At 54.5% G+C, this 60,948-nt stretch overlaps 1 protein-coding gene across 1 annotated transcript; it reads right to left on the bottom strand.

The window, feature by feature from the left end:
• Positions 1-4,342: 4,342 nt before the first annotated feature.
• CRHR1 (corticotropin releasing hormone receptor 1) lies at positions 4,343-35,972 on the bottom strand. The gene is made up of 13 exons (XM_038754568.1): positions 35,491-35,972; positions 21,688-21,772; positions 16,389-16,508; positions 15,827-15,912; positions 12,003-12,112; positions 11,350-11,470; positions 10,982-11,135; positions 10,069-10,129; positions 9,591-9,663; positions 9,061-9,146; positions 8,345-8,480; positions 8,039-8,080; positions 4,343-5,911 (listed from the first exon to the last, which is right to left on the bottom strand). Exons 1-13 carry the CDS (start codon positions 35,530-35,532, stop codon positions 5,771-5,773), a joined length of 1,257 nt encoding a protein of 418 aa, XP_038610496.1. The 5' UTR covers positions 35,533-35,972; the 3' UTR covers positions 4,343-5,770.
• Positions 35,973-60,948: the final 24,976 nt, after the last annotated feature.

The raw sequence follows: 60,948 nt of genomic DNA, 5'->3' as shown, positions 1-60,948 counted from the left end.
CCCTAACCCATGTCCTACCTCTGGCCTGGAATGCCCTCCCTTCTCACAACCGCCAAACTAGCTCTCTTCCTCCCTTCAAATCCGTACTGACAGCTCACCTCCTCCAATAGGCCTTCCCAGACTGAATCACCCCCTTTCCTCTGCTCCTCTTCCCCTCCCCATTGCCCCCACTCCCTCCCTCTGCCCTACCTACCCCCTTCCCCTCCCCTACCGACCCCCTTCCCCTCCCCACAGCACTTGTGTATATTTGTATATATTTATTACTCCATTTTATTAATGATGTGTATATATCTATAATTCTATTTATTTTGATGGTATTGACACCTGTCTACTTGTTTTGCTTTGCTGTCTGTCTCCCCCTTCTAGACTGTGAGCCCGTTGTTGGGTAGGGACTGTCTCTATATGTTGCTGAATTGTACTTTCCAAGTGCTTAGTACAGTGCTCTGCACCCAGTAAGTGCTCAATAAATATGATTGAATGAATGACTACTTAGATTGTGACCTCCATGCGGGTCATGGACTGTGTTCATCCTAATTAATAATAATAATTGTAATAGTTATGGTATTTGTCAAGTGCTTACTGTGTGTCAGGTACTTGACTAAACGCTGAGGTAGATACCAGCAAATCAGGTTGGACACGGTCCCTGTCCCACATGTGGCTCACAGTCTCTATCCCCGTTTTACAGATGAGGGAACGGAGGCACAGAGAAGTGAAGTGACTTGCCCAGAGTCCCACAGCAGAGGAAATGGTGGAGCTGGGATTAGAACCCATGAGCTTCCACCTCCTTCGCCCTTATGCTCGAGTTGCTGAATGCTGCTGGCGAAAGTCTAAACACCAAGCCAACTTGGTTTACTTCAAGTTTATCCTTTCCTGCCTTAACTCTGCCCTCTCCTCTCCCGACAAAACTATTTCTCCTCCCTTATTGACACCCATGCCCATCATCCCCGTCAGCTTTTCCGTACATTTAACTCCCTTCTCAGGCCCCCTGTTCCTCCCCCTCCTCCTTCCCTCACCCGCAACGATCTGGCCTCCTACTTCATTAGTAAAATTAACTCCATCAGGTCTGAGCTCCCCAAAGTCACTCCTCCCCCCTCTCCAACCCCCTTCCTCTCAACCCTCTCCGCTACTCTCCCATCCTTCCCAGCAGCATCCTCAGATGAGATCTCCTCCCTCCTCTCAAGTGCTACTTCGGCCACCTGTGTTTCCCTCTCGTCTTATGAAATCTCTTGCCCCGTCCCTCCTCCCCTCCTTAACTTCCATCTTCAACCACTCACTCTCCACTGGTTCCTTCCCTTCTGCCTTCAAACATGCCCACGTCTCCCCCATCCTAAAAAAAACCTCTCTTGACCCCACCTCCCCTTCTAGTTATCGCCCTATCTCCCTCCTACCATTCTTTTCCAAACTCCTTGAACGAGCCAACTACACCCACTGCCTCGAATTCCTCAACGCCAACTCTCTCCTCGACCCCCTCCAATCTGGCTTCCATCCCTTACATTCCACCGAAACTGCCCTCTCAAAGGTCACCAATGACCTCCTGCTTGCCAAATCCAACGGCCCCTACTCTATCCTGATCAATCAATCAATCAATCAATCAATTGTATTTATTGAGCGCTTACTGTGTGCAGAGCACTGTACTAAGCACTTGGGAAGTACAAGTTGGCAACATATAGAGACAGTCCCTACCCAACAGTGGGCTCACAGTCTAGAAGGGGGAGACAGAGAACAAAACCAAACATATTAACAAAATGAAATAAATAGAATACATATGTACAAGTAAAATAAATAAATAAGTAAATAGAGTAATAAATTTGTACAAACATATATACATATATACAGGTGCTGTGGGGAAGGGAAGGAGGTAAGACGGGGGGATGGAGAGGGGGATGACGGGGAGAGGAAGGAAGGGGCTCAATCTGGGAAGGCCTCCTGGAGGAGGTGAGGTCTCAGTAGGGCCTTGAAGGGAGGAAGAGAGCTAGCTTGGCAGATGGGCAGAGGGAGGGCATTCCAGGCCAGGGGGATGACGTGGGCCGGGGGGTCGACGGCGGGATAGCCCCCCCTTTAAGACTGTGAGCCCACTGTTGGGTAGGGACTGTCTCTGTATGTTGCCAACTTGTACTTCCCAAGCACTTAATACAGTACTCAACACACAGTAAGCACTCAATAAATACGATTGATTGATTGACAGGCGAGAACGAGGCACGGTGAGGAGATTAGTGGCAGAGGAGTGGAGGGTATGGGCTGGGCTGTAGAAGGAGAGAAGGGAGATGAGGTAGGAGGGGGCGAGGTGATGGAGAGCCTTGAAGCCGAGGGTGAGGAGTTTCTGCCTGATGTGCAGATTGATAGGTAGCCACTGGAGATTTTTGAGGAGGGGAGTAACAGGCCCAGAGCGTTTCTGGACAAAGACAATCCGGGCAGCAGCATGAAGTATGGATTGAAGTGGGGAGAGACACGTCCTCCTCGACCTCTCAGCTGCCTTCGACACTATGGATCACCCCCTTCTCCTCAACACGCTATCCGACCTTGGCTTCACAGACTCCGTCCTCTCCTGGTTCTCCTCTTACCTCTCCGGCCTTTCATTCTCAGTCTCCTTTGCGGGCTCTTCCTCCCCCTCCCATCCCCTTACTGTAGGGGTTCCTCAAGGGCCAGTTCTTGGTCCCCTTCTGTTCTCTATCTACACTCAATCCCTTGGTGAACTCATTCGCTCCCACAGCTTCAACTATCATCTCTATGCTGATGACACCCAAATCTACATCTCTGCCCCTGCTCTCTCTCCCTTCCTTCAGGCTCGTGTCTCCTCCTGCCTTCAGGATATCTCCATCTGGATGTCTGCCCGCCATCTAAAACTCAATATGTCCAAGACTGAACTCCTTATCTTCCCTCCCAAACCCTGCCCTCTCCCTGACTTTCCCATCACTGTAAATGGCACTACCATCCTTCCCGTCTCACAAGCCCACAACCTTGGTGTCATCCTCGACTCTGCTCTCTCGTTCACCCCTCACATCCAATCCATCACGAAAACCTGCCATTCTCACCTCCGCAACATCGCCAAGATCTGTCCTTTCCTCTCCATCCAAACCGCTACCCTGCTGGTTCAGTCTCTCATCCTATCCCGACTGGATTACTGCATCAGCCTCCTCTCTGATCTCCCATCCTCCTGTCTCTCCCCACTTCAGTCTATACTTCACGCCGCTGCCCAGATCATCTTTGTGCCGAAACGCTCTGGGCATGTTACTCCCCTCTTCAAAAATCTCCGGTGGCTACCAGTCAACCTACGCATCAAGCAAAAACTCCTCACTCTAGGCTTCAAGGCTGTCCATCACCTTGTCCCCTTCTACCTCACCTCCCTTCTTTCTTCCTACAGCCCAGCCCTCACCCTCCACTCCTCTGCCGCTAACCTCCTCACTGTGCCTCGTTCTCACGTGCCCCGCCGTCGACCCCTGGCCCACATCCTCCCCCTGGCCTGGAATGCCGTCCCTCCGCCCATCCGCCAAGCTAGCTCTCTTCCTCCCTTCAAAGCCCTACTGAGAGCTCACCTCCTCCAGGAAGCCTTCCCAGACTGAGCCCCCTCCTTCCTCTCCCCCTCCCCATCTCCCCACCCTACCTCCCTCCCCTCCCCACAGCGCCTGTATATATGTTTCTACAGATTTATAACTCTATTTTACTTGTACATATTTACTATTCTATTTTATTTTGTTAATATGTTTTGTTTTGTTGTCTGTCTCCCCCTTCTAGACTGTAAGCCCATCGTTGGGTAGGGACCATCTTTATATGTTGCCAACTTGTACTTCCCAAACACTTAGTATAGTGCTCTGCACACAGTAAGCACTCAATAAATATGATTGAATGAATGAATGAATGAATGACTCTATCCACTATGCCATGCTGCTTCTTGTGTCTACACCAGGGCTTTATACATAGTAAGTGCTTAACAAATATTGTGAGAAAAAAGAACAACAGATAGGACCGGACTGAGGTCTGTGCCAGGCAGGCAGGTGGTGGCCAGGTGGGAAGGTGGCAGGTAACGAGTGGCCCAAACTTTGCAGTGGGGTAGGACTGGATTGAAGCCCGTGTCAAGCAGGCAGGTGAGTGGGCAGTTGATGAGGGAAGTGGCCGGATAGGGAGGTGGCAGGCTGCAGGTGTCCTGAACTCTGCAGTAGGTGTCCTGAACTCAGTGGTAAGATCAAATAGGACCAAGCTTGTTTGTGAGAGATGATGGGGTGGGGACTGTGAGGCATAGTGGGATAGGGGCAGAGGAGGGATAGGGAGAAACATGGGTTAAAATGAGCCCACTGGAACCCCCAAACCCTCCTTTGCCCCGCTCTCCCCACCAGGAGACCCTGCCCCGCTCCCTCTCTTCCCCCTACCATGCTCAGCAGCCACAGTATTCCCACCAGATGTCGTGGTGCAGTGCCAGCTGCCAGCCTGATCTGGGCAGGACAGCAGACAGGCAGCTCCCTACCACCAAACCTGGGGCCTTTGGGCCACCTCTGCCCAGGAGCAACACAAGCAGGACTGCAAACCAAAGGGGTATGTGAGGGACTCGGACAGCTTTACTGATTAGACGTGGCCCCCTACTATACCCTGGAAACATGTGCGTGATTCAGTGGGGTGTCAGCCCCCTGCCTCTTTGTGCCCCCATCCTTCTGCTCCTTTGTCCCTCACCCCTCCTGCCCTCCTTTCCAGATGCCAGCTGCCCACAGGGAGGTGGAAAGGATGCCAGCAGGCCAGTAGTCTGCAAGGAGTCTGGTGTTTTCTTCCATGGCCAAGCCCTCTGCCCAGTGAGTCCAGTGAGCAGGCTGGGGGGTCAGGTGATGCTGAGTCTAGTCTGAGTTGCCCCTTTCCTGGGCATAAGTTGGGGGCACGAAGCCCACCCAGGGCAGGCTCCCAGGGCCAACATGGAGAACCAGCTTGGTTGCGAGAGTGGATTTGTAGGAGGAGCCCAGTGAGGATGGCCTTGACTCTGGTCTCTGTCCTTGGTGCCAGGCACTCGGGGATCTCGGGGCTTCCAGGAAAGATGGGCCTTGGGTGGGGGGGAGCGCCATACGTAGAGGTGGCTTGGTGGGCCGGGGTCCACCTTGATGGGGAGAAGGCGCCAAGGTGATGGGATCATCATGGTTCCTGAGCTGCTGTGGTTTCCAGGGATTTTCAGCAGGCTGATGATAGCACGGCCACCATCTCTAGTGACATCACTGTGGCCCCCTTGGGCATCACTGTGTTCCCTGCTGACATAACGATCCTCATTGACATCACCATGGTTTCTGGTGAGGTCATGGTGGCCTCCAATGACATTGCCATCATCTTTGGTTGGTTGGACACTCTTGGCCCAGGCACTGCTGGACCCCTGGCCCAACGTCTCTCTGAGGGACCCAGGTGCCCCCTAGCTTTCGTGGGAGTTGGGATGGGTGAAGGGTCAGTGCCCTCCCCTCGGCCCCATCACTGCCTATCCCACTGACTCTATTCGATGCCCTGGCTTTCCTTGCTCCTGCTGGCAGCAGGTGATAGGGTCTCAGGATTCTGGGGTGCCTGGGGTGGTTGGGCAGCACTCCTCCCACTGAGACAACCCTACATCTTTCCCAAGAGTCAGTGTCATGCAGGACCCCAGCGTGGCCAGCGGGCCGCTTAGCAGAGGGAGCTGAAGTGGCTGAGGGGGCTTAGGACTTTGCCCCCACTGCTGGAGGCTTCAGGCGTGGTCATCCCAGGGCTGAGCCCCCAGGATCCTGTGGCGGGTAGTGGGCCGCCCCCTAGACGCCACCCAGCCCCCTCTCCCAGTTCACACAGCCGTGGACTGCTTGATGCTATGGAAGCTGACACGGGTGGGAGAGGTGGGGATGGACATGGCGCGGGCCACCCTGACGCGGATCGAGTGTTTGTCCTGCCAGCGATGCCACCTCTTCCGGACAGCCGAACGGACCTGTGGGCACACGGAGTGGTCACTTCCTCTGGCCTGCAGAACCTCCACCCCTTGCTCTCCCAGGCACAGGCCCCCTGCCCCTTCCCTCCTGGGGCTGGTCTGATTCTAGTCTGATTACTTACCTGCCTCCAGGGTTACACTCTGCTCTTGGAGGGGAGGGTCAGCCTAAGTCTGGTGTCCTGTCCTATCAGGGACCCCTCAGCCTAGGCACCCTCCAACCCCCAGGGCAGACCCCAACCCACAGGATGACTTCAGCTTCCCGTGGGCTCTGCCCTGCCACTGAGAGAAGACCTCCCCATTGGATTCTGTTCCCCTCAACTCTCATCCACTCGAGCACCCTGACTGAGGTGGATGACAATGGAATTGGTTCAGAGCTTATTATGTGCTTGTTATTTCCCCCTCTAATAATAATAGTAATAATGGCATTTATTAAGCACTTACTATGTGCAAAGCACAGTTCTAAGCGCTAGGGAGGTTACAAGGTGATCAGATTGTCCCACGGGGGGCTCACAGTCTTAATCCCCATTTTACAGATGAGGTCACTGAGGCACAGAGAAGTTAAGTCACTTGCCCAAAGTCACACAGCTGACAAGTGGCGGAGCTGGGATTTGAACCCATGACCTCTGACTCCAAAGCCCATGCTCTTTCCACTGAGCCACGCTGCTTTTATAAGCTCATTGTGGGCAGGGAATGTCTACTAACTCTGTTATATTGTTATATTGTAATAATAATAATAACGGTATTTGTTAAGCACTTACTATGTGCCAAGCACTGTTCTAAGCACTAGGGTAAAATACAAGGTAATCAGGTTGTCCCACCTAGGGCTCACAGTCGTCACCCCCATTTTACAGATGAGGTAACTGAGGCACAGAAAAGTTAAGTGACTTGCCCAAAGTCACACAGCTGACAAATGGCAGGGGTGGGATTAGAACCTATGGCCTCTGACTCCCAAGCCTGGCCTCTTTCCACTAAGCCACGCTGCTTCTCTAGTACTGTACTGTCCCAAGTGCTCAATACAGTGCTCTGCACACAGTAAGCACTCACTATATACATTGTTTGATTTATCCTGGCTCAGCCACTTGTCTGCTATGTGACTTTGAGCAAGTCATTTCACTTCTCATGCCTCAGTTCCCTCACCTGTAAAATGGGGATTGAGAATGTGAGCCCCACGTGGGACAGGGACTGTGTCCAACCCAATTTGCTTATATCCACCCCAGTGTTTAGTACAGTGCCTGGCAACATAGTAAGCATTTAACAAATACCATAATAATAATTATTATTATTATCAGAACCAGCTTGTCACAGGCAATTCCTTGGATTGGGACATCTGGGTTCCAATTTAGGCTCTGCCCCTGATATGCTATGTGACTTTGGAGAGGATTGCGCTCCTCTCTGGTCCAGCTTCTGGCTTCCCTCAGTGCCAAAGAGATTTGTTTAGTTAACTCCCAGGCCGAGGTTAGGAGTCCACCCCAACAGTCAGGAAATTCTTCCTCCTGTCTGACTGCTCTCTCCTGCTGTGACTGGGTCCTGCCCAGTGCTTCCTGGGAGAACAGCTGGAGTCACCGAGACATCCTCCAGCTTCCCTGCTTCCTCCCAGCCCCACTGTTCTTCCATGCCTTCTCCTGGGCCGGTCACTTTAATCACTCCCTGCCACCCCACCCACCCCCGGCGGTGACCTCCCTCAGTGATCTGTTCAAACACAAAGTGGTCGGAACTGGATCCCAGCCTCTGAACCAAACCCCAGCCTTCAGACCGAACCCCGGCCTCTGAGCCAGACCCCAGCCTCGGAACTGGACTCCAGACTAGGAACCGAACCCTAGTCTCTGGAGAGCAGCTGCCTCTGCTGGCCTGGCCTCCACTGCTACACCATGGGGCTCTGTCAGCTTTCACTGGTAAGGAATGAATGACCCCCTCACTGATGACCGCTGTGCAGCCGGTGGTTGATTCTGAACTCCATGTCTTTTTCAGCTGCCTAGTTTGATTTTGTCCCTATGTGTACTATCCCCCTCCCCCTCCCCCTCCTTCTACCCTGCCAATACCCTTCCCACACTTATTGTTATTGTACGGGAAGTGGGGAGATGAGGGGGAAGGGGAAAGGAGGAGGAAGGAGAAAGAGGGTGTCCTAACCTCGCTGTTGAGGAAGCAGTAGAAGACGGAGACAAAGAAGCCCTGTGGGGGAAGGAAGAACAAGTTCTAGTCACCCACCCTACCCACACCAAGATCTCAGGGTCCCCTTTTCCTCAGGGTCCCCCCACCAAGGTTCCCCCCAGAGTCCCCCTGACTCTAATTTCTGGGGTGCTCCCCCACCCCCACTGGTGGCCAGGATAGGGGGAATGGGGCTCTGAGGTAGGGGTTCACTCTGGACTGGGTTCCAGACTTGGAAGATTGAGGTTCAGGGTTTAGGTTTTGGGATTCAGCTGGGAGGCATCCTACCTGGAAGGACTCCAGGAAGGAGTTGAAGTAGATGAAGGTGACACGGGAAATCTCGTCTTCCCCGGGGTTGACAAAAAAGAGCATGTATGTCAGGCCCAGGAGGGGCAGGAGCACCAGGGTGGCCTTCACAGCTTTCCTGGGAGAGGTGGGGAATCAGTCACCCAATCATTCCCCCAGTCTCCAACCTAGACACTTATCCATGCTCCCCCATCTAGCTCTTCCCTGCCCCGCCTAACCCAACCCAACCCCCCCACCCCGCCCCCCACCAGTATCCCAAGTCTTCCCATCTGTAAGCCCCCCTCCCCCACCACACAACCCCTGGAACTGAATGGGTCCCCTCCAGGTTGGTGGCAGGAAAGACCAGGCAGTGAGTGAAGCTGGGCTGACCCTTCTAGCTGACGGCAGGACAGCTTCATTGAGCCAGGGGCCAGGGGCCAGGGGCCAGGGCCAGGGCATATATGGAGGTTGCACTGCTGAGCTAGCGGCCAAAGTTGTGGGAGCTGCTCTGCCAAAGATGGAGGGCTGGAGGTGTGGGGCTGTAGGGGCTGGCCCGGGGGCACTGGATCATCTTAGATCAGGCAATGCTGAGTGCAGGAGAGGCCTGGACACTGCAGGAAGAGTTGGGCATGGGTTGGGGGTTGGAGGTTTGGGGGCAGGAGGGTTTGTCTCGGGGTTGGTGAGGAAGGGGTGGTCTTTCCCAGGGCAAGGGGGCTAACCTGTACTGGATGGTCTCTGATGTAGTGGATGCTCGGAGTTTGGTCATGAGGATCCGGACGATATTGAACAGGAAGATGAAGTTGATCTGAAACAGACTTAGGCCTGGTCCCCAAGGGTCTGAGCCCTGAGGGTCTGAGCCCCCTGGGCCCATTCCCTGAGGGTCTGAGCCCCAAATAGGGGCAGGGTGGGGACAGGGCAGGAGGACTCCCCGGGCCAGGATGGGGAGGGCCAGATGCTGGTCTGTCAACTCTCCTGCTCCCACTGGGCCCCTGGCTCCCACTCTTGAGGGCCTGAGGACTTGGGGGATCAGAAGGCCTTGACTCATTCTCAAGGGCTTTGGGGATTTGTCTCTCTAGAGTCCCCCAGCCCCCGGGTCTTGCCCCTCTCTAGAGCTCTGGCCCCATGGATTTCAGTGCCAAGTCCTTGGCTCCGCCAAGCTGAGAAGAGACGTTGGGGGTGCCCAGGGCAGAGGCCTGTATGGGAGATTGTTGGGGGTGGAGGCAGGGGCAGGGGCGGGGACTGGTCTCACCAGCAGGACGAGGATCATGGGCCCTTGGTAGATGTAATCTGTGTACACGCCAGCCCGCTTCCCGAACCAGCACCTGCAGGGGCCAGGAATGGGTAGCCCTGGTATGGACTCGGCTCTGCTCCGGTCCCCGTGTCCCCTGCAGCCCTTCTGGCCCCTGGGCCCTCACTGCCCCTGTAGGTCCAGGCTGGCCAGGTACCAGCTGGGGCACCCAGCCCTGAGAAGTGGACAGTGTTCAAGGCCACCCATCACCAGTAGAGTAGCAGTCTTTGGGAGCTGGGACCAGAGGTACTTTTTCTGCCCTGGCCCTGGGGGGCCCACCCCATTGCCCCTCCTTTCCATCGTCGAGGGGAAGGGCAGGGTCAGGGTAGGGACGGGGCAGAGCCAGGGGTGGGAGGAGGGGCAGGAGCAGGGGCAGAAGGGAGGGGGCAGAAGCAGGGGTGGGGGTGGGGGTGGGGGTGGGGGGAAGGGTGACACTCACTTCTCATTGTCATAGTACAATTTCCCAATGGCCCAGGCCACAATGATGGGAACAGGGACACCTGTGGGGAGTCCGAGGGCAGTCATCATGTGGCTGTTTGATGAACCTCTCCCCACCCTTGCCTGGTCTCGACTCCAGGAAGAGACCTTCCCATAACCTTAAGCCTGGAAGAGACTCAAGGGAGTTCATCTCATTCATCACTCCCAAGCCCCCACCCACTACAGGCGAGCCCTGACCCCATCTATGGCTGGAGAGCAGCTTCCTGATCCCAGGGCAGGATCCCACTCAGGGGGCAAAGGGTGGGCATGGACACTGCCAAAGATGGGCTGAGAATGGGCTGGAGATGTTTGCCCCAGGAGGATAGGTTGGGGTCAGGTTCAGGGGGTTCCCCAGAGAAAGAATGAGTCTGAAGTACTGTGGGGCCTAGACAGGATTCCACAGAGCACTGGATCTCAGAAGGTGGGAGGCAAGGGTCTAGATATGAGGTGCTTGATGGGGGTCAGGTGACCTAGGGAGTTAAACATCCTGGAAGGGTTAGATGTTGGAAGGTGGGGGGGAGGGTCAGATGTCCCTGGGGGGTTGGTGTCACATCCCAGGGGGGCAAGGGAGGCCAGGTGTCTGGCGGAGGGGTCCCATATACTGGGATGGGATTCAGATGCCCTGGGGGGGGAATCAAATATTCCTGGGATGGTCAGACGTCAGTGGGCGGGGGGGGGGGGCAGGGGGGTTGGCGGTTGTGGGGGCAGACACCCAGGGAATGTCAGACATCCTGGGGTAGGGGGTTCAGATGTTCCAGGAGGGGAGTGTTCAGGTGTCCAGGGGAAGCTCAGACATCCTGGGTTGGGTGGGGGTGTCAGGTGTTGGGTCGGCGGGAGATTCAGGCATCCTGGGGCCCCCGGGATTCCACACTGACACCAGCCGAGGCACAGGAACATCCAGCGGCGCAGGCGATCAGCGCAGTAGGTGAGCACGATGGCGGTGTGCAGGTAGCAGCCCTCTCCAAACATCCAGAAGAAGTTGGTCACGTGGAAGTAGTTATAGATGGCGGTGACCAGGCGGCACCATGCCTAGGGGTGGGGGCCGAGACCCGGGGCTGGGTCTACCGGACCCTGACCCGCTTCCCCACCGGTCCTGACCCTCGTCCATCTGGGTTCCCTCGGCCCCTTCACCTGGGCCCCAGACCCCTGGGGCACTCTCACCCTGCCTCCACACCCCCCAGATTCCAGACCCGTGGAGCACCCTTAGCCCCTCCCCACAGCCCCGTGGGGCAGGCAGACGCACCACGTTGCTGTGGTGGACAGCAGGGTTCATGGTCAGCTGCACCACAAACCAGGTGGCGTTGCGAAGGATGAAGGCCGAGATCAGGTTCCAGTGGATGATGTTGCGAAGGCAGCGGATGCTCCTGGGAGGGGCGACGGTAGGGAGCGATGGCAGGCGTGACGATGGCAGGGGGGCAAGGACGATGGGGGGTAGTGGCAGGGGTGTGGGTGTGCTGCCCTGGACTTTGGGGCTGAACAGAGGTGCTCAGCTGGACTTGGAGTTGGCAGGAATGCTGAGCTAGCATTAGGGGTGGGCAGGGGTGCTGAGCTGTCATTGATTGGCAAACAGGGGTGGTGCACTGGCACTCGGGGGAGGGTGTGAGCATTGAATGATATCAGCCTGCCAGGGGTGGCAGCTCATTCCCCGGGCTTAGTTCCCAGCTGCTTGCATCACATGCCATCCTCCCAAACAGCTGACCATCCTGAAGCACCCATTGCCTGGCTCTGGCTCAGCTCCGGTGATCATTGAGAACTTGGAATGACCAGCTTGGCTCTCTCCCCTTCCGCCCCTCCCCACTCACCCCTAGGCAGCCCCCGAACCCTCGCCGTGGGCCCTGTACATCAGTGCACACCTGCCCCCATCCCCATGAGCGGGAGTCGTGGTGGCTCCCTCACCTGAGCCTCAGGAACAGGGCGAAGGCGACCAGCAGGGTCCCCAGAGACACGCAGTGGCCCAGGTAGTTGATGCTGACAGCCACGTGGTAATGCAGTCTGCTCCTCCGCCTCTAGGGATAGGAAACGGGTACTGGGGGCGGGGCTGATTGATCGGTCGTTGAACGGCATTTACTGAGTGTTTACTTTGTGCAGGACACTGTTCTAAGCGTTTGGGAGAGTACAATACAACAAGAGTTGGTAGACATGTTCCCTGCCTAAAAGGAGCTGACAATCTAGAGGGCATGAGGGTCGTGGGTTGAGGGGGAGTGGACGAGTAAGGGGGTGAAGAGGTGAGGAGCATTGGCATGAGGGAAGTGGGGAGATAGAGGGGAATTGGAGCGGAGTGGGAAGGTAGGACTGAGAGTGGTGAAGGGGCAGGGAGATGGGGATGTGAGGGAGATGAGGGGTTACAGGAGGTTGAGGGGACATAAGGAAGTGGGGTGGGGAGGTGAGGGGAAACTGTGGGTGGGGTGAGTAGGGAGAGGAGATAGGGTGGGCATTAATAATAATAATGATGGCATTTGTTAAGCGCTTACTATGTGCAGAGCACTGTTCTAAGCGCTGGGGTTCAGGAGATGGGGGGGTAGGGGATGAGGGGATGCCACTCATTGCGACTCAGGGCAGTTTCTATGTCATCCATTGGGTCTCAGGACAATTTCTAGGCCACAGGTAGGGTCCCAGGGAAGTTACTAGGCTACCCATCAGGTTCAGTATCAACCTCTTGGTTTCAATCAAGATGGGTCTGCCTCAGCCAGCCCTTCCAGGGTGTGGGTTTCTATGCAGGGGCTCCCAGGGGTCTCAGACCAATGAAATCCTAGGTCATAGCAGTCCCATCTGAGAGGGGGTCAGGGGTGGGGATGTGGAAACGATCAGGAACCTCCTGGGGGAGCTGAAACAATCAGGAACCTCCTGGGGGAGAGATCAGGAGCCTCCTGGGGGAGCTGAAATGACCATGAGCCTCCTGGGGGAGAGATCAGAGCCTCCTTAAGGGGGAGATGATCAGGGCCTCCTGGGGGAGTGGAAAGGATCAGAGCCTCCTTGGGGACGGGGGAGATGATCCAAGCCTCCTGGGGGAGAGGAAATGATCTGAGCATTCTCGGGGAGTAGCCTCCCGGCTGGCATTTATTAAGTGATTACTTTGTGCAGAACACTGTGTTGAGCTGTTTGGGAAAGTACAGTATAACAGAGTTGGTAGACATGTTCCTTGCCAACCAGGAACTGACAGTCTAGAGGGGGAGACAGACAATAAAATAAATCGTGGATGGTGGGGTGAATATAAAGTGCTTAAAGGGAATGGATCCAAGAGAGGCAGAAGGGCAAAACAGTAAGGGGAAATGAGGGCTTAGTTAGGGAGGCCTCTTGGAGGAGATGTGATTTTAATGAGGCTTCAAAGGTGAAGAGACCGATGATCTTTTGGATATGAAGGGGAATGGAAGTTCCAGGTCAGAGGCAGGATGTGGACAAGGGGTCAGTGGTGAGACAGATGAGATTGAAGCATACTGAGAGATTGATGTTAGAAGAGTGAAGTGAGTGTGCTGGGTTGTAGTAGGAAATCAGTGACAGAAGATAACTGGGGGTGAGGTGATTAAATGCTTTAAAGCTGGCAGTAAGAAGTTTCTGTTTAATGCAGTGGTGAACGGGCAACTACTGGAGGTTCTTGAGAAGGCTTCTTGCTGCTCTCCCTGGCCCCTTACTGTCCCCTTGCCCCAGCCCCTCACTGTTCCCTTCCAATACCTCACTGTCTCCTCAGACCCCTCACTGACCCCCACCTGGCCCCTCTCTCCCTCCTCTGGAACCCTCATTGATCCCTTCTGGTCCCTTGCTGACTCCCCCAACCCCTCCCTGGCCCCAGGAATCTGAGAAGCAGCAGCTACAGATTCAGGAGCTCAGGGTAAACATCAGAGCAGCCTCTGTGGGAAAGGTTTTTTTTTCTCAGTTAAAAAAAGAATTTTACAGAAAATGCAGACAGGCAACAAGAGTATAAAAGCAACACCTGCAGAGCCTTGTGCCCCCCGCCCCTGATGCGCGCACACACACACACACACATGCACACACACGCACAATGTGCCTGCATATGCACTCATGAGTACACACACACGCAAACCCACTTTCACACAGGCATGCGAACACACATAGGTGCACATCTACAAACACAAATAATAATAATAATTATAATAATAATGACATTTGTTAAGTGCTCACTATGTTCCAGGAATTGTACTAAGCACTGGGGTGGACACAAGCAAATCGAGTTGGACACAGTCTCTGACCCATATAATAATAATAATAATAATAGCATTTATTAAGCACTTACTATGTGCAAAGCACTGTTCCAAGCGATGGGGAGGTTACAAGGTGATGAAGTTGTCCCATGGGGGGCTCACAGTCTTAATCCCCATTTTCTAGATGAGGGAACTGAGGCACAGAGAAGTGAAGTGACTTGCCCAAGGTCAAACAGCAGACAAGTGGCAGAGCTGGGATTAGAACCCATGACCTTCTGACTCCCAAGCCCGTGCTCTATCCACTATGCACAGGTGCACACATAAACACAGATACATGTACGTGCACACCGAAAGACCATATACTGATACACATACCCAAACATAAGCATAACATAACATAACATGAGTGCACACAAACATGCACGGGCGCACACATACACATGCACAGGTGCACACCCCCGGGTGTATCCCATCTCTTTCATCCATTTCTAAAGCAGAGAGGCACAGCATCTATGTTGGGGAAGCAGCAGGTCTCCCCAGGGGCCTGGGGCTCCCAAGCAGAAGTGTATCCACCTCTCCTGGGCCCCTGTGACCTCCTGGCTCTGTCCATCAGGCGAGGATGAGGTGTCACCTTTTGGGGGTGCGCCTGAGCTGACTTCCCCGGGGGCTGCTCTGGTGGCTGGGGCCCAGGCCCCTCAAGGGAAGGCAGCCTCCAGATTGGAACCCTCAGCAGTTTTTCTCTAATCCACCAGCCTGCACCCCCCTGGCATGGCTTGTCCCCTAACGGCCTCTGCCTCAGGTAATGCTTGCCCCCCTACCAGCCTCTTCCCTTGACAAGGCTCACCCTCCACCAGCCTCCCCCACGAACAAAGCTCGCCTCCCCATTGGCTCCCAAGTTGGAGCCTCCAAATATGCCGGAATTCCATCTGGAGTTTCGAAAGGCTGTCGGAATTCCAGGATATGTAGGAGGAGGGAGACTCGGTGTCTTTGCTGCTGGTCCCTGGCACCTTCAGAAGCAGTGTGAAGTGTGAAGTGTGAAGAAGCAGCGAGAAGCAGTGTGGCTTAGTGGAAAGAGCACAGGCTTGGGAGTCAGAGGTTGTGGGTTCTAATAATCCCAGTTTTGCCACTTGTCAGCTATGTGAATGGGCAAGTCACTTAACTTCTCTGTGCCTCAGTTACCTCATCTGTAAAATTTGGATTAAGACTGTGAGCCCCTCATGGGACAACCGGATTACCTTGTATCTCCCCCAGCACTTAGAACAGTGCTTAGCAGATAGTAAGCGCTTAACAAATAGCATCATTATTATTCAGGGACTGGGGTAGATTGGGTTGGCGGGGGCAGGACATGGACCTCAGTTCTTGTAGCCTGGTAAAGGGTCCCTGCCCAATCTTTGGGAAAATGCTCGGCCACGGGCCAGGCATTCCGGATGGATGGGGCAACCCAGGATTTAAGCTCCTGCCTTCTCCACTAGGATGACAACCTCCACCCCAACTTCCCCCCCGCCTCAGGCCTGCTGGTGGTTCGGACCTTCCCCCAGGCATTCCCCCAGGTGTCCCCAGTACCTCTTCGTTGAGGATCTCCTGACACTGAGAGTAGTTGACTCGGGGGGCCCAGCTCCCGTTGGTGAGACATTCCCGGTAGCCGTGGTCTGAGGGAGAACAGCGGGCATGGAGAGGGGCCCAGGACCTCAGGGTTCCCCCCAGGTCCTACCCAGAACTCCCAGTGTAGGGCCTAGCTGGCAGCATGGGTGTGGTGGGTGTGGGTAGTGAGGATGAAGGGAGTGAAGGGGGAAAATTGGGAGGGGAGGGGAGGAAGAGGTATGAAGTGAGTGATGGGGGAGAACCAGGTTGCCATGCCTCTCCAATCTGGAGAGTAGGGAGACCTCCTGAGAAGCAGGGATGGTGGGAGCAGGGGGAATCTCTCACAGCCCCATGCCGCTTTCTCTTTCCCAGGGTTAGAAACACTGTCCCCCTCCCCACTACCAGCCTCCAAGCCTCCATCCCCTTCAGATCAATCATTCAATCAAAGGTATTTATTGAATATTCACTCTGTGCAGAGCACTGCACTTCACCGGCCCCTCTCTGGCCCCTCCCCAGTTGACCCTGGCCCCGGGGTCCCTTGTACTTGTAGTGTTGTAGCGGACTCCGTAGAAGTAGGCAGGGCAGGGCCGGGACACGAGCTGCCCGGCCGGGCTCCGGGGCCAGCATGTCCCGATGAGGTCCACGGAGGCGTTGCACTGGGGCCCTGGGGGAGGAGGAGGAGGCAGAGAGGCCGGGAACTGCAGCAGGTCGGATTTAGGTGAGACTCCCTTAAGAACTGGGACTCTCAGAGTCTTTTCTCGATTTTCAGGTGAAGCACCAGGCTCAGAGAAGAGAGGGGCCCGGGGCCAGGCACCGTGATGTAAGTGATGTACAGGGCTGCTGCATCACCTGGGGCTCAGTTGGCTCCGAGCTAGCCTCTATTAACCCCTCCTCCTAGCCCTGTCTTCAAGGCCAGCCCCAGATACCCCCTCCCTGCGCTTATATGGAAGAGGAGGAGGAGACAGAGGGGGAGAGTAGCGCTGTGACTGCAGGTGCTGCTTTGACCTATGCGTTTGAGTCCAGGCAGAACTAGAGGGGATCTCGTAGACCGTGAAGACCTGGGGAAGTTGTGGGGAGGTGCAAGCGGGGTATGATTGGTTACTGTCGGGGTTACTGTTGCCCCGACCCAGGGGCAGTTTCATCTTCATGGGAGAATTTTCCTGGCCCGCAGCCTCCACTCCGCCCTGCTCGACTCCCGCTTCCTGCCCCCACCCCTCTCCCTGCCCCTTCCCCACTCCCTCCCTGACCCGAGCAGGAGCTGAGGCCCAAATTCGGGTAGAGGAGGCCCAGTGGCTGCAGGGGACAGAGAAAGGAGTCACCCAGCTTTTCTATCAGAACTGTAAAATGCTTTCTGGAAATTCGGAGAAATTCAGTCCCCATTCTCCCCTTTACTTATCCTGCAAGTCCCACGTTGGGCAGGGAGTGCTTAGAGCAGTGTTTGACAGGTAGTAAATGCTTATAAAATGCAACGGTTCTTATTATTATAATCAATAATATTGTAATCAACAATAAACCTCAACAATAATAATAACATCAACAATAACAATAATAAATAATTATTATCAGAACGGCTACAAGAAGCCAGGGCAGAGACAGACTGCCAGGGAGAGACAGAGCAACTCAGAGAGAGTGATCCAGGAACAGGGACAGAGGAGCAAAGAAATGGACAAAGGAGAAGAGAAACAAGGATAAGCAGACAGAAGTAGAGGCAGAAATAGAGAGATTCAGGGAAAGAGAAACATACAGGTTGAAGTGGAGAGAGACTGAGGATTAGGAAAATAGAGAGATAGCCTCAGGCAGTCAAAGACAAGAGGAGATAAGGCAGAAAGAGACAGAGAGGAATAAAGAGATAGAGATAACCAGAGGGGCAGGGAGAAGAATCTCTCCATTGCTTGGTACAGGGTATTGCGTACTGTAGGCACTCAGTAAATACTATTAATTTAATTGATTGATTTTTTTGTAATTTTAGCACTTACTATGTGCCTATCAGAACACTAAGTACTGGGGTAGATATAAAATAATTGTTGGATACAGTCCCTGACCCACATGAGACTCACAGTCTAAGAAAAGAGGGCAAACAGGCTTTTAATCCCCACCTTCCCCCTCCAACCTTACCTCACTGATTTCCTATGACCCAACCCACACACTTTACTTCTGTAATGCCAATCTGCTCACTGAACCTTGTCTCATCTGTCTCTCCATAGACCCCTCTCCCACATCCTCCCTTTGGCCTGGTATTCTCTCCCACTTCATATCCAGCAGACCACGATTCTCCCCACCTTTAAAGACATTAAAATCACATCTTGTCCAAGGGGCCTTTCCCAGTCAATCAGTCAATCAGTGATATTAGTGATACAGAGAAGCAGCATGGCTCAGTGGAAAGAGCACGGGATTGGGAGTCAGAAGACATGGGTTCTAGTCTCGGCTCCACCATTCATCTGCTGTGTGACTTTGGGCAAGCCACTTAAATTCTCTGTCCCTTTTTTGCCTCATCTGTAAAATGGGGATTAAGACTGTGACCCCCACGTGGGACAACCAGATTACCTTGTTTCTACCCCAGCACTTAGAACAGTGCTTGGCACATAGTAAGCACTTAAATACCATTATTATCATTATTGTTGAGTGCCTACTACGTGTAGAGCATTGTACTGAGGCTTGGGAGAGCACATTACAACAGAGTTGGTAGCCACACTCCCTCCCCAAAAGGAGCTTACAGCCTAAAGGGAGAGATAGACATTTATAAAATAAATTAAAACATGCATGTAAGTGCTGTGGGGCTGAGGGTGGGATGGATATCAAGTGATTGAAGGACCAGATCTTGGATTAAGCTCTCCTTTCTCCTACCTCCTCTTGCTTCTACATCACCCATGTGCTTGGATCTGCACCTTGTACAGTGCTTTGCATTGATTGATTGGTTTTACAGGTGAGGAAAACAGGCCCAGGGAAGCTGAGTTGCCCAAGATCACACAATGGTTAGGAGGCGGAGTCAGGATTAGAACCTAGGTCTTCTGATTCCCAGGCCCGTGATCTACCCAGTAGGCCACACTGATTGATTGAGAAGGGCTGGGGTAGGTGGAGCTTGGGAGCCTCTGGAATCCCCCGGGGATATACTGGGCCCCCCGAAAGGGCAGAGTGTCTGCCTTGGCCAGTGGATCTGGCGTGGTGGGAGTAGGGGGGATTAGGGCTAGAGACAGGGTCGGGGGCAGGAGAGACAGTGCAGGAGACAGAGTGGGGGGCAGAGCAAGGGGCAGAATAGGGGGCAGGTCAGGGGGGCAGTGTAGGGCAGGAGAATGGCCCAGTAGCCTGGGCTCTCTCGGGCAACACAGGGTGTGATGCCAGATGGAGACTGATCACCTGGAGGCCCGGGCTATTCATCAGATCTCCTGTCTCCAAGGTCAAATGACTCCCCTCCGTGAGGCCCGGCCCCACTCCGTTCAGGAATAAAATGCTTCTCTTTGGGGAACAGAGGTAGGGGATGGCAGGACCTGCCCTGCAAGGGGGAGGGCAGGAGGAGGGGACTAGGGCCAGTGCCTGGGAAGAGGGGTCTATCAACTCTATTGAACTCTCCCAAGTACTTATTACAGTGCTCTGCGCACAGTGTTCAATACATTCCACTGATTGACTAATGGGAGAATGTGGGCAAACTCCACTACAACCAGTTGGCCAAAGGGAGAAGAAAAACTTCTTCCTCTGCCCACTTGAGAAAATTAAGGTAAATCCAATCAATTTTGCCTTTTATTTTTGAATAATGTTTGTTAAGCACTTACTATGTGTCAAACACTGTTCTAAGCACTGGTGTAGGTACAAGTCAATCAGGTTGGACACAGTCCCTGTCCCACATGGGGTTCATAGTCTAAGTAGGAGAGGAGTAGGATTTAGTACAGTGCTTTGCACACAGTAAGCACTCAATAAATACGATTGAATGAATGAATTTAATCCCCATTTTACAGTTGAGAAAACTGAGGTTAAGTGACTTGTTCAAGGTCACATAGCAAGCAATTGGTAGAGATGGGATTAGAATACTGGTCCTCTCTCTTCCAAGTCCATGCTCTTTCCACTAGGCCATGTTGCTTCTCATGCTTACTATGTGCCAAGTACTATTCTAAGCAATGGGGTAGATGCAGGTTAATCAGATCAAACACAATCCCCATACTAGATGAGGCTCCCAGGCTCAGGGGGAGAGAGAACAGAGCCATAATGCTGTTTTCTAGCAGGTACGATCATTCTCCCCATCTTCAAAACCTTATTCCCAAGCGCTTAGTACAGTGCTCTGCACACAGTAAGTGCTCAATAAATGTGATTGAATGAATGAATTAAAAACACATCTCTCTTAAGAGGCTTTTCCCAACTGGGCCCTCATTTCTTCTTCTCCCACTCCCTTTTTTTGTTGCCCTTGTTCTTGGATTTACACGCTTTATTCACTCCTCTCTCAGCCCCACAGTACTTATGTCCATATCTGTAAATTATTTATTTATACTAATATCTGGTTCCCCCGCTAGACCGTAAGCTTGTTTTGGTCAGGGAACAAATCTACCAACTCTGTTATATTGTACTCTCCCAAGCAATTAGTAGAGTGCTGTGCACACAGTAAGTGCTCAATAAATACAATTGAGCCTATACTCCACCTCCTCCACTCCACTCCTTCCTCTACTCGCTCAGCAGTATCTCCAGAGATCTCCTGCTTCCTCTAAAATTCTACCCCCTCCACTTGCACCTCTGACCCCATCCCTTCACACATTATCTCTTCTTCGCTCCCTGACTGCTATCTTCAACTGTTCACTTTCCAATGACATCTTCCCTACTGCTTTCAAACGTGCTCATAATGATAATAATAATAATAATAATAATGATAATAGCATTTGTTAAGCACTTACTACGTGCGAAGCACTGTTCTAAGCACTGGGGGGGATACAAGGTGATCAGGTTGTCCCATGTGGAGCTCACAACCTTAATCCCCATTTTACAGATGAGGTAACTGAGGCACAGAGGAGATAAGTGACTTGCCCAAAGTCACACAGCTGACAAGTGTAGGAGTCGGGATTAGAACCCATGACCTTTGACTCCCAAGCCCGTGCTCTTTTCATTGAGCCACACTGCTTCTCATGAATCCCCTATCCTAAAAAATCCCTCCCTCGATCTCATGGCTCCCTGCAGTTATTGCCCCATCTCTCTCCTACAGTTCCTCTCTAGACTCCTTGAGTGAGTTGCCTACATTTACTGTCTTCACTTCTCCAAATCCCTACTTGTCCCCCTCCAATCTGGTTTCTGTCCCCTTCACTCCATGGAAACTGCCCTCTCAAAGGTCATCGATACCTCCTTTTTGCCAAATCCAGTGGCTTCTACTCTATCCTGATCCTCCGCAGCCTCTCAGCTGCTGTCGACACTGTGGGCCACCCCCTTCTCCAGGAAACATTAACCAGCCTTGGCTTCACTGACACTATCCTCTTCTAGTTCTCCTCCTATCTCTTTGGCCTTTCCATCTTAATCTCTTTCTCAGGTTCCTCCACCAATACAGCTCAGCAGCCTGGGACCCCTGAACCTCCTGCAGAGCCCAAGCCTGGTGGGGGGCAGGGACACCTTCCAGGGCTCCACCCCACCTCCATGGCCCCATTCATTCATTCATTCAATCACATTTATTGAGCGCTTACTGAGTGCAGAGCACTGCAGTAAGCGCTTGGGAAGTTCAAGTCGGCAACATATAGAGACGGTACCTACCCAACAATGGGCTCACAGTCTAGGAGGGTCCCCTTCACAACCCCCACCCTCTCATAACCACACAAACACACTCACACACACATACATGCCAGATCCTGTACCCCCACGACCCAGCCGCCATTGCTCACCAGTGGTGTTGCCCGCAGGGGCCAGGCTCTCACAGTAGTGGTCGTGGAGGGTCGCTGAAACAGGGCCCAGGCACAGAAGCAGAGCCTGCAGAGACAAGGACCAAAAGAAACTGACTGGTCAGCCCGTTGGCCAGCTGGATCCTCTGGAACCTCCTCTGAGGGAGGTCCCCAGTGTAGGGTCTTCCTCTTCAGACCTCTTGGGCTTCCCCAGGCCTGTGAGTGTCCATTGGAGGGAGGGGAAGAGGCAGGGCCTCCCTTCTCAGGCCCCCAGTTCCTCCCCCTCCTCCTTCCCTCACCCCCAACGATCTGGCCTCCTACTTCATTAACAAAATTAAATCCATCAGGTCCGACCTCCCCAAAGTCACTCCCCCCCCTTCTCCAACCCCCCGGCTCTCAACACTCTCTGCTACTCTCCCATCCTTCCCAGCAGTATCCTCAGAAGAGCTCTCCTCCCTCCTCTCAAGTGCTACTCCAGCCACCTGTGCTTCTGACCCCATTCCCTCTCATCTAATGAAATCTCTCGCTCCATCCCTTCTCCCTTCCTTAACTTCCATCTTCAATCACTCACTCTCCACTGGTTCCTTCTCCTCTGCCTTCAAACATGCCCATGTCTCTCCCATCCTAAAAAAACCCTCTCTTGACCCCACCTCACCTTCTAGTTATCGCCCCATATCCCTCCTACCTTTCCTTTCCAAACTCCTTGAACGAGTTGTCTACATATGCTACCTCGAATTCCTCAACACCAACTCTCTCCTCGACCCCCTCCAGTCTGGCTTCCGTCCTCTACATTCCACAGAAACTGCCCTCTCAAAGGTCACCAATGACCTCCTGCTTGCCAAATCCAACGGCTCATACTCTATCCTAATCCTTCTTGACCTCTCAGCTGCCTTCAACACTGTGGACCACCCCCTTCTCCTCAACACGCTATCCAACCTTGGCTTCACAGACTCCGTCCTCTCCTGGTTCTCATCTTATCTCTCTGGTCGTTCATTCTCAGTCTCTTTTGCAGGCTCCTCCTCCCCCTCCCATCCCCTTACTGTGGGGGTTCCCCAAGGTTCAGTTCTTGGTCCCCTTCTGTTCTTGATCTACACTCACTCCCTTGGTGACCTCATTCGCTCCCACGGCTTCAACTATCATCTCTACGCTGATGACACCCAAATCTACATCGCTGCCCCTGCTCTCTCCCCCTCCCTCCAGGCTCGCATCTCCTCCTGCCTTCAGGACATCTCCATCTGGATGTCTGCCCGCCACCTAAAACTCAACATGTCCAAGACTGAACTCCTTGTCTTCCCTCCCAAACCCTGCTCTCTCCCTGATTTTCCCATCACTGTTGATGGCACTACCATCCCTCCCGTCTCACAAGCCCGCAACCTTGGTGTCATCCTCGACTCTGCTCTCTCATTCACCCCTCACATCCAACCCGTCACCAAAATCTGCCGGTCTCAGCTCCACAACATTGCCAAGATCCGCCCTTTCCTCTCCATCCAAACCGCTACCCTGCTCGTTCAAGCTCTCATCCTATCCCGTCTGGACTACTGCATCAGCCTTCTCTCTGATCTCCCATCCTCGTGTCTCCCCCCACTTCAATGCATACTTCATGCTGCTGCCCGGATTGTCTTTGTCCAGAAATGCTCTGGGCATGTTACTCCCCTCCTCAAAAATCTCCAGTAGCTACCAATCAATCTGCGCATCAGGCAGAAACTCCTCACCCTCGGCTTCAAGGCTCTCCATCACCTCGCCCCCTCCTACTTCACCTCCCTTCTCTCCTTCTACAGCCCAGCCTGCACCCTCCACTCCTCTGCTGCTAATCTCCTCACCGTGCCTCATTCTCACCTGTCCCACCGTCGACCCCCGGCCCACGTCATCCCCCAGGCCTGGAATGCCCTCCCTCTGCCCATCCGCCAAGCTAGCTCTCTTCATCCCTTCAAGGCCCTACTGAGAGCTCACCTCCTCCAAGAGGCCTTCCCAGACTGAGCCCCCTCCTTCCTCTCCCCCTCGTCCCCCTCTCGATCCCCCCGTCTTACCTCCTTCCCTTCCCCAAAGCACCTGTACATATGTATATATGTTTGTACATATTTATTACTCTATTTATTTATTTATTTTACTTGTACATATCTATTCTATTTATTTTATTTTGTTAGTATGTTTGGTTTTGTTCTCTGTCTCCCCCTTCTAGACTGTGAGCCCACTGTTGGATAGATACTGTCTCTATATGTTGCCAACTTGTACTTTCCAAGCGCTTAGTACAGTGCTCTGCACACAGTAAGTGCTCAATAAATATGACTGATTGACTGATTGATTGATTGGAGGCAGAGTGTGGGAGGGACAGCGGGAGGGAGGGAGAAAGCCAGATTCCTTGCTCCTCTCCTGGAGACCTGAGCTGGGACACACTTACCCAGCTGTGGTCTAATCATTATTAGATGTGTGGTGTTTGTTAAGCACTTAATATGTGCCAAGCACTGTATTAAGCACTGGAGTGGTTACAAATAATCAGGCTGGACACAGTCCCTGTCCCATGCAGAGCTCCTGTCTCTGCAGTCAGCAGCTCTGGTCTCCACCAGCCAGGCCCTCCTCATTACCACTGGGAAAGCCAGGGTCCTACCCAACCAGCCCCAGCCTGGCAGTGGGTTGGAGTCTGAGCAGTAGACAAGACAGTGGCCAGGGCAATAGCCAGGACATTAGCCAGGGCAGTAACCAGGACAGTAACCTGGCTGTAGCTGGGACAGAAGCTGGGACTTTAGCCAGGCCATAGTCACAGCAGAAATTTGGATGTTAGCCAGGTTATAGTTGGGAAAGTAGCCAGGACAATAGCCAGTACAATAGCCAAGTTGTAACTGAGAGAGTAACCAGGGCAGTAGCCAGAACAGTAGCCAGACCACTGCTGGAATAGTAGGCAGAGCAGTAGCTGGGACAGTAGCCAGGATGTAGCTGGGGTTGTGGCTTGGATAGTAGCCAGGGCAGGAATGAGGGCCCTAACCAACCCCCAGAGTCCCCAGGGAGATTCAGAGATTTCAGAGGAGAGACCAATCCCTGGAGGACCAGCTCTGCCCAAGCACAGTTTGGTCTGCAGAGCCGGGTGGATTCTGCGGAGAAGTCGCTCATGGACCATTAACCTTTTAGAGTGGGTGACATGCGGGGGAGGGCTGCGAGGGACACCCGACCTCCCCCTCCAGGCGCTTTGTAAAGGTTAATTAGAACGGAGGAGATTAGAGAGGGAGGGTGGGGGGGGGGGAGAAGTAGAGAGAGGGGAGGGAGGGTGGATGTGAAGGATGGGGGCAGAAGGGCCGGAGGGAGGGTGGATGTAAAGGATGGGGGATTGGGGGAGGGGTAAGGGCTGGAGGGAGGGAGAAAGGAAGGGAGAAAGTATGTGGGGAGGGGGATATAGAAGAAAGGGTGAGGAGAGGGAAAGGGCAGGAGGGAGGGAGGGAGGGAGGGAGAGTGGGAGTGGGAGGGTGGAGGGGAGATAGAAAATGTGGTGGGGAGGGGAAAGGGCAGAAGGGATGGAGGGAGGGAGAGAGTGGGTGGTAGGGTTGATGGGGAAAGGGGGATAAAAGAAGGGATGAGGAGGGGGACGGGCAGGAGGGATGGATGGAGAGTGTAGGGGAGGTGGATGGGGAGGGGGAGATAGAAGAAGGAGAGGAGGGGGGGAAAGGCAGAAGGGACAGAGGGAAGCAGTGAATGATAGGAGGATGGAGAGAAAGGGCGGGAGGGGATGGGGGCAGGAAAGACAGAGGGAGAAAATGGGTAGTAGGGTGGGTGGGGAGGGGGAGATAGAAGAAAAGTTGGGTAGGGGAAGGGCAGGAGGGTTGGAGGGAGGGAGAGTGGATGGGAGGGTAAAGGAAGTGGGGAGACAGAAAAAGGGGAGGAGGGGGTGGGGAAGGAGAAGGGAGAGAGGGAGAGTGAGTGGGAGAGTAGTGGGGGAGGGGGAGATAAAAGAAGGGAGGGAGGAGGAGGGGGAGGGGGAGGGAGAAAGAGGGAGAGTGGGTGGGAAGGTAGAGCGGGACAATAGAAGTAGGGAGGGAGTGGGAGAGTAGAGGGGGAGGGACGATGGAAGAAGGGTAGGGAGGGTGATGGGGAGGTTGAAGAAGGGAGGGAGCCAGAGTGGATGGGAAGGTGGATAGGAAGGAGGTGAAGGAGAGTGAGGGTCGCTCCCTGGCCCCGGGGTAAATGATGGCATTTGTTAGGCGCTTACTATATGCAGAGCACTGTTCTAAGCGCTGGTTACTCTTACCCAGGAGCCCCTGGGCTGGCAGAGTAACTCCCTAGATCCCCCTTCCAAGCCCTTCCTCGAGTTCCCCCGGATTGGTCCGAACCTACATCCTTCGGGCTGGCTGACCTACACTACGGCGCCTTCTCTCTGGGACTACACTAACCTCGGGATTTTGCTGCGGAGCTGCCGATCCCTTGGCCTCAGGGCAGCGTTTCCGGCAGGTGCGATAGGGCCGGGAGAGGTGAACGGAGCCCTGCCCGCGAACCGGGGGCGGGGACGGGAGCAAGGGACTGGGACAGGGAGTGACTCTGTGGGTGTGGCGGGGGTGTGTGGGTGTGTGACTCTGTGTGTTGGGAGAGGTAATTGGGGGGTGGTTTCTGCCTGTGCTCTGGCCAGGGTCGGCTCTGGCTCTCGCTGAGCCAGTCACCCGGGAGAGATCCCGAGACAGGAAGCTGCCCTGATCCAGGGGACGGCGGTGATAAGGACCGGGACTGGGACCGAGGCCGGGCCGGAGGGGCAGCAATAATAATAATAATAATAATGATGGTATTTGTTAAGCGCTTACTATGTGCGAAGCACTGTTCTAAGCGCTGGGGGGGATACAAGGTGAACAGGTTGTCCCACGTGGGGCTCACAGTCTTCATCCTCATTTTACAGATGAGGTAACTGAGGCATAGAGAAGTTAAGTGACTTGCCCAAAGTCACACGGCTGATAAGCGGCGGAGGCAGGATTAGAATCCATTACCTCTGACTCCCAAGCCCGTGCTCTTGACACAGAGCCATGCTGCTTTAACCTCAGAGCCCCCCGGGCCTTCAGGCTCCAGGCTCGTCTCCCCCCCTTTATCTCGGCCTGGTGTGGAGGGTGTCCCCACCCTGTCCGTCTGCCCGGGAACAGACACCCCCGCATCGAGAAGGGTTTCAATCACAAACTCGCCACCCTCAGGCCTCCCCTCTCCTCCCAGGAAGGGTGAAGCGGTGATGGGGTGGTGGGGTGGCAGGGTAACAGCTGGGGAGGAGAGGCAGTGTGGCCGGGCAGAGCGGATTTCAGGCGTGGAGCCCGCGAGAAGCCCACAGGATGTTTATCCATGCTTGATTTTGCTGCCCCTGTAGAAGCTTGGGACTCGCGTGGGCTCTGTGCACGGCTGAGTCTGAGGGGGAGATAGTGTCGTTCTTCACTGTTCTTGGCCAAGGGAGTTGGTTAAGTAACATCTTTTCAAACCCACATAAAATAAAAATAAAGCAAACTGCTTGTCCCTTTGGTGTCAGACTGTGGTAGGGGGCGAGGGGGGGGCACACATCATTATATGACCCTGAAGCGCCCTCCCCTCCCATTCTCCCCTCACCCTACCACCACACACACACATACACATGGTCTGCAAACCTCTCCAACCTCCAGTGGGGAGAGGCTGGGTGAAAACAGACCCAGAAAGCTGAAGTGGCTTGGCCAGCGGGCAAGAGCAGAGTTGGGGCCAGGATCAGGGGCCCAATTCAATGCCCAGTCCACTCCATAGCTTAGCACCAGACCACTGTCTGGACTGACCTCGGCTCAGCCCCGCAGTCCACCCAGCCCAGGGCTTGCCCCTACAGTTCTCCTCTCTGACCCCCAGTGCCCCCTCTGACCCTCACCACCCACTCTGATCCCCAGGGCTCCCTCTGACCCCCACCATCCATTCTGACCCACGATGCCCCCAAACCTACCCCCTGCAGAGCAGGCCTAGCCTCCCCTCCAGACCACCTGCCATCCTATTGAAGAGCAGTAAAATACTCCAGACCAGACCCAGATAAGCAGTGAGCTGGGTCTCTGTTGGATCGAGAGTTGGGCCCCGGGTCCTTAATGCCTCCACTGCTGACTCCCAGCCAGGACCACCGATATCCCAGCCAGATATCTTAACCGCCCTTGGCCCCCCTGGCCCCCAGCCCACCTGAGCCATCCCCTTGTCTGGCTAATCTCCACATACCCAGTACTTCTCTCTGGGTACCCAGGCACTCTGGTGATGTGAAGGAAGAGATGGAGCAGAGCTTCCCCTCTGCCTCCTTTCAGAAATCCTGTTTCTGTGGATTTATTACACAAAGCCTGCCCCCACTCTGGCCCCGGCACCTGCTCAAGTCCAGGCCTAGCTCAGCCCCATCTCTGCCCCAGCCCCAGCCTCTGCTCTGGCCCCTGCCCCAGCTCCTGCCCTGGTCCAGCCCTAGCTTATCCCAACCCTACCGGAGCCCCTGTCCCGGCCCCTGCCCTGGATCCTGCCCGCTCCAGGCCTGCCCCCTGTCCTGGCCCCAGCCCTAGCTCAGCCCCAGCCCTGTTTGCTGGCCCAGACCTGGCCCCTCTCTCTGCCTCTGTCCTACCTTCAGTGCCAGTCCAGCCCTGCCTCAATCCCAACTCCAGGCCTGCCCAAGAGGCTCTGGTCCTACATCCAGTCCCAGTCCCGCCTGGGGTGTCCCCAGCCCTCTGGTGCCAGTCCAGCCCTGCCCCAGTCCCATCCCCAGGCCTACCAAGGAGGCTCTAGTCCCTCATCCAGCCCCGGCCCTTCCCAGCATGTCCCCAGCCCCCAACTGAGATGGCTGTGGCAGCCATGGTGGCCTCGGCCTGGACCACAAAGGGCATTGCTCAGGGGTGGTGGGGCTGGAAGGTACAGTCCACTCTGGGCCTTGCAAGCCAGTGGGGTCTGCTGAGCAGTGTGTCCCCCATCCAGACAATAGCTTTGCCCACCAGTGCCTGAGGCCAGGGAGACAAAAGGGTTTTTTTTTGTGGAGCTTCTGGCCATGGCAGTGGAAGCTGGCTTTGGGAAGGAGGTATGTGGGGCTCAAACAGAAGCCAGGGATTAGCTTGGGGTTGGGCGCCTGCCAGCCTTTCTAAGCCCCATCTGCGAAATGGGTGTGATGCAGCCCCAGCTGGTGAGAGATGGATGATGGCAAACCACCCCTCCCCCAAAAGAGACCCCCACCACCAACAACAACTGTGCAGCAACAAAGAGGCCATCACAGTCTTGCTGCCCCACAGTGACTGGGTCACTGCTCTGAGCAGCAGCGAGGGCAGCGGGCCTGGGCTCCAGGCACCCTCAGGCTTCTTCAACCCTGGTCAGGATTCTCAGCCCTAGTACTGCCAAGTCCTGCCCTGCCCTGAGTTTCACCGACCAGCAGGCAGGCAGACAAGCAGGCAGGGGGGCTGGCAGGCAGGCAGTCCATCCGTCCGTCCGTCGATCCATCCGTCCGTCCTAAATCCTGCAGGACTGGTTCCTTGTTGGTTCGCCTGTGTTCAGTTGGAGCTGTGCAGTCACTGTGTCTTAGCTTTTCAGGGAGAAGCAGGAACAGACGCCATTATGCCCTCTGCAGAACTGACTCACCGGCAGAGGGAGGGAGGGGCGGACAGGCCCAAGGCCCCACCTTGCTGAAGCCCGGCAGAGATGGACAGCCCCTCACACTAGAGCCCCCAGATGCAGGGCAGACACAAGCCGACCTCCCACCTCGGATTCCAGGCTGCCCAGAGGGGACGGGGTCAATCAGGGCTCCGATTGTCCAGTGGGGGCCAGCGGGAGTCCTCTCACACTACAGATTTTGGGTTGTAAGAAACTCTCGGGTCTTGTCAGAGCCACAGGGAGAGCTGGGCTAGGAATCCAGCCTTACCTCCTTCTCCCTACCCCTCCCCTCCCTTTCCCCTCCTCCTCACCCCCTCTTCCTCCTCACACCCTCTCCTCCAGTTGGCAAAGAATTTCCAGGCTTGTGTCATCCGCAAGACTGGAAAGGCCTCACGGGCAGGGTTAGTGCCTGATGTTACACTTTCCCAAGCACGCAGAGGGTGCTTAGGAAATACAATTGATAATTGATTGATTGCCAGTGAAAGTGGAGGTTTTGCCCAAAGCTGGGAGCCCCATGGGCCCCAGCCCCATCTCACTCCAGGGAGTAGCACTGATAGGTGGGCAGGCCCAGGATAAGGGCTGGTAGGTGGGAGTAGGGCAGGGTGTAGCAGATGGGCACAAAGGAAGGGGCAGTGGGTGGGCACAGGGCAGGAGGCCAGTGGCTGTGCACAGGACAGGGTGCAGTGGGTAGGCACAGAACAGGGGTGTGGTAGGTGAGCATAAGAAAAGGGGCTGGTGGCTGAGCTCCAAGTAAGGTGCAGTTGGAGAATACGGGGCAGGGCCGCAGTAGATGGGCACAGAGCAGGGGCCAGTGGGTGAGCACAGGGCAGGGGTCAGTGGACAGGCACAGGTTGTGGGGCCGTTAGGTGGGCATAGAGCAAGGGTGAGGGGAGGCACCCCTTAGAGAGTGCAGCCAGAGTCAGCAGCGAGTAGGGAAAGATACAGACCACAAGCCAGCTCTGACCCTCAGGCTCCTGGCCTGTCTCTCCACTCCTCCTCCCCTCACCCCCCATCCCCGACCCCCCCTCACATTTCCTGCCTCTCTGTCCCTTGGACCTGAGGCGGCCATCATAAAGGTCTAGATGCTCATCTTGGCTTAAATTCGACAGCCCTTACATCACTATCTTTCTCTACCTCTGTCTCTGTCTCTCTTCCTTTGTGTCTCTCTCTTCTCTATCTCTCTCTCCCTTTCCTTTGTCTCTAAGTCTCTTCTCCCTCTCTTCTCTCAGGCCCTTTCTCTTCTTCACTGTCTCTCTCTCCCTCTCTCCTTTTCTCTCCCTGTGTCTCACCTTCTCTCTTTCTCTTTCCCTAACCTCTCCCTCTCACTCGATCTCTCCCTGTTTCTCTCCTTCCCCCTTTCCCTCTCTTTCACCTCACCTTTCTGTCTCTTTCACTCTCTGACTTTGTCTCATTCTCTGTCTCTCTCCCTCTCTTTCTTTCTGTCTTTCTTGCTGGCTCCACCGCTTCAGTGCCTGGGAGATATTCACCTCTCCCTCTAGTCCTCTCCGTCTCTCTCCATCTCTGTTTCTGTCTGTTTCTGTCCCCCTGTCCCCCTCTCTCTCTGTCTCTTTCCCTCTTTGTCTTGCTCTCTGGCTCCACCACTCCAGTGGCTGGTAGATATTCACCTCTCCCCCCGCCGCCCTTTCTGTCTCTTTCCCTCTATATCTCTCTCTGTGTCTCCCTCTCTCTCCCTCTCTGTCTCTCTCCCTCTCCGTCTTGTTGTCTTGCTCCCTAGCTCCACCGCTCCAGTGGCTGGGAGATATTCACACTTCCTTGACAAGTGGCAAGCATAGAAGGAAACAGCTAAGAGGCTGAGTCGCTTCTCCGTGAAAGCAGAGCCTGGAAGGACCCCCTGGGGCTCAGTTTAGGCTAGTTTCACCCGGTCGGTCGTTTGCCTCTGGAAATGCATCCTGCCCATCAGACTCACTGTCAATGTGGATGGAGCCCTTCCTTCCTCTTCCCGCTCCTCGTCTCCCAGGAAGGCCCCAGCCCAGCCTCTGCAGCCTCAGTCCCTGCCTTTGAGGCTCCTGCATCCTCAGCGAGAACAACATCTACCCTGATCCTGCCTCACCGGCGTCCCTCCAGCCCAGGTCACTCTAGGGCTACAGGAACACCTGCTTTCCTGTCTCAGGTGGCTGCAGCGGGAAGGCTTCACCTCCTCGGGAAGGGAACTGAGTGGTCTAACAACTTCACATCATGACACCAGGCCCCTACCCTTGCCCTGTCCAGCCCCATGGACTGCCCAGCTCAGGACTCTATTTCTGATGGGGCTCCAGGACACTGTGAAGAAGCCCGGGCTGGTTGCCCTCCTGGACACCCACCCTCACGGTTAGGGATGGACCACCCAACACCCCTGACTCTCCCCTCTCCATCCCTGACTCTCCCCCATTGACTTGGCATGGGCTTTTCAACACCCCTGACTCTTCTGTCTCCATCTCTGACTCTCCCCAGTGGCCCAGTATGAACCACCCAACATCCCTGACTCTTTCCTCTCCCTGCCTTGACAAGGCAGCATAGGAAGCAACCAGGAGGAGTTGTTGTTAGACCCTGAGCCCGTGCTCCAGGCCCCCCTGGGCCAGCCCCTAGTCCAATCCAGCCCAGGGGCCTGTTCTGACCGGGGCACCGGGACGCTCGAGGAGCTGGCAGTGGGAGTCAGGTCGGCAGAAGCAGATCCTCACTCCTCTGGGAGTCACACACTTTCCCAGCTCCTCTTTCCTCCCCACCCTTCTCTGGACCAAAGAAAAGTTCACAGATCTAAACAAACAGCAGCTCGTGGAATCTGAGATGGGGTGAAATTCTGCCCGTTTCAGCCCGGACTCTTTTCTGTGTCAGAGAGGCCAATTGCCAGAGTTGCTTTGGCACCTAGATTCCCACTCTGTCATGGCATGTTTGTGACACCCAATGCCCTCCCCGTGGGAGCAGCTGGGCAGGCTCCGAGACTGTGCAAGGTGCAGGTGCCTGGGAAAGGCTCTATCTTCTATGAGAAGGGTTGTGGGAGAGGGTGGCGGTGTCCACCTGCTAGGGGCCCTCCCTGCCCCTTCCTGTGCCCAGGCTAGCAGGGCTGCAACATGCATCAGGGAGGCACTGTGCAAGCGCGGCTGGCCAGGGTGCCATCAGGAGTTTGGGGCTGAACTCAGGGGACCGATATGGGGGGGTGGAGTGTGAGGGACAAGGCCAGGGTTTCTACCGGATGGAGCCAGCTCCTCTTGTCAGAGACCTGGTGGAATGAAGGATTCTAGACTGAGAAAGATGGGTTTTCCAGCTGAGTTCCTTTATCACTGTCTCCCCCTGGGGGTCCTGCCTCCTCACCAATTGGAGGGCCCTTTTCCGGTGATCTCTGCCTTACAGCCTTCCCCTCCTTCCCTGCGGTTTGCTGACCTGCTTGAGGATTTGTCTTGGTCCACGGTTACCTCTTTATTTGGGAAAACATAAACAAACCTCCTGGTATTTAAAATAAAATGGCTGTGGCCGTAGAATGGACTCAAACAGAAGACAAAAATGGAAGTCAGAAATTGTTTTGCAGAAAAAAGTACATTGCTTTTCCCTCTCTCAGGGAGACAGGGACGGTGTGTGGGGAGGTCTGTGCTGGGTCACTGGAAGAGTCAGGGGAGTTGGACAGCTTGCACTGGGCCACTAGGGAGAGTCATGGTTGGAGAGTGGAGAGTCAGGGATGTGGGATGGTCCAAACTGGGTGGCTGGGGGGAGTCATGGATGGTCCATAGTGGGGGTCACTGGGGACATTCAGGGATCAGAGAGGGGACAGTCAGGGATGTGGGATGATTTGGAGAAGCAGTGTGGCTCCGTGGGCTTAGGAGTCAGAGGTCATGTGTTCCAATCCCGACTCTGCCAATTGTCAGCTGTGTGACTTTGGGCAAATCACTTAACTTCTCTGTGCCTCATTTATCTTATCTGTAAAATGGGGATTAAGACTGTGAGCCCCCCGAGGGACAACCTGATCACCTTGTAACCTCCCCAGCGCTTTGAACAGTGCTTTGCACATAGTAAGTGCTTAATAAATGCCATTATTATTATTATTATCTGTTCTGGGTCACTGGGGGAGAGATGGGAATAGCAGTGTTGGGCAGTCCGTGCTGGGTCACTCGAGGGAGTCAGGGAGGAAGAGGGGAGAGTCAGAGGTGTGGGATGGTGATGATGATGGTATTTGTTAAGCGCTTAGTATGTCCCGATCACTGTTCGGTCTGCGTTGGGTCACTGGGGGAGAGATGGGGACAGTTAGGAGGTGTTGGGCAGTCCGTGCTGGGTCATTCGAGGGAGTCAGGGAGGGAGAGGGGAAAGTCAGGGGTGTTGGCCGGTCCAACCCTAACCATGAGGATGTCCTCCCTCTGCCCATCCGCCAAGCTAGCTCTCTTCCTCCCTTCAAGACCCTACTGAGAGCTCACCTCCTCCAGGAGGCCTTCCCAGACTGAGCCCCTTCCTTCCTCTCCCCCTCGTCCCCCTCTCCATCCCCTCATCTTACCTCCTTCCCTTCCCCACAGCACCTGTATATATGTATATATGTTTGTACATATTCATTACTCTATTTATTTATTTATTTTACTTATACATATCTATTCTATTTATTTTATTTTGTTAGTATGTTTGGTTTTGTTCTCTATCTCCCCCTTTTAGACTGTGAGCCCACTGTTGGGTAGGGACTGTCTCTATATGTTGCCAATTTGTACTTCCCAAGCGCTTAGTACAGTGCTCTGCACACAGTAAGCGCTCAATAAATACGATTGATGATGATGATGATGATGATGAGGATAGGTGTCTAAAGACAGCAACTGCCGCCTGGTTCTTCCAACATTCTGGATCCTATGTAAGAGGCAGAGCCCTGGCCTGGGCGGACTGTGGGTCTGTGCAGGGAACGGACTGCGCCCGTGATTTTAGGGACAATGTATACGGATAATTGGTTTCTTTTTTTTTCCTTCCTCCTTCTCCCCTCTCGCTCTTTCCAAGAAAGAGTCAAAGAAACAGCTGGGTATCGGCCCCCACTGTAACCTCTGTAAAACAACAACGACAAATAAGCCCTCACAAAACCAGAAGAACTCAAAACTTCACCAGGCGGAAATGGGGCGGATAGTTGGCCACTTTCCTAAACTCCAGGTGCTGAAACAGCTTGGCTGAGCACCGGCGCTCTCCCTCCTTGCAGACACAAAGCCGGCATTGCGCTGTATCGGGGGCCGGGGCGGCTTGGGAAGGGATGGAGGAAGAGGGCAGTGGGGAGCTGGGGTGTCTGCGCTCCGCTCCCTCCGGAGGAAGAAGTTGGGGGGGGGGGGGGGGGTCTGTGCTACGACAGTTTCCGAGGACAGGGGTGGGGAACTGTACTCTGGCCGCTCCGGGGGAGGGGGGGATTTGCGCTCCGGCCGCTCCGGGGAGTACGGCGTGGGAGGGAGGGAGAAAGGAGGTGAGAATGAGAAAGGGGGCATCTGCGCTCCGGCCGTTCCAGGGAAAGATGGAGATCTGCGCTCCGGCCGTTCCGGGCAAAGTGGGTGAGAGGGGTCTGCGCTCCGGCCGTTCCCGAGAAAGAAGGGGGTCTGCACTCCGGCCATTCTGGGGCCTGGGGTAGGCGGCGGTTCTGAGCTCTAGCCTTTCTAGGAAGAGAGGAGGGGGTCGGCGCTCTGGCCCTTCTGGGGAGAGAAAAGGATTGGAGGGGGGGTCTGCTCTCCGGCTCTTCGTGGGCAGGGAACGACGGTCCTAAGCCGTGGTGGCGACTCTCTGCGGGGAAGGGAGGGGTGGACGGGGGCGGGGACGGGGGAACTGGGGAGAGCGGCCCCCAGAGCTTCGGGCTGGAGGGAGCTGGGGGCCGGCGCGGAGGTGCAGGTTCGACGGGCTGGGGTCTTTGGGTCAGAACGGGGTGGCCCTCCTGTCTAACGCCCCCTTCCCCCCTCCCCCCCCCACCCCTACCCCCGCTTTCCGCGGCAGGGGCTGGCATGAGATGGGGGACGGGATGCCGCCCGAACGTAGGAGAGGAGAGGGGAAAACACAGTCAGACCAGAGCCTGGGGTGGGCGTGGGGGTCTTTTGGGTAGAGCAGATTGGGGAGGGGAGCTAATGACTAATAACTAGTTCCCGTTCACCCTGACGGCCCGGCTTCCCGGAGGCCCGGACAGAGTTTGCCCTCGTCCCCCGGTTCAGAGGGTCCGGCCTCCATCTCTCCCCTTTCCCCTCTTACCTTTCCCCCCTTCCCCTCTCCCTTCTCCACTCTCCCCTGCCCCCATCCCCCGCCCGCGGCTCTTACCTTGAGGACCAGGTGCTGCGGGCCGCGCATCCTGAAGCCCATCCTGGGATCTCTCGGTGACCCCCGACCACCGGGGACCCTCACCCCGCAGCCCGGGCCCGTCTGCGGTAGAGGCCGGCCGGCGTGCGGATTGGTCTGCGGGGGCGGGGGCTGAACAGGAGGAGGAGGAAGGGAGGGAGGGAGCGGGAGGGCGGGATGCCAGCCAGGTGCCCTCCTTCCCTCCTCCCCTCCGGGAAGTGGACCGCCTCCTCCCCTTCTATAGCGCGGCTGGGTCAGCCGCCTCCTCTCCTTCTCTAGCGCGGCTGGGTCCGCCGGCTACTCCGCTAGAATCGCTGACCCCCTGGCGCTGGGCAGTCAGGCTGGGGCCAGCTCGACCGCTCTCCTCTCCATCCGCGGGCACCCCTCGTTCTACCCCCAGGCCGGGTGGTCCCCAGTGGGATTGGGGACGCCAGACCTGAGCCCGGAAGGTGTGGGGGCGGGGTGGGGGCTCCTGGACACGCTGGTCCCCTCCCTCGGCCCCCTCCTCCCTCTCCTTCACCTCCTCCTCCTCCTCCCCGCTCTTCTCCCCTCTCCTTCCCTCCTCCTCCTTCTCCTCCCCCTCTTCTCCTCTCCTCCCCTCCTCCTCCTTCTCCTCCCCCTCTCCTCCCCTCCTCCTCCACTTCTCCTCCCTCTCCTCCCCTTTTCCCCTTCCTCTTCCTCCTCTCCCGCCCCCTCTGCTCTTCCTCACTTGTCCCCCGCTCCGCGCTGACCCCCTTTTCCCCGCCGCCGCTTCAGTTTGCAGCACCGGCCGGAGCACCGCGGAGGCGGCGGGGGGGGAGCGAAGCGGGCGGGGGCGGGGGATGGACGCGAAGGAGGAAGAGAAGCGGGAGGAGGAAGGGGGAAGGAAGGGGAGGAGGAGGCGGGAGGAGGGAGGAGGAGAAAGAGGATGAGGAAGGCACTGGGGAGAGGCGGCAGCTTTGCGGAGCGAAGTCGGGGTTGATGTGAGCCCTGCCCCGGTCCCCAGTGCCCCTCTAGGGAGGAGGGGGATGGTGAAGGGTGCTGGGGCAAGGAGTGGGGGGAGCTCCGCTTAAAGTGCCGCTCCGTCAACCCGTCGTCTCAGGGAACCCCCGCCCCGCACCCCGGTTCCTCCTCCCGAGGGACGCCGCCGCGCGCTCCGCTCTCCCCCCCCCCCTGCCCTGCTCTCCCCTCCCCCTGCTCGGCCTCCAGGGGACCCCCGCCCACCCCCTGCCCCCCAAAGGAGCACCGAGCTACCGGATGCTCAACTCAGCCCCTCACTATCTCCCCCAATCCTCCCCTTAGACACTTCTGCCTCCCCACCCGCCCCACGAGCAGCCTGGGGCCTAGCCTCCTTAGGGAATAACAGTAATAATAATAATAATAATAATAATAATAATAATAATAATAATTCTGGTGCCCGGCATTGTACTAAGCGCTGGGCTGGATACAAGCAAATCAGGTTGGACACAGTTACTGACCCATCACCTCGCCCCCTCCTAGCTCACCTCCCTTGTGTCCTTCTACAGCCCAGCCCGCACCCTCCACTCCTCTGCCGCTAACCTCCTCACTGTGCCTCGTTCTCGCCTGTCCTGCCGTCGACCCCCGGCCCACGTCCTCCCCCTGGCCTGGAATGCCCTCCCTCCGCACATCCGCCAAGCTAGCTCTCTTCGTCCCTTCAAAGCCCTACTGAGAGCTCACCTCCTCCAGAAGGCCTTCCCAGACTGAGCTCCCTTTTTCCTCTCCCGCTCCCCACCCCCCCGCCCTGCCTCCTTCCCCTCCCCACAGCACTTGTATATATGTTTGTACAGATTTATTACTCTATTTTACTTGTACATATTTACTATTCTATTTCTTTTATTTTGTTAATATGTTTTATTTTGTTGTCTGTCTCCCCCTTCTAGACTGTGAGCCCGCTGTTGGGTAGGGACCTTCTCTATATGTTGCCAACTTGTACTTCCCAAGAGCTTAGTACAGTGCTCTGCACACAGTAAGCACTCAATAAATACGATTGAATGAATGAATGAATACGGGGCTCACAGTCTCAATCCCCATTTTACAGACGGGGGAACTGAGGCAGAGAGAAGTAAAGTAACTTGCCCAACGTCACAGAGCAGACAAGTGGCAGAGCCGGGGTTAGAACCCAGGACCTTCTGACTCCCAGTCCCATGCTCTATCCACCTCGCCATGCTGCTTCCCTTGCGAATATTCCTTCTCCGCGCATCCTCTCATCTCCTGCTCCCCCCACCTCTCCTACTCCTTTCTACTCCTTCCCCCTTCCCTCCCCCCCCGCTGGTCCCCTCCCACCCCTCGCCCGGAGAACAGATCCCCTGCGCTCTGGCTTCTATCTCAATTTGAACCCCTTCTCTTATTTGGCCTTGGGCCAGGGAGCAGTGGTCAGTGGTGCCCTTGTGCCATCCTTATAATAATGGTGGTGTTTGTTAAGGACTTATTATGTGCCATTTATGTCCCAGAAGATGCAAGAAACTTGAGGCCACGACAAGGGTCCCGTTCCTGGCCAGTCCAGGAGTCTGTTCCATGGGGCTACCGGCCTCCGTTAGGGGCACCAGGGCACTGCCGTCCTGGAAGCCTATCCAACTGGTTCTGTAGTCACCCCTCAGCCTTCTCTTCTCCAGGTAACAACCCTTTCAGAGAACTCTGCCTCCTCTGGCCGTCCCGGGCCTACGCCTTCTCCAGCCTCCTCAGCCAACCGCCCCCCGCCTCCCAACCCCAACCGGGGCCACCTGCAGCCTTTGCAGCACCACCCCCCCCCGCCCCCCGCCCCATTCGCCACTTGCAGCGGCTGCAGCCTCAGCCTCCATCCCACATCTGCTGCCTCTCTCCGGCCGGCCTCCCACGGTCAGTGCCTCTACCTGGATCTCTCGCACCCAACAGGATCGGCCACCACCCCAGTCCTGTTCCCCGGGGCAGGGGACCTGGACATCAGAGTTCTTTGCTTTCACCATGGCTCGCCTGCCTGAAAATCCCGTTCCCTAAATCTTGAAACCTCTTCCTCCCGCTTGAAAATGATCTCGGCGTTTGTCTGTCCTGCTAGACTGGAAGCCTCGAGGGCAGGGATCGTGTCTACTATCTCACTGTACTCTCCCCAGTGCTCAGTCCTGGACTCGGTACCCAGTAGACTGCCGGCTCCTTGAAGGCAGGGATTGTGTCTCCTAACTCTGTTGTCCTCTCAAGGGCCTGGAAAAAGCAAAGAGCACAGGTCTGGGAGTCAGAGGACCTGGGTTCTAATCCCATCTCTGCCACTTTCCTTTTGCTTGACCTTGGGCAAGTCACTTAACTTCTCTGTACCTCAGTTTCCTCAGTAGTAGTAATAATAATGGCATTTATTAAGCGCTTACTATATACAAAGCACTGTTCTAAGCGCTGGGGAGGTTACAAGGTGGTCAGGTTGTCCCACGAGTGGTTTACAGTCTTAATCCCCGTTTTACAGATGAGGTAACAGGCACAGAGAAGTTAAGTGACTCACCCAAAGTCACACAGCTGACAATTGGCAGAATCGGGATTTGAACCCATGATCTCTGACTCCAAAGCTCGTGCCCTTTCCACTAAGCCACACTGCTTCTCATCTGTAAAATTGGGGATTTAAAACCTATTCTCCCTCCTTAGATTGTGAGCCCCATATGGGATAGGGACTGTGTCTGACCTGATGATCTTGTTTCTACTCCAGTGCTTAAAACAGTATTCGACACAGAGTAAGTGCTTAACAAATTTCACAATCATCAATGATCAGATTACTGCTCTCAACTCTACCCTTTCTACTCAGCTAGACTCACTCGCTCCCCTTTCCCTTCGCCGCTCTCGCACCACTAACCCACAGCCCTGGATCACTGCCACTGTCCGCCTCCTTCGCTCTTATGCTCGAGCTGCTGAACGCTGCTGGCGAAAGTCTAAACACCATGCCAACCTCGTTCACTTCAAGTTTATCCTTTCCTGCCTTAACTCAGCCCTCTCTTCTGCCAGACAAAACTATTTCTCCTCCCTTATTGACACCCATGCCCATCACCCCCGCCAGCTCTTCCGTACATTCAACTCCCTTCTCAGGCCCCCGGTTCCTCCCCCTCCTCCTTCCCTCACCCCCAACGATCTGGCCTCCTACTTCATTAACAAAATTAAATCCATCAGGTCCGACCTCCCCAAAGTCTCTTCCCCCCTTTCTCCAACCCCCCGGCTCTCAACACTCTCTGCTACTCTCCCATCCTTCCCAGCGGTATCCTCAGAGGAACTCTCCTCCCTCCTCTCAAGTGCTACTCCGGCCACCTGTGCTTCTGACCCCATTCCCTCTCATCTTGTGAAATCTCTCGCTCCATCCCTTCTCCCCTCCTTAACTTCCATCTTCAACCGCTCACTCTCCACTGGTTCCTTCCCCTCTGCCTTCAAACATGCCCATGTCTCTCCCATCCTAAAAAAAACCCTCTCTTGACCCCACCTCACCTTCTAGTTATCGTCCCATATCCCTCCTACCATTCCTTTCCAAACTCCTTGAACGAGTTGTCTACACGCGCTGCCTAGAATTCCTCAACAACAACTCTCTCCTCGACCCCCTCCAGTCTGGCTTCCGTCCCCTTCATTCCACGGAAACTGCGCTCTCAAAGGTCACCAATGACCTCCTGCTTGCCAAATCCAACGGCTCATACTCTGTCCTAATCCTCCTCGACCTCTCAGCTGCCTTTGACACTGTGGACCACCCCCTTCTCCTCAACACGTTATCTGACCTTGGCTTCACTGACTCCGTCCTCTCCTGGTTCTCCTCTTATCTCTCCGGTCGTTCTTTCTCAGTCTCTTTTGCAGGCTCCTCCTCCCCCTCCCATCCTCTTACTGTGGGGGTTCCCCAAGGTTCAGTGCTTGGTCCCCTTCTGTTCTCAATCTACACTCACTCCCTTGGTGACCTCATTCGCTCCCACGGCTTCAACTATCATCTCTACGCTGATGACACCCAGATCTACATCTCTGCCCCTGCTCTCTCCCCCTCCCTCCAGGCTCGCATCTCCTCCTGCCTTCAGGACATCTCCATCTGGATGTCCGCCCGCCACCTAAAGCTCAACATGTCGAAGACTGAGCTCCTTGTCTTCCCTCCCAAACCTTGTCCTCTCCCTAACTTTCCCATCTCTGTTGACAGCACTACCATCCTTCCCGTCTCACAAGCCCGCAACCTTGGTGTCATCCTCGACTCCGCTCTCTCATTCACCCCTCACATCCAAGCCGTCACCGAAACCTGCCGGTCTCAGCTCCGCAACATTGCCAAGATCCGCCCTTTCCTCTCCATCCAAACCGCTACCCTGCTAATTCAAGCTCTCATCCTATCCCGTCTGGACTACTGCACTAGCCTTCTCTCTGATCTCCCATCCTCGTGTCTCTCTCCACTTCAATCCATACTTCATGCTGCGGCCCGGATTATATTTGTCCAGAAACGCTCTGGACATATTACTCCCCTCCTCAAAAACCTCCAATGGCTACCGATCAATCTGCGCATCAAGCAGAAACTCCTCACCCTGGGCTTCAAGGCTCTCCATCACCTCGCCCCCTCCTACCTCACCTCCCCTCTCTCCTTCTACTGCCCAGCCCGCACCCTCCGCTCCTCCACCACTAATCTCCTCACTGTACCTCGCTCTCGCCTGTCCCGCCATCGACCCCCGGCCCACGTCATCCCCCGGGCCTGGAATGCCCTCCCTCTGCCCATCCGCCAAGCTCGCTCTCTTCCTCCCTTCAAGGCCCTGCTGAGAGCTCACCTCCTCCAGGAGGCCTTCCCAGACTGAGCCCCTTCTTTCCTCTCCCCTCGTCCCCCTCTCCATCCCCCCGTCTTACCTCCTTCCCTTCCCCACAGCACCTGTATATATGTATATATGGTTGTACATATTTATTACTCTATTTATTTATTTATTTATTTATTTTACTTGTACATTTCTATCCTACTTATTTTATTTTGTTGGTATGTTTGGTTCTGTTCTCTGTCTCCCCCTTTTAGACTGTGAGCCCACTGTTGGGTAGGGACTGTCTCTATGTGATGCCAATTTGTACTTCCCAAGCGCTTAGTACAGTGCTCTGCACATAGTAAGCGCTCAATAAATACGATTGATTGATTGATTGATTGATCAATAATACCTATAAGTGCTCACTGCGGGATGAAGGGAGCACCCAGCCCAGGTGCCTGCCCATGCCTCCTGCCCCAACTCCTTGAGCTTCACTAGCAGTGTAGATAGATGAGAGATTTTAAGCTCTTCGGGGGACAGGGTTATTGTCTTATTACCACCTGGATGTCCTTCCCCAGCACTAAGTACAACGTTCTGCACAGAGTAAGAGCTTAATAAATACTGGTACTATTATTACTGCACTAAACCCAGGTACTAGCTCTGCGGCCGGCGGGTCTGTCCTCTCTCTTCCGACCCTCTCGTCAGCTCGGGGAGGGGGAGGGGAAGGCGGTGGGGTTGGGGAAGGGAGGGGAGGAGAGGGGAGGGGAGGACGGCGCCCGCAGGGAGGTTTCAGGTAATGGGAATGTAAAATCCCTTTTGCCGGGGGATGCAGCGAGCGCTTAATGTGAATTGAAACGGATTGCTGGCGGCCTGACACTCTGGATAGGGTATTAACTCCTAAGAACTGAGTCGAAATTACTCATTTTTCCTGCTCGCCAGCGTCTTCCTCTCTCCCTTTGTTAAGAAATGCAGTGTCTCTCTGACCTCCTGCCGCTTTGACTCGCCGAGAGAGGACTGAGGGCGGGAAGACCCGCCGAAGGCTCGGGCCCCTCTGGTCACGTCCTGCGCGGCGGGGCTGCCTGGATTCCCGACACAGGAGCCCATCCTACCTTCCTGCACCCCTTCTCTGGCTCGGACCCCCAGCCACCCGCCTCCCCCAACCTGTTCACCTGCCCCTACTGACAATCTGCTCCCTGCACCCCTTCTCATGCCCGGATCCCAGGTTGCCCACATCACTACTGGGGGCTCAAGGGCTCTGGAGGCTCTAGGTGCTCTGGGGCCTCTGGGGGCTCTGGTGCTCTGGAGGCTTTTGAGCGGTTTGGAGGCCTTGGGGACTCTGAGGCTCTGGGGGTCTGGAGCTCTGGCACTCTGGGATTCTGGAGGGCTCTGGGGTTCTGGGAGCTATGGAGGCTCTGAATCAGAAAATCAGTTCCTGTTGGGGCAATGAAGTTAGAAAGCGCCTACATTCAAAGGTACACAACCACATGCCCAAGCAAATGCATGCATACACTCCCTCACACACATTTGATCATACACCCACCCCAAAACGCACACACACACACACACACACACACACACACACACAGAAACACACATGCCTATGCATGTACACACACCCCCCCCACATGTGCAAGCGCGCACACACACACACACACACACACACACACACTCCTATTTTTAGTCGAGGAATTGGTTGCCAGGGACATTGGCTAATTCCTTCCCCATCTATCAGGGAATCCACGCAGGAGCTGTTGCAGGTCTAATTGAGGGGATTTATGGTAAAATGCTACTTGTCAGATGCAGCTCAGGAAAGAAATCAAATGGCAAGCTGGGAACTCCATCTCTCAGTCCTGCTCAAACTGAGGTTTCCTCCCCTGAATGGCCCTGAGCTGCACTGGGATGTAGGGTCGGCCTCTGTAGGGTCACAGAAGTCTGACCTTGGTCCAAGGGTGGGAAGTTGATTCAGCTACAATTCTCTCCTGAGGACTGGTGATGGGCTGGGCTGAGGCTGACTGGGCTCATGGTTGGGGCTGGACCCGGACTTGGCTGGGGCTGGGATCTGGTATGGGACTGGTCAGGTCTGGTCTGGGGCTAGACCAGGTCATGGCTGGGGCCAGGACTGGGTCAGGGCTGGGGCTGGGGCAGGGTTCTGTCTGGGGCTTAGTTGGGGCCAGGTGGAGGCTGGGCTGGAGGTGGACCAGGGCTGGGCTGGCACTGGGACGAGGTTAGGTCTGGGCTGGAGCTGGGGTGGCATCCTGGCTGGGGCTTAGCTGGGGCTGGGTTGAGGCTTGGCAGGGGCTGGACCAGGGAGGGACAAGGGCTGGACCAGGTAAGGGCTGGACTGAGTCTGGGAAGGAGTCCTGGCCAGGGTTTGGCTGGGGCCGGGTTGAGGCTGGGTCTCAGAGAGGTAAGGACCAGACTGGGGCCAGGCTGGGTCTGGGCCAGGGCTCAGGGGAGCTGATGGGAACATGGGGGTCAGAATCCTACGTGGTTGAGGGATCTGAGACAGGAGAAGAGGAGGCCTGCCTCAATCTCTCAGGAAATTTCCTTTCCGTCCAGGTCTCTCTGCTTGGAGGTCATCCTATCCAGTCCCCTGCTTCTTGGCAAGGCATTGGCCAGCTCAAATCTTCCTCTTCCTCTTTCTCCTTCTCTTCCTCCCCCCACCTCCTAGTCTTTCTCATTCCTCCCTCCCCCTTCTAGTTGTTCTCATTCCCCACTCCTCTTTGTCCTCCACCCTCCCCCTTACTGTCCCCCCACCCCTCCAGTCGTCCTCCTTCAGGAAACCCAAGGGCACGGACTTATGATTAGAAAAGGGAAGAGGCATATAAATAATGGAATGTCATCAGGGGTCCAAGTCAGGGCTGAGGGGGCCGGAGTGGAGGAATCGGTCCAGCAATGGGGATCAGGACACGGGGCAATGAGCAAGAAAAATATCAAAAGAGACTCACAGAGAGAAAGCGAGAGAGAGAAAAAGAGAGACCGAGAGAGGGAGAGACAGCAAGCCTGCTGCGTAAGAGACAGATTCTATTTTTCATTTCCCCAAGAGAGGAAATAACGCAAACATGTGAGTGGGATGAATTGAAGGGAAAGGAAGGCTCTCTTCCCTGCTTAACAACTAGTGTCTCCATGGAGTGCTCCCCACCCCACGTTAACCTAGACAAATCCCTGAGGGACAGAGAGGGGGTGGGGTGACCAAAACCTGCCCTGCCCTTTCCAAAGGGGAGACTGAGGATTAATTAATCGATCAATCAATCAATCAAATTTATTGAGCAGCTACTGGGTGCAAAACACTGTACTAAGTGCTTGAGAGAGTACACTATAACAATGTAACAGACACATTCCCTGCCCACAATGAACTTACAGCCTAGAGGAAATCAATCAGTTAATTAATTGGTAATATTAATTGTAATCATTTGTATATATCTATAATTCTATTTATTTATAATGATGCTACTGATGACTGTTTACTTGTTTTGATGTCTGTCCTCCCCCTTCTAGACTTTGAGCCCACTGTGGGCAGGGTTTGTCTCTATTTGTTGAATTGTACTTTCCAAGCACTTAGTACAGTGCTCTGCACAAAGTGCTCAATAAATACAATTGAATGAATCAATTGTATTTACTGAACACTTACTGGGTGTAATGCACTGCACGAAGCACTTGAGAGAGTATAACAGTTGGTAGACACAAACCTGCTAATAATCAGTCAATAAATCATATTTATTGAGTGCTTACCATGCACAGAGGACTGAACTAAGTGCTTGGGAGAGTATAATATAACAGATGGTAGACACAATACCTACTCATAATCAATCGATTGTATTTATTGAGCACTGACTATGTGGAGGGCACTGTACTAAGCTCTTGAGAGAGTACAATGCACCAGAATTAGCAGACACTTTCCCTTACCATAAGGAGTTTACAGCCTGTAGGTGGAGACAGACATTAAAATTAAGTATGGATTTGTGCATAAATACTCTGGGAGAGAAGGGGGATGAATATAAATTGTTTACAGGGGTCAGATCTAAGTCCATAGGTGACACAGAAGGGAGAGGGAGTAGGGGAGATGAAGGCTTAGTTGGGAAAGATTTCTTGGAGGAAATGTGATTTTAATGGTTTTAAAGGTAGGGAGAGTGGCGGTCTACCATCTATGGAGTGGGAGTGAGTTCCAGGTCAGAGGAGGACATGGACAAGGATTTGAGATGTAGAACACCTTGCCAAAAGCTACAAAGCAAATCACAAGCAGAGCCAGGATGAGGCCCAAGTCTTTGGCCAAGCCAGCCAGGAAAGAGGCAGACAGTAGCCCAGACACTAGCCAAGAGTGTGGTAAACAGTGGTCCAGGCACTAACTAGGAAGAGGGTAGACAGTGACCCAGACCCTAGCCAGGAAGGAGGTAGACAGTGGCTCAGACCTTAGCCAGGAAGGAGGTAGATAGTGGCCCAGACACTAGCCAAGAGTGGGGTAGACAGTGGTCTAGGCACTAGTCAGGATTGAGGTAGACAGCGGCCCAGGCACCAGCCAGTAAGGAGGCAGACAGAGGTTTAGACACAAACCAGGAGGGGGATTGACAGCGGCTCAGACACTAGCCTAGAGGGAGGTAGATGGCACTAGACAGGAAGGGGGCATCTTGTAAGGGTCTTAGGAAGGTCATGTGGTTGGCCCAGCATGCTGCCTTAGGGCAGGTGACCCTGCTCTGGTATGCTTCTGTGCATTTGACCCCTTGCAACCCTATACTGGGTAGCTCATGGGTCTCCTGCAGTTTCTGGCACCCCCAAGCTACCCACTGAATGCTCAGCTGAACTGCAGGGAATGATGCTCCAGCCCCAGAGCATGGTGGGTGGGCAGGGGGCACCTGAGTGGAGGGACAAAGCTAGCATTGGGAGCTATCAATCAATCATATTTATCGAGCACTTACTGTGTGCAGAGCACTGTACTAAGTGCTTGGGAAGGACATGTTGGCAACATATAGAGACAGTCCCTACCCAACAGTGGGCTCACAGTCTAAATGGGGGAGACGGAGAACAAAACCAAACATACTAACAAAATAAAATAAATAGAATAGATATGTACAAGTAAAATAAATAAATAGAGTAGCAAATATGTACATACATATATACGGCCTCCTGGAGTAGGTGAGCTCTCAGTAGGGCCTTGAAGGGAGGAAGAGAGCTAGCTTGGCGGATGGGCGGAGGGAGGGCATTCCGGGCCATGGGGAGGATGTGGGCCGGGGGTCGACGGAGGGACAGGCGAGAACAAGGCCCAGTGAGGAGGTTAGAGGCAGAGGAGCGGAGGGTGTGGGCTGGGCTGGAGAAGGAGAGAAGGGAGGTGAGGTAGGAGGGGGCGAGGGGATGGATGGACAGCCTTGAAGCCCAGGGTGAGGAGTTTCTGTCTGATGCGCAGATTGATTGGTAGCCACTGGAGATATTTGAGGAGGGGAGTAATATGCCCAGAGCGTTTCTGGACAAAGATAATCCGGGCAGCATCATCATCATCATCATCAATTGTATTTATTGAGTGCTTACTATGTGCAGAGCACTGTACTAAGCGCTTTATTGAGCTATGAGATCTGTCCATCTGTCTGTCCATCTGTTTAGGCCCCCTTCAGAGCCTTATTGAAGGCACATCTCCCCCAAGAGGCTGTCCCTAAGCCCTCCTTTCCTCTTCTCCCTCACCCTTCTCCATTGCCCTGATTTGTTCCCTTCAGCCCCACAGCCCTTATGTACGTAACAGTAGTTTATTTGTTTATATTAGTCTGTCTCCCCTCTAGACTGCAAGATCATTGTGAGCAGGGAATGTGTCCGTTTATTGTTATATTATATCTCCCAAGCGCTTAGTACAGTGTTCTGCACACAGTAAGTGGTCAATAAATTATGAATGAATGCATGAATGACAACTGGGTCGTTGCTGGTGTCCTCCTGAAGACAGAACAGCCCCCCGCCCCCCCCCCCACCATCTCTTGTCTGGACTGTGGCCTGCCCCCTGCTCTATCTCTGCCACTGCACCTGCCCCCTGCCTCTGGCCATGTCCCTGGCCTTGCCTCTGCCTCTGCTTGTGCCTCGGCTCCTACCCGTTGACGCTGCCCCCGCCCTCTGCCCCTAACCCTAACCCCGTCCCTGTCCCTGTCTCAGCCTCAGTCCCTGCTCCGCCCCCGGCCCCGGCCCCGGCCCCAGCGGCCTGCAGGCAGCAGCACCGCCCCAGGAATGCTAAGCAGCTGTGAAGCCCGGCCTGGCCATCTCAGGGGACGGGAACGGCTCGAGGGGGAGGGGGTGGGAACCGCCAGAGGGGAATCTAAACGAGACAGCGATGCATCATTCTACGGTCAGGAAAACACGAGTCCTCTGTCAGAGACCTTTGCAGAGACGACATTCCGCCTTTCTCTCCGCCCCCACCCCAGCTTCCTCCACCCGATCCCCCGGCCCCCGGCCCCCGGCCCCCGCTGCCGGAAGCTAAGTGTGTTCTCCGGGAGGACAGCTAGGCGCTGACCTGGGCAGCTTGGAGCCAAGGTCCTGGCTTCCCTTCTGGGAAGTCTGAGAGATTTCCCTGGGAGATCTCTGGCTGTCTCCCCCGAACCTCGGACTGCTCCTACACTCTGCTCCAGCCTACCCCATACGCCCCATACCATCTCTGCATCTGTATCTCTCAAGTGCTCCCTGACCTCTGACTCTCTCCTCTCCATCCCTGACTCATTCATTCGGGAAGTACAAGTTGGCAACATATAAAGACGGTCCCTACCCAACAGTGGGCTCACAGTCTAGAAGGGGGAGACAGAGAACAAAACAAAACATATTAACAAAATAAAATAAATAGAATAGATATGTACAAGTAAAATAAATAGAGTAATAAATACATACAAACATATATATACATATATATCTGTATATATGTATATACATATATACAGGTGCTGTGGGGAAGGGAAGGAGGTAAGGTGGGAGGGATGGAGAGGGGGATGCGGGGGAGAGGAAGGAGGAGGCTTAGTCTGGGAAGGCCTCCTGGAGGAGGTGAGCTCTCAGTAGGGCCTTAAAGGGAGGAAGAGATCTACCTTGGCAGATGTGTGGAGGGAGGGCATTCCAGGCCAGGGGGATGACATGGGCCGGGGGTTGATGGTGGGACAGACGAGAACAAGGCACGGTGAGGAGATTAGCGGCAGAGGAGCAGAGGGTGTGGGTTGGGCTGTAGAAGGAGAGAAGGGAGGTGAGGTAGGAGGGGGTAAGGTGATGGAGAGCCTTGAAGCCGAGGGTGAGGAGTTTTTGCTTGAAGTGTAGGTTGACAGGTAGCCACTGAAGATTTTTGAGGAGGGGAGTAACATGCCCAGAGTGTTTCTGCACAAAGATGATCCGGGCAGCAGCGTGAAGTATAGACTGCAGTGGGGAGAGACAGGAGGATGGGAGATCAGAGAGGAGGCTGATGCAGTAATCCAATCGGGATAAAATGAGAAATTGAATCAGCAAGGTAGCGGTTTGGATGGAGAAGAAAGGGCGGATCTTGGTGATGTTGTGGAAGTGAGACCAGCAGGTTTTGGTGACGGATTGGATGTGAGGGGTGAACGAGAGAGAGGAGTCGAGGATGACACCAAGGTTGCGGGCTTGTGAGACGGGAAGGATGGTAGTGCCGTCTACAGTGACGGGAAAGTCAGGGAGGGGGCAGGGTTTGGGAGGGAAGATAAGGAGTTCAGTCTTGGACATATAGAGTTTTAGATGGAGGGCAGCCATCCAGATGGAGATGTCCTGAAGGCAAGAGGAGACACAAGCCTGAAAGGAGGGAGAGAAAGCAGGGGCAGAGATGTAGATTTGGGTGTCATATATACACAAGTGCTGTGGAATGGGGAAGGGGTAGACCAGAGGGAGGGGGTTGGGGCAATGGGGAGGGGAGGAGGAGCCTACAGCTTTTATGTACATACCTATAATTTATTTATATGTCTGTAGAATCACTGTGGGCAGGGACTGTGTCTGTTTTTATAGTGTACTCTCCCAAACGCTTAGTACTGTGCTCTGCACACAGTTAGTGCTCAATAAATCCGAGTAAACGAATGAATGAATGAATGAATGAATGAATGAATGAAAGGTCTGGTTTGGGGACAGCCCAGATTGGGTGTAGTCCCAAGAATCCCCTCCATCCCTGACTTTCCCACTATTCCTGACTCTCTTCCAGTGACCAAACACAGATCACCCTACACCCCTGACTCTCTCCACTCATCCCTGACTCTCCCCAATGATCTGTGTCCAACCTGATTATCTTGTATCTACTCCAGCACTTAGAACAGTGCCTGATGCATAGTAAGCACTTAACAAATACCATTATTATCATCATCATTATTATTATATTATCCCACACCCCTTTCCATCCTTGACTCCATCCATCCCTGCGTCCCTGACCCCTCTCCTAGTCCCCACCCTGATCTCCCTCTACAGTGGACCCGACTCCAATCCCAGCCAGCATCTCTCGGCATTAAGGCAATATCCCAAGATGAAAGGCTGCAATGGAGCTATTTGCAGTTCCACTGGCAGCTATGGGGCTTGGCGAGAGAAAAGACTTCAGAGAAGACTCCGGGAGAAGAAAAAGTCTATGCCGTTGTTTGAGGGCATTACTGTCCCCCTCTAACTCCCAGTCAGCACTAGCTGAGCCCCAAGACTAGCTTCTCCTGGGCAACAGTGGAGTCTGGAGCCTGAGGGCACGGGGAGGGGAGGGAAAGGGAGCGGGGCTCACCCTGAGGGGAGAGGGTCAGCGCTGGGCAGGTGGTGTCGGGGGCTGGGCCAGAAAAATGGGTGCAGTCTTGGTGGCTAGAGCATGGGCCTGGGAGTTAGAGGAGTTGGGTTCTCACTTCATTTCTCTTCTCCTCAGTTACCTCATCTGTAAAATGGGATTAAGACTGTGAGCCCTATGTGGGACAGGGACTGGGTCAAACCCGATTATTTTGTATCTACTCCAGCACTTAGGACAGTGCCTGCTATATAGTAATTGCTTAACAAATTCTACAACCCAACCCACATGCTATGCTCCTCTTGCGTTAACCTTCTCACCGTGCCTTGATCTCACCTATCTCAACTCTGACTCCTAGTCCATGTCTTGCCTCTGGCCTGGAACACCCTCCAACCTCAAATCTGGCAGACAATTACTCTTCCCCACTTCAGAGCCTCATTGAAGGCATATCTCCTCCAAGAGGCCTTTCCAGACTAGGCTTCACCTTTTGTCTTCTCCCACTCCCTTCTGCGTTGCCCTGACTTGCTCCCTTTGTTCCTCCCAGCCCTGCAGCACTTATGTACATATCTGTAATTTTATTTATTTATATTCATGTCTGAATCACTCCCCTCTAGACTGTAAGCTTGTCGTGGGTGGGGAATGTATCTGCCTGTTGCTGTACTGTACTCTAACCAAGCTCTTAGTACAGTGCTCTGCACACAATAAGCACTCAATAAATATGATTTAATGAACAAATGCACGAATGAACAAATACCATTAAAAAACCGATTTGCCGAAGGTCACACAGCAGGCAAATGGTGGAGCCAGGACTAGAACCCAGATCCTTTGACTCCCAGACAGGGTCTTTCCACTAGGCTGTGCAGCTTCCCAATAAATATACCAGTATCAGTCAATCAATCAATCAGTGGTTTTTATTGAATGCTTACTATGAGCAGAGCACTGCACTAAGCTATTGGAAAACAACAATACTGTTGGTAGGCATTACCCCTGCCCACAAAACCCTTAAAGTCTAAAGGGGAAGACAGACATGAAAATAAATTACAGTTAGGGGAAATTATATAATAATGATGGCATTTGTTAAGTGCTTACTATGTGCAAAGCAAAAACATATGAATAGACATACCAATTTATGTACAGATAAATAGAATATGCAGGCATTGGTAAGCGTTGAGGCTAGGAATAAATCTGACTACTGTTTTCAAGCCCTTTCCCTCCCACCCCCTCACCCTGTAACGGGTCCACTCATTACCCCGGCTAGTCCGTGGCAAGTGTCCTCCCGCCCCCAGGCCACACCCTTCTCCCTGTCCCCCTCCACAAACTCTCACTGATCCCCTGGGCACCCCCTGCCCCAGCACTGGCTGGCTCTGCGGCCTGCAACCCCTCCCCCTCCCTCGCATGCAGGAGGCTCGGCCGGCGGTGGCCCGAGTCCGGCGAGCCGGGCGCTGGATGCTTGCTATCCTGTGCTGGATTTCCAGTGGCGCCTCTCCTCCCAGGAGCCCGAGGTTAGAAGGGATCTGGAGGTATTGGAGGGATCTGAGGTTTGCATGTGTCCTTGGCGCTGCCCGGCGGAGTGGGCAGGAGTCCCTGGCTCCTCTCCCGGATCCCCAGGTGACTTTGCCGAGAGCCGCTGGCCTCGGGCCGGCGAGGAGCACGGGTCCGGCAGGTGAGGAGGGAGGCGTGCTGGGAAGAACGATGGGCTGGTCGCTCCTGTGTGCTGCCCTCTAAGACCTCCTGCAGGGCGGGCAGCGCCGTGCTAGAGGGGAAGGGGGCTGGCAGCCCGGCCCTCTCGGGAGGGGTCGGGCCACGTGGGGAAAGTCTCGAGGAAGACCAGCGCTATGGGACTGGTCACACTAAAAGCCCCCTCGCTATTCTCGCTCCCCCTCATTCCCCCTGCTGCCCTCGCTCCTGCTACCTACCCTCACTCCTCCTACCTACCCTCACTCCCCCTCTTTCTCCCTCACTCCCCCAGCAGTTCTCCCTCCTCTTTGCTCCTCCTAGCTGTCTTCGCCCCCTCCACTCTCCCTCGCTGCCCTCACTCTCCCTCGCTGCCCTCACTACCCCTGACCGCCCTCACTCCCCCTCTCTGCCCTCACTCTCCCTCGCTGCCCTCACTCCCCCTGACCGCCCTCACTCCCCCTCTCTGCCCTCACTCTCCCTGGCTGCCCTCCTCCCCCCGCCCTGGCTCCCTCCTGGACTAGAAGCGGGCGCCTCCCCGCTGCGCGGCCCCACCCCGGAGGAGATTGTAGTGCTGGGGGTGTCCAGGAAGGACAGTGGGGCTGGCTCGCCGGCTTCCCCAGGAGAAGGCCCGAGTCCCTGGGGCGCGGGCCTAGCCCTGACCCCGCTGCTACAGAAGCAGGACAATGCAAGACGCCCAGCCGTTCCCTGGGGGGGGTCCTGGGAAGGCCAGGCCGGGCTGGACTGGGAGATGCGGGTAAGGGGTGGGGCGGGGAGCGGAGAGCGAGGGAAGAGGCCCAGCTGACAGGCAGGAAAATGCAGATTTTTCTCTGGGGAGAAGGGGACGGGGCGGAAGGGTCAATCCCGGCATTCTGGATCCCTCCCCCTTTGCTGGGCTCTGGCAATCTACGGTCGCCTTGAGGAGTAAGCAGGGGCAACCGGCGCCGAGATCCGATATGGGCAGGACTCCAGGTTTCCCTGCCGTCTTAGGGTAGGGTCTGCAGACCAGGATTTCACCAAGGCGTGGGAAGGGACGGGGTAGGGGAGTAGGGAGGGAAGGGGAGAAAGGGAGGGGCTGCCCTTTATGCTGCGGACTCCGCATTCTTTCGGCCAGCTCCCTCCCCTTAACTGCCATGCTGCCCGGGCTCCCACACTTTGTTGTTATTATTATTATTACTGTTATTAATAACAACCATTATCATTGTTATTATTTGTATTTGTTAAGCTCTTGGTACTCTTACAGTACCAACACTATATTAGCCCTCGGGCAGATTCAAAATACTCTGGGCCCTTACGCCAGGGTGCTGGTTAATCAGGTAAGATCCCCGAGGACAAGGGGAGGAGGGGACAGTGTGGGAGAAAGAGGGAAGGAGGAGGGAGAGGAGAGGGACGGGGGGCGGGGGCTGGGGAAGGGGAAGGAGAGGGACGGGGTGAGAGAGGGAGAAGAGGGACAGAGGAGGAAGAGAGAGAGGAGCGGGGGAGGGACGGGGTGAGGGGGAGGCTGGGGTGGGGAGGGGAGAGGAGGAGGGCTTTCCGGTATCAGGGGTCTCCGAAGGTGGGGAGAGCGGGGATTTAGGGAGAGGGAGGGGAGCAAGATGAGCGAGGGGTCGGAGAAGGGGAGTAAACATGAGGCACGGTTTGATACAGAGTTCAAGGAGACCCCGGGAGAGGTCGGAATCAGGGCGCGGGCTGGGCTGGAGGGGGCGGGGCCGTAAAGGAGGGGCCTGGCGGGGTCCGAGGGGCCGGGGGCCTGTCCGGAGCGGCCTGGGTCCTCGTGGGGAAGGAGGGGCCTTGGGGCGGGGCGAGGCGAAGGAACCGGGCACTCTGTAGATTTGCAGGGCGAGGGCCAAGGAGAGGCCCCGGGCCGAGGGTCGGAGCCCCGAGGCGTCCAATGCTGGGGGAAGGCAAATGGCTCCCAGGGCCCGGCTTGGGTCCGCTACCCTCGGGGCCAGTTTACACCATTGCCTTCCAGATCCGTTTTATACTCGCTGCCCCCAGGGCCGGTTTCTGCTGGCCGCCCTCAGGGACAATTTACACCACTGCCCTCTAGGTCCGTTTTGTACCCGCTGCCCTCAGGGCCGGTTTATGCTGGTTTATGCCGGCTGCCCTCCGGGCCTGTTTATACCCACTGCCCTGGGCTGGTTCATACCTACTAACACTCCAGATCCATTTTATACCTGCTGCCCCCAGAGCCTGGCTGCTGCTGCTGGCTGCTCTCAGAGCCTGTTTATTCAACTGCCATGGGTTAATTCATAATAATAATCATCATCATAATAATTATGGTATTTGTTATATGATTACTATGTGCCAAGCACTTTTCTAAGCACTGGGGTAGATTCAAGGTACTCAGGTTGTTCCACATGGGGCTTACAGTCTTAATCCCCATTTTACAGATGGAGTAACTGAGACACAGAGAAGTTAAGTGACTTGCCCAAGGTTACACAGCAGACAAGTGGCAGAGCCGGGATTAGAACCCACATCCTCTGACTCCCAAGCCCTTGCTCTTTCCAGTAAACGATGCCGCTGCCTCCCAGATCCGTCTTATTCCCGCTGCCCCCAGGGCCAATTTATACCCACTGCCCTGAAGTAGGATTCCAGATCCTCATCTGACCCTCATGACTTCTCGGCATGACCCTGAAGTGTGATGCACAATGCAGCACGAACCTGCAGCATGACCCCCTCAGTGTGACCCCAAAGTGTGACTCTGCAATGAATCCTGCCTTTTCTGGGGAGATGTGCTGTTGCAGTCTTCCTATAGGCTGGGCCAGTTGGAAATCTGAGAGGTGTCTCTGGACTTTCAGAAGCCTTGCCCAGTCTCTGCCCCGAGGGGCTCTGAATCCCAGCCCTTTGCCTCTCCATTACCAGGCAGGCAAGTGGGTGGACAGACTGACAGACCAACTGGCAGACAGACAGACCAAACTGGGGAGGAAGGACAGAATAAACAATGACTCTTGGCACCCCAAACCCTGGCTGGTTCCATCTGAATGTTTCAGGTCCTGCAAGGGTCTCCCTAAGACCAAGAGCAGCCTTAAGAATTCCAGGTAGTGTGGGAGAGTTGGAGGTACTGGTGGGGTCCTCCAGCTAAGGACCAGTGTTGTCATGGTGACACTGCTGGGCTGATAGATGAAGCGGTGAAGCATCGAGGAGAGCTGTTGTTGGTGTCATCATCATGGTCATCACCATCATCATCATCACTCGCCATCACAGATTGTGCAGCTGTGAGCAGAGCACTGTTCTGGGCACTTGGGAGCAACCAACAGACATTAGAAACGATCCTTCCTTCAGGGGAGTTGCAGTTTAATGGAGGCGACACAGAAGAGAGTGGGAGATGAGGAAAAGTGGGGCTTAGTCTGGGAAGGCCTCTTGGAGGAGATGTGCATTTAGTAAGGCTTTGAAGAGGGGGAGAGTAATCGTCTGTTGGATTTTTTTAAAATGACATTTATTATGCGCTTACTATGTGCAAAGCACTGTTCTAAGCGCTAGGGAGGTTACAAGGTGATCAGATTGTCCCATGGGGGGCTCACAGTCTTCATCCCATTTTACAGATGAGGGAACTGAGGCCCAGAGAAGTGAAGCGACTTGCCCAAAGTCACACAGCTGACAATTGGCAGAGCCAGGATTTGAACCCATGACCTCTGACTCCAAAGCCCGGGCTCTTGCCACTGAGCCACGCTGCTTCTCCCTTTGAGGAGGGAGGGTGTTCCAGGCCAGAGGCAGGATATGTGCCAAGGGTCAGGGGGCGAGACAGGCGAGATTGGTGCACAGTGAGAAGATTAGCACTAGAGCTAACAAGCTGCTTACCTTGTAACTGATGAGGAACACCATGGCTTAGTAGAAAGTGCACAGGTCTGGGAGTCAGAGGACCTGGGTTCTAATTCCAGCTTTGTCATTTTGGTGACCCGGGCAAGTCACTTAACTTCTCTGTGCCTCAATTTACTCAACTGTAAAATGGGTATTCAATACCTGGTTCTCCCAACTACTTAGCCTGTGTTCCCCCCATGGGACAGGGACTATGCTCTATCTTATGTGCCCCAAGGCTTCCTCCACTCTACCTCTCTTATGCTTCCTCTCTGACACCTCACTTGTTGGTGGGGGACCAGGGACTGGGAGCTATTCCAGGGCTCAGGACAAAAATGGAGTCAGGAGCCAAAGTGGCTGCAGTAAGTCCCTCTGATTTTTATTTAATATGATATTTGTTAAGTGCTTACTATATGTCGAGCACTGTTCTAAGCTCTGGGATAGCCACAAGTTTATCGTCAAGTTGGAGATACAGGCCCTGACCTTCATGGGACTCACTCTAAGTAATGGTCATTTGTAAGTAATGGAGTCGCTACGAATCAGAAATGACGCGACAGCACTTAATAATAATAATGATAATACCATGTGCAAGACACTGTACTAAGTGCTTGGGAAGGTACAATACAACAATAAACAGTGAACTTCCCTGCCCACAACGAACTCCCAGTCTAGAAGTGGGGAGGCAATCATCAATACAAATAAATAAAATTACAGATATATACATAAGTGCTGTGGGGCTTGTGGCCTGGAGTGAAGAGCAAGTCAGGGCAATGCAAAGGGAGTGGGAGATGAAGAAAAGTGGGGCTTAGTCTGGGAAGGCCTCTTGGAGGAGATATGCATTCAATAAGGCTTTGAAGAGGGGAGAGTAATTGTCTGTTGGATTTGAGGAGGGAGGACATTCCAGGCTAGAGGCAGGACGTGTCCCAGGGGTCAGTGTTAAGACAGGCGAGATCGGTGCACAGTGAGAAGGTTAGCACTAGAACAGCATAGTATATGGGCCGGGTTCCTGTCACCCAGCTCAGTCTGCCAATCCCCAGCTCCTTCCCTTTCCCACCTCCCCTGCCCTCCCCTCCCCAGCTCATTCCCCATCAGCCAGGGCTCCAGAGTCTGCCGGGGGTGGGGGTTGGGGGCGGGGGAGGTTTGGGAAGACCAGATCCTGCTCCTCCCCACCTCCCCGTCCCTCACTGCCCTCACCCCCACCACGCCACTGCCCTCACTCTCCCACCCCCTGCCACCTGGAGAGCATTCACGTTCTGGGCTGGGACACCTGGGGCCCAAGGGGGAGCTGCCAGGCCGACTTCGCTCCTGCCCAGCTTCGGTGAGCCACGGTAAACAATCATCATGTTTCCTGGGGCCGGCTGGCCACCGCTGCTGGCAGGGACCTGCTAAGAAGGGGAAAGGCCAGAGCTGTGTTGTTCACATCGTTCACATCACCCCTATTGTGCTGGTGAAACTGCTCTGAGGCCCGAAATTAGAGAATTAGGAAATACAGCAGAGCAGATGTTTCCTCTAGGCCCACCTGGGTCATAGAGGTGTCTGACTTTCAGAGGTTTGCTGGCTCTCTACAAAAGCTTTCTGGAAGCTTCTTGAGGGCAGGGATTGTGGCTACTAACCTTATTGTATTCTCCACAGTGCTCAGTGCAGTGCTCTGCACACAGTAGACTATAAGCTTCTTGAGGGCAGGAATTGGGTATACTCACCCTATTGTGCTCTCACAAGCGTTCAGTCTAGTGCTCTGCACGCAGTAGATTATAAGCTTCTAGAGAACAGGGATTGTGTCTGCTAGCCTATTGTATTCTCCCAATCACTCAATCTAGTGCTGTATACACAGTTTGATTTATTTTTTAATTATGGTATTCTTTAGGCACTTACTATGTGTCAAGCACTGTTTTAAGTGTTGGGGTAGATGCAAATTAATCAAGTGGGACACAGTTCCTGTCTCACATTGGGCTCAAGTCAAAGTAGGGGGAGGAATAGGTACCAAATACCCATTTTACTTTTAAGGAAACTGAGGCCCAGAGAAGTTAAATGAGTGGCCCAAGGTCACACAGTAAGCAACTGGAAGTGACAGGATTAAAACCCAGGTCCTCTGACTCCTAGGCCCAGGCTCTTTCCACAGGGTCATGTTGCTTCATGCAGTAGGTGCTCAATCAATACTACTGATTGATTGATCTGCAGTGCAGCCACAATATGCAAGCCTTGGGGTTACTGGCCTTCCAATGTGAAGAGTGCATGTCAAAGCCAACTGACCACAAGCGGCTCATTGACTACAAGGGTGGCTGCGGAGGGCATCGGGACTCCTGGGGCCATCCAGCTCAGGAGTGCTTTTGAGTGACATAGATGCTGCCCACAGGTAGTGCAAGTGAGGCCTGAAAGGAGCCAGAAAGAAGGAAACTTTTCTGGGCCTCACAAAGGATGATTTGGATCATCTGAAAGATTGTGAACAGTTTTTGTAGTAAAGAGTTGGAAGGGCAAGACACCTTTGGGGCCTGGGGACTTGGGCCAAGGCTGAGCCGGCAGTGTCCAGTGTCTCTGGTCCCACTGGGGCAGCAGAGAGCTGGGGTGGCTCTGGAGGTCACCCTAGGGTTTCCCAGCTCTCAGGAGAGCACTGTAGGTGCTGGGCGCAAGGCTCAGCCCACAAAGAACAGGGGCTGACATGAGAGTGTTCCCCAAAATTCTGGTGCCTGAGGTAGCCCCCATAGCTCCCTGATACCAAACCTATTCAGGCTCTGAGGGACAAAGTCTTCTCTCAGGGGCAGGGCCATTTCCTGGGGGGCGGAGCCTTCTCCTGGGAGGGTAGTGCCTTCTCCCAAGGGTGGACCCTTTTTCTTGTGGCACCTTCTCCTGGGGGAGGGAGCTGCAGACCTTCCCTGGATTCCTCCTTGTGGGGAGCACGCTGACCAGAGGGTCCAGACAACTGCTCTCCCGGGGCCTTTTGGAGTGGGGTCTTGGCTCGGCCTTGGTCAGACAAAGCCTCTTCGACCCCCATTCCCAGGCTGGCACTGGATGCACAGAGAAGAAGCCAAAGGAGGCCAGAGAAGGCCCGGGGCTTGAAGGCAGAGCATGGCAGAGCTGGACACACAGTCACCAGGCTCCTCCTCCTCCTCCTCCTCCTCCTCCTCCCCCTACAATTTATGCCCAGATCCATAGGTCACAGCATGTGGCCTTCCCTGATCTCCTGGGACAGCCATCAAATGTCACAAGCAAAAGGCCCAACCAGCAGCAGCAGGATCATCTGACTAGGGAGCTGGCCTGGTTTCTGACCCTCTGTCAAGAATGTCAAATGCTGAGTGCCAGCCCTGAGGCTGACTCAGCTGGTGTCCCTCCCCACTCAGGCTGGAGACTCCCCAGAAGGCTGACTTCCCCACCCGCCCATAGAGCAGCCCTTTGATAGAGGGAGTGCAGCCTGGAGCAGAGAGATTGCTCATTTAGCTGGTCAGATAGAGAAAGAAGCAGAAGAAGAGGCAGAGACAGAGACAAAGGAGGATGGCTGAATGCATTCACCCTAGTGCTTAAACTCTCACTCCCCCTACAGATCCTGCTTTCTCTTGTCTGCAAATCAAGGGACAGGGACTGTGTCCAATTCCCAACTGTGAATTCTTTCCCAGTGCTCAGTACAGTGCTCTGCACACTTGGTAGGCCCTAATCAAATCAATCAATCGTATTTATTGAGCACTTATTGTCTGCACAGCACTTTACTAAGTGCCTGGGAGAGTACAATGTAAAGAGCTGGTAGACATGTTTCCTGTCCACAATGAACTTACAGTCTGGAATGGAGACATTAGTATAAATAAATAAATTATGACTATGTACATAAATGCTGTGGGGATGAGGGAGGGGTGAATAAAAGTTGCAAATCCAAGCAAGGGTGACACAGAAGGGAGTGGGAGAAGAAGAAATGAGGGCCTAGATGGGAAAGCTTGTTGTGGGCAGGGAATGTGTCTGTTTATTGTTATACTGTACTCTCCCAAGTGCCACGTATAGTGCTCTGCATTCAGTAAGTGCTTAATAAAATGATTGAATGAATGAATGAAGGCCTCACTCACTATTATTGATTGATTGGTGGCCTTGACCTTTTCCTTCCAGCCTGCTCTGAGTGCCAAATCCAACGGCTTGCCAAATCCAAATCCAAATCCATCCTCCTACTCCATCCTAATCCTCCATGACCTCTCAGCTGCCTTCAACACTGTGGACCACCCCCTTCTTCTCAATATGCTATCCAACCTTGGCTTCACAGACTCCGTCCTCTCCTGGTTCTCCTCATCTCTCCAGCTGTTCATTCTCAGTCCCCTTTGCAGGCTCCTCCTCCCTCTCACAGTAGGGGTTCCTCAAGGGTCAGTTCTTGGTCCCCTTTTGTTCTCTGTCTACACTCACTCCCTTGGTGAACTCATTCGCTCCCACGGCTTCAACTATCAATCAATCAATCAATCAATCAATCAATCGTATTTATTGAGCGCTTACTATGTGCAGAGCACTGTACTAAGCGCTTGGGAAGTACAAATTGGCATCACATAGAGACAGTCCCTACCCAACAGTGGGCTCACAGTCTAAAAGGGGGAGACAGAGAACAGAACCAAACATACCAACAAAATAAAATAAGTAGGATAGAAATGTACAAGTAAAATAAATAAATAAATAAATAAATAGAGTAATAAATATGTACAACCATATATACATATATACAGGTGCTGTGGGGAAGGGAAGGAGGTAAGACGGGGGGATGGAGAGGGGGACGAGGGGAGAGGAAAGAAGGGGCTCAGTCTGGGAAGGCCTCCTGGAGGAGGTGAGCTCTCAGCAGGGCCTTGAAGGGAGGAAGAGAGCTAGCTTGGTGGATGGGCAGAGGGAGGGCATTCCAGGCTCGGGGGATGACGTGGGCCGGGGGTCGATGGCGGGACAGGCGAGAGCGAGGTACAGTGAGGAGATTAGTGGTGGAGGAGCGGAGGGTGCGGGCTGGGCAGTAGAAGGAGAGAAGGGAGGTGAGGTAGGAGGGGGCGAGGTGATGGACAGCCTTGAAGCCCAGGGTGAGGAGTTTCTGCTTGATGCGCAGATTGATCGGTAGCCATTGGAGGTTTTTGAGGAGGGGAGTAATATGTCCAGAGCGTTTCTGGACAAAGATAATCCGGGCAGCAGCATGAAGTATGGATTGAAGTGGAGAGAGACACGAGGATGGGAGATCAGAGAGAAGGCTAGTGCAGTAGTCCAGACGGGATAGGATGAGAGCTTGAATGAGCAGGGTAGCAGTTTGGATGGAGAGGAAAGGGCGGATCTTGGCAATGTTGCGGAGCTGAGACCGGCAGGTTTTGGTGACGGCTTGGATGTGAGGGGTGAATGAGAGAGCGGAGTCGAGGATGACACCGAGGTTGCGGGCTTGTGAGACGGGAAGGATGGTAGTGCCGTCAACAGAGATGGGAAAGTCAGGGAGAGGACAAGGTTTGGGAGGGAAGACAAGGAGCTCAGTCTTCGACATGTTGAGCTTTAGGTGGCGGGCGGACATCCAGATGGAGATGTCCTGAAGGCAGGAGGAGATGCGAGCCTGGAGGGAGGGGGAGAGAGCAGGGGCAGAGATGTAGATCTGGGTGTCATCAG

The sequence above is a fragment of the Tachyglossus aculeatus genome, chromosome 11, assembly GCF_015852505.1.
Source record: "Tachyglossus aculeatus isolate mTacAcu1 chromosome 11, mTacAcu1.pri, whole genome shotgun sequence".
Lineage (NCBI taxonomy): Eukaryota > Metazoa > Chordata > Mammalia > Monotremata > Tachyglossidae > Tachyglossus > Tachyglossus aculeatus.
This window is presented reverse-complemented; position numbering and strand designations above follow the sequence as displayed.

What these genes read in the sequence shown, in the direction of transcription:
- CRHR1 (XM_038754568.1), bottom strand. Translation starts at nt 35,532, where the DNA reads ATGGGCTTCAGGATGCGCGGCCCGCAGCACCTGGTCCTCAAG. An exon ending in CGCAGCACCTGGTCCTCAAG is followed by an intron (nt 21,773 to 35,490) that starts GTAAGAGCCGCG and finishes TTGTCTCTGCAG; the next exon opens with GCTCTGCTTCTGTGCCTGGG. An exon ending in TCAGAGACCATCCAGTACAG is followed by an intron (nt 8,481 to 9,060) that starts GTTAGCCCCCTT and finishes CACCTCTCCCAG; the next exon opens with GAAAGCTGTGAAGGCCACCC.